Source organism: Corythoichthys intestinalis, chromosome 15, assembly GCF_030265065.1.
Source record: "Corythoichthys intestinalis isolate RoL2023-P3 chromosome 15, ASM3026506v1, whole genome shotgun sequence".
NCBI classification, from domain to species: Eukaryota; Metazoa; Chordata; class Actinopteri; order Syngnathiformes; family Syngnathidae; genus Corythoichthys; species Corythoichthys intestinalis.
The window spans coordinates 21,866,147-21,938,235 of record NC_080409.1 but is presented as its reverse complement, the minus strand read 5'-3'; the positions used below and the strand labels follow the sequence as shown (position 1 = coordinate 21,938,235).

Sequence of the window (72,089 nt, the reverse complement as noted above, 5' to 3'; positions counted from 1 at the left end):
ACATCAAATGTGAACAAGTAGTAAATTCCAACATCTAAACTATGGCAATGACATTGTGTAATGGTAAACTGTTTGCAACAATTACTTAGAGAGTAAACACCCATGTTGCACAAAAATGCCTTTAAAACTAAGCCATTCCTAACATATATCACATTACTACACTGCAAAAACACCTCCTTAAAACTAGCAGAATTGGACAAAACTGTTGATTGTGCACATTCGGAGGCTAAATCAAGTATATAATTATCGGATTGCATTATCGATTGAATTTCGTTTAATCTGGATTATCTGTGTGACGTCATAATTGCCATTATCGGCCGATAATTATCGGTGATCAATATTATTGTGCATCTCTAATTACAATTACAGAGGTCAAAAACGTTTTCTGTAACTTTTCACAAGGTTTGCACAGAGTGCAGCAGGGATTTTGCACCACTGTTCCACACAAATCTTCTTACCAAAATCTCACAATACATGGCCCTGGTCATCCTCTCCTTAATACAGTACAGTCGTCCAGTCCCATATGCAGAAAAACACCCCCAAAGCATGTTGCTACCACATCAGGTGTTCTTGGGATGGTACTCATCCTTCTTCTTCCTTCAAACACTATGAGTGGAATTGAGACCAAAAAGTTCCATTTTGATCTCATATGACCACATGACTTTCTCCCATGGCTCCACTGGATCATCCAAATGGCCATTGGCAAACTTAAAATGGGCCTGGACATGTGCTGGTTTAAGCAGGGGAACCTTGAGTGCGATGCATGACTTTAAACTATGACGTCTTAGTGTATTACCAACAGTACCTTGAAAATGGTGGTCCCAGCTCCTTTCAGGTCATTGACCAGCTCCTCCTGTGTAGTTCATGGCTGATTCCTTACAATTCTTAAGATCATTAAGTTCCTAAGAGGTAGATCTTGCATGGGGACCCAGTCCGAGGGAGATTGACAGTCATGTTTAGCTTCTTCCATTTTCTAATAATTGGTCCAACGATGGATCTTGTATCTCCAAGCTGCTTGGCAATTGCCCCGTAACCCTGTCCGGCCTTGTAAAGGTCTACAATTCTGTCTCTGGTGTCTTTGGACAGCTCTTTGGTCTTGACCATGTTAGGAATTGGAGTCTTCCTGATTGCATGGGGTGGACAGGTGTTTATATGCATCTAACCGCCTCAAACGGGTCAAAAAGTCAGACTAAAAAAGTCTACCTCCACTCCACTTATATGTTGGACTTTTAAAGGTAACTAACAGATCTTTGAGGTTCACAATTCTAGCTAATAGACAGGTGTTCAAATACTTACACTACCGGAGTGTATCATATGGGATTTTTCATTATGTACACTACGGTTCAAAGGTTTGGGGTCGCCAAACCCCAAACTTTTGAACGGTAGTGTATTTGCAGCAGCAATATACAAATAAGTTGTTAAAAAAATCTTACACTGTGATTTCTGGATTGTTTTTTCTTTGGAATGTCCCTCACAGTGGACAAACACTTACCATGAAAATTTCAAACTAGCTCATCATTTCTAAGTCGGAGAGCTTGCAAGATTGCAGGGTGTTCAAATACTTATTTTCCTCACTGTAGATGGTGATATAGTGTGAAGCGCTTTGTGGGCCTTAAAGTTTGAAAGGCGTGATACAAGTGTAACTCCATTTATCAATATTTGGCAAAATCACAGTAACAGGGTCGCAAATCCAGTTTAATGTTAGCTTCTCAGGAGTAGAAGCTAACTGTTACTGCTGCTTAAGAGGAGATAATTATGTAAATAAGTAAAGACAACATTTAAAGATTGTCTTATTCTAAACATATGCATAGCAGGATCACATGAGGTCAAGTGAGCCATTCAATTAGGGCTCACTATTTTATAACCACGCGCCATTGCCAACAGCAAGTACAATAGGAACAAACATTAGGTAACAAAAACAATTTAATGACAAACACTTTGAAGTACTGTATGCATATAGCAGCCATTCCAAAAACATATTAGGTTATTTAATGACCCAAAATAACCTAGAGGTGTGAATACATGAAACTGCTTGTCTTCATGCACCCTGTGTTTGACTGACAACCAATTCAGGAACTATTTAAATATGCTTGCTCCAGTTCACCAATGTCACTTAACAGGATAAACCTGAGGAAATTGATGGAAATCTAGTCTGATTGTGTCGACAAAAACTCAACAAAAAGTAGGTGCTCAAAATACAACTCTCATTTGATTGTCAGTGTACCCAATGTGTGACAGTGGCTAACAGCCTTTAGGGAAGTGTGCACGAGGGTGCCGTCTAACCTTTGGCTCTGCCTCGTGCCAAACACAAAGAAAAAAACAGATATAGCGTGAACTGCAAAAGCGTGTCACTGTGTGTGCGTGATGCCCGCCAATTAGATGTACTCTGGCTGAGACACTGTTCAAATACAGCAATCAATGAAATGACAATGATTGCACTCAGGCACGTTTCAAAAAACGTGACAAGTCTTTATTAGGATAGCAATCATTCCTTCTCTTTGTATCTATTGAGTACTAATTATTTAAAGTAGACAGTTGACAACAGTTGATGTGTTTGACAGAGGCGTTAAAAGTATATTCTGTATTAAATTGTCAAATTCAGGTAAAGGTAAATATTTAAATTAAAGCAACAGAAAACACCTAGTAAAAATGACCTTCATGTGCAATACGGTTGCATAAAGTATTTAAGTATGCAAATCGCACATTTGTTAGACTATGAAAATGAAGTAAATAATGTTTAAACACAAAAAGCGCATCTATTTAGTGACAAACGTGACGTCAGCCACGCCACAAGCCTAGAGCCACTGATAAACCTAAAACAGGTAAATAGTTCTAAACAAGCTATAGTTTCTGTACATATTCAATATGTCTCTGTCATTCATCTTTCTTCGTCTGAGACTCGGACAAAACCGGATTCACTTTTTTTCTCCACTAAATGTTTCCCCAACAGCCATGCATACTGCAGTGGGTTGCCAATGCACAGAGGTGGGTAGTAATGTGTTACATGTTCTCAGTTGCATTTACTTGAGTAACTTTTTGACAAAAATATACTTCTATGAGTAGTTTTACTAAGCCATACTTTTTACTTTTACTTGAGTAGATTTGTGAAGAAAAAAAAACGCTACTCTTACTCCGCTACTTTGGGCTACATATAAGAGTCGTTACATTTTTCCTCTTTATTCTACATTTTAGATTTTTTTTTTTTGTTGTTTTTTGCCAGCGATGCGAAGAGTAGCGCTACTAATTTCACCAATGTGACGGCGCAACAATAACCACTAGACCACCAATCAGACGCAAGCTTGCCGTTGTATGATAACGTCACCCTGTTCAATCACATGGCGTCTTTAAAGCACTGTAAAAAATACAGTATTTGACGTAAAGCACTGCCCTCGACATGACTCAAAAGCTCAGATTTAAACCTCTTTCCCAGTTTTTATTTGGCACCGATTGACCAAGGAAGACCGGAGATATGATCATTTTAATTTCATAATAGTCACTGTGAAGGTACTATTCACTATTCAAACTAAGAAATATTTCGTCCACTAGACGGCACTCGTGGTCTTTGGACGAATAATGCTTTATTTCCGTCTTTTTTTTCCCTTTCGCCAGAATTCAATTATTTATTTGTTCATTTATTTTTTTGTATTTCTTTGGCTTAATGTAGTTGTGTGATGGGTTACTGTACAGTATCGTTACAACAACAGTTCATATAGATAAGTTTGCACTGAGAGAAAAAAATATACCATTGTTTAAAAAAAAAAAAAAAAAAAAAAATCAAACAAAAATAAGCAGTTACTCACAATGTTGCTCGTTACTTGAGTATTCACTGGATACTTTTTACTTGAGTATTTTTTGGGATTTATACTTTTACTTGAGTAATATTATTTTGAAGTAACGCTACTCTTACTTGAGTAAAATTTTTGGCTACTCTACCTACCTCTGCCAATGCATGACAAGTAGGCAGGACAATCTTGAGGTGCTTGCATTTGATTGGCTAAAATAGTAGTCGCTTTTAAAAATGTCTGACAAGAGGTATTTCTCCTATTCCTAGAAAATATTGGTTTCTATCACCCCCCCACTATTTTACACATTTAAACAAAAAATAATAATTCTTTGTCACTTTATTAAACGAAATTATTTACGCGTGATACACATGATTAAGTTCTTGTCTATACATTTAAGCAAAAGTAGAGACTGTCTAAAAAAACAAGAATGGACGGTTTTAATTTAGTTTCCAGGTGTTAGAAAAAGAGCAGTTAAAGGATAATAAAAATAAATAGATAAATAAAATTTGATCTTTTTATTTTCCGTTCACTCACAAAAACAGCAGCAAATGGGAAAAAAACTGAGATTGCAGATCTAGGTCAAAAATGTCTTGTACTATTTTCATTGCACACTGAAGGTTATTATATATTTTTGTAATCAACTGTGGAGCAGCTGCTGCTCTTAGCTGTCATGTAGTTTGTCATACAGTGGTTTGTTTTATTCTCCAACTCTTTAAAGAATTTCTGGACTCTCCATTTAGGGAGGGGAAACCATTGCATTTACTACTCCCACGTGCAAATTGCAAAACTGTCTCGCAGGTTGCAGAAAACACAAAAAAAAAGAGACCTTGACTTGACCAATTGGGCAACGACTACACATTCCAACATTTTTGTGTTAATTGAGTTGAAACAGTGGTTTGTTTACCCATTTTCAGATTATTTAGGCAGCGACAAGTATTCAGTGTCACTTTAGGGGCTTTTGGCACATTGACAAAAAATAACTGGTCTGTGTTTAGTCTGTCTATCTGTGTTTGCCATTAAGTGAGCCAGTCAGTATGTTTACATACTAGTCAGTTACTTGAGCGTTTAATAGATGACTAATTTGAAAAACTATAAAATGCATAATCCAAAAACACGGCTAAACTGGCCTACAAACCGTTTGAACATTCTTGTTCGACCCTAGAATGTCACAAGCTTTTACACGTTGGATTCTAACAGTCATTTTCAGGAAATAACTTTAGCTGGCCACACGATTGTGATGTAACTTCAGTATTGTATTTCAAAATTTCAATATTGTAACAGCTGGTGGAAGGGTGGGCGACACACTTGCATCTCAGTACTGAGCTTGTGGATTTAAATCCAGACTCTCCTGTGCCTGTGTTTTCCCATCCCTAAAATATGACTGGTATGTTAATTGAAGTACTAAATTGTCTGCAGGTGGGATTGGTTGTTATATTTACAGGATACCCTAATTTCCTGGCCATAAATCCTATATTTTGGCTGGATTTACAATTAATACTCAGGTGCGACTTGTATATGTTTTTTTTTTTTCTTCCGCACTTACAGATGCAAAAAGGGCGTGATAAACATGCTCTCTACTCCTAGAGTTGGCAGCTGATGATGACTCTAAAGGGATCCACGGATAGAAAGACTTGTAGTTCTTAAAAAAAATAAATGTTATTATGAGTTAAAATAATTTGTTATTGAAAACCCCCTTGATGTTTTCGTTTTTATACAATTTGGAAAATTAATAGCTCGCCATTGTTGTTGACGTAGCAGGGCCGTGACGTCACATGGTTACGCTGCCGGGTTCCAGAGTATGACTCTAGCGACATAAACATGTCATCTGTTCAACCCTTTCAATTTGAACCCGAGAGGAACATTAATGAGCATAACAGCACTGTCGATATTTCACAAAACGAGCAGCAAAAGCAAAGTGAACAGGAAAGACGGGATGAGATGAGACGAGAGTATGACAAAACCAGTGTTCTGCCAAAATGTACACTGGCGAAACATCTACAAGAGGCAAATTTGACACTCAAAATACTACCGTGCGCTTTCAGCTTGTTTTGTTTAGATGCATATAGACAGAACATACTAAAGCTGCCTTAAGAAAATACTTAAACGTAGTGATATCAAGAAATACATAGAACATCTAGACTAATTATTAATATGCCGGTGCCATCGTCAGCGAGATGTATTTCCGGTTTACACCATGTGGGGGCCTATTGGCCAGTGAAAGAGGGGGACAGGGGTGGGGGTGTCTATAAGCTAAGTGATTGAAAGAGGTAGAGTCTACACAAATCAGTTCTGTGATCTAGAACCCAGTAATCATGTGAATCTCTTATGAAAGTAAGCCCGTTGGTGATCAACCCTACGCCGCCCCATCGCCAATCCCGGCACCCAGACTCCCAACCCGAGCATGCACTACCGCAGCACGCGAGCCTCACCGGACGCGCGACAGCCACGCAGACGGGCGGAGAAGCCGCGCGGGAGCCGACCCAGGGCCACGGCCCCCACCCAGCCAGCCCGGGGAGGGAGGGTGGGCGGGGAGTCGGGGGGTCAAGCGCAGCCCATCCCTCCTCCCGCATCCCAGCAAAGGAGCCATCCCCCCCCCCCCCGGGATCCAGGGTGGTCCCTCGGGCCACCCGCGCACCCATCAACCGGCCTTCAGGGATGGCAGGAGGGGACGCACCACCAACCCCACGTCTATCCCCACCCCCGCCCGCCCACCCGGGCCACGAGCCACAGCCGCAGCCCCCCAACCGGCACGGCACGCCACGGGAACCCCAGCGGCCCACTAAGCCCAAGGCAGGGCAGGGTCCCCCGCCGGTGCAGGCAACACCCCACTGATACACCGGCGCCCAGCCAGCGACCCGCGACGGAGCGCAGGGCGGATGCCCAGTCAGAGAAGAGGGGAAGGCGGAGGCAGGAGAACGCCGAGGAACCGCCACGGGGTGATGCAAGATCGGAGCCCCGACCCCCCCACCCCACTCCCGCGGCCGACAGCCCAGGCAGAGGGGAGGCCACACCCCAGGAGCCACGCCTTCTCTTGTGTTGCTTTTCTTCTGTCCCCCCATAATCCCTTCCTGTTCGCTGCTTTGTCATAATAAAAAGGTATTTTGAATGATCACAATGGGAATATATCAGATTCTCAATGTGAAACATTAAAACTGTTCAGACAACCCGGGCACTTAGACTTCCATTCTCTGTGTCAAACAGCTGAACAGGACAGGTTTAAAAAAAAAAAAAAAATTTTTTTTTAAACGTAGTGATATCAAATACGGGTGGTTTAAATATGCTATGTGACTAATATGGTCAACGGATCATCAATCTGTTTTAAAACCACCACAAGAAAACACAATTCTTAAATGTATGAGAGGGAAACACATGCAAAAAGTATTTTGAGGCAATGAAAAGGTAATAAAAGACTTAATAAAAACACAAATAGTAAGTAGTCGCCGCTTAGCGGTAGAAGGAATTTCAGTAACCCGGGAGTATTCGTCGAGTGACAGTGACAATCTATGTCATCACTCCGAGAGTCCATAGCATGCTTAAAAGATGGCGCCCTCCGTAGGTCAAAACATGTAGTAAATATTATAGGTTTTTAAATCAATGGCAATATTTTATGTGTTTCTAATAACATATTTTGGTAAAAGAGAACAATTGTGGCTTATTAGAGCCCGCAAGCTTACTTTTGTTGCGTTGTTTAGGTTGTATTTATGTGAATAACTTAATTTACTCTAATGTATAATGTTTGTTCTTGGTTTCTGATGAATTCACTTTTAATATCTCATTCAAAGTGCAGGGAATAGCTGAAGAAGGCTAGAGTGATTTTAAACTTAAAACATCAAACAGAAACGTCTGTGTTGAAACATCTGGGTTTTTGTTGTTCTATTGTAGTTATATGAGTAACACATTGAAACTTAGAACAATATGCTAACTGCTAAATTAATTTGTATACGCAAACATAAAATGTAACTACATCATCAGTACCCTTTATCCCCCTCCTGAGAATCTGCATGCTACAAGAACTAAGAAAAGAGCTGGCAAAATTCTCTTGGAGTCACCACACCCCAGACACCACATTTTCCAGCTCCTTCCCTCTGCTCGCCGCTATGGAACAATGCACACCCTAACCAGCGGACATTCCAGCTGCTTCTTTCGCGTTTCCATTCACATCTTGAACATATGACTCATCATTTTGTACTAACAATTTGCATCTCTATTGAGCCCTTAAAGTGCATGTGACACGAAAAAGCAAGTTTATTTCATAATACACGCGGTATTTTATGCTCCTGAATGATATGGACCGCTTGGACGTGTGTGGAAGCGATCGCTAGATTTATTTAGTTTTTTGAATCCCGCGCCATGAAAATGAGTGACTTCCGCCTTCGGTCTTGCATTGAGGAGGAGGGCGCTGTGACGTGTACGGTAGAAGACGTCCTCTTCACAATACAGCGTACTGTTGTGTATGAGGACGAAGGATTCAGCTGATTTTGCGGATTAATACGTTTATTTTTCGCATCACGCCAGCCAAACGGCTGCAGAAAAATCATTCTGTATAAGGGAGAGGCGTAAGCGCCTTTTTGGAGTTTCAAAAGGTTCCCATTCACCGTGGATATTTACTGTGAGACCATTGGACTTACGAGGAAGTGAGTGAACATCTTGTTTTGTATTATGTCAAATACGACTACAGCGATTACAAAATAAACACTACAAACTTTCTTTAAATAAAGGACTACTTACGTTTGATCATTGATAGGCATGTAAAAAGCTCTCCTCATGCACATTATCTGCACGTTAGCTGCACAACAACTGCACCCGCCCTCCTCCGGGGAACGAGCTGTAAACTGCTCTCCGCCGGGCGGTTTGCCGGTCCGCGAAGACAATCGACAACCCAGTCGTCATGTCAAATAATCCGGGCTAGTTATGTGTGATTGTCCGCTTCGAAGACTTTGAAACATCACTCGGTTCGGGTTGGCATGTCGGCTAGCTGTCACGCCTCTTGGTTTGTTTACATTCTCCGAAGCCAGGGAAGGGAAATGACATATGTCCGATTTAGGTGTCATAAAATATCGTTCGGGAGGTGCGACAGTAAAGGTGAAGTCGACAGTTTTACCATTACGGAGTAGTTTTGCCATGTCGTCCTGAATAAGTGCATTTTTATGATTTCATATTCCATTTAGCACAAGACTGTTATTTGTCATGACCATGCCATTTATTTAGCAATTCTCAAGCCATTTATATAGCTATTGGGGAAAAATACTTGGATAAAAAGAATATCCTGTAAAAATGTTGGAGTAGAGAGACTGAAACAATGACATTTTGCTGCTCTCTTCGTCACGTTGTCCTCGTTCTGAATAATTCCCCCTCAATGGGCTGAATAGTAAAACCAATGAGCCCAGTCTCCCGCTGACGTCATCCACCTGTTGGGGACGCTCGAGCCCTATAACGGTAGGCGTGGCTAACCGGCGGATTAAAAGACTAATTTCTCGTCATCTGCGCTTTGCTAAACTGTTGTATATAGTCGAATCGTCTCAAAATATGATTCTAATTCACATAATAATGCTATTTAAGACTTTTTTTCTCCTGTCGTATGCTCTTTAAAACTGTATTTGTCAATGTACAGTTGCTATATTAGCACAACCAAATTATTCACTATTCTATATATATATATATATATATATATATATATATATATATATATATATATATATATATATATATATTTATTTATTAGGGCTGTCAAACAATTAAAATTTTTATCGAGTGAATTACAGCTTAAAAATTAATTAATCGTAATTAATCGCAATTAATCGCAATAACAATAAATCAACAAGATGGCATTAAAATTATTATCATTCTGTTAAAGCGATCCATGGATAGAGGGACTTGTAGTTCTTAAAAAAAAAATGTTAGTACAAGTTATAGAAATTTTATATTAAAACCCCTCTTCTTTGTTTTTGTTTTAATAAAAATTGTAAAATTTTCAATCAAAAAATAAACTAGTAGCCCGCCATTGTTAATGTCAATAATTACTTACACAATGTAATGGGTGCTGAAGCCTATAAAATCAGTCACACCCAAGCGCCAGCAGAGGGCAGCAAAACTCATAAAACACAAGTGAGCGTTTCACTGTACTGTCATTTAAATCTGTCTGAGCGGGACATCTGCGTTAATTGCGTCAAATATTTTAACGTGATTAATTTAAAAAATTAACGCCCGTTAACGCGATAATTTTGACAGCCCTAATATATATATATATATATATATATATATATATATATATATATATATATATATATATATATATATATACCCTTGAGACCCAACAAAAAAACTGCTTTCGCTAAATTGATGTAGTGTATATCTGATGTGAAGCAGTGGCTTACACAAAACTTTTTACATCTTAACGAGAGCAAAATTGAATATATTACTTTTGGCACACCTTCTATGATGAATGCCCTTGAGCCCAACTCTGGTGCTCCGACTGACGTTTTTAAGACAAACCTTAAAAATCTCGGCGTGATATTCGATAGCAGGCTAAGCAGATAAGTTCTGTTGTAAGAGCAAGTTTTTTCCAGCTTCGTCTCTTGGCCAAAGTGAGGCCTTTTCTTAGTCGCCACGACCTTGAAAAAGCAATTCACACTTTTAAAAGCTCAAGGCTGGACTACTGCAATGCACTTTATGTTGGTCTCCCCAAGTCCTCAATTTCTCATCTGCAACTTGTTCAAAATGCTGCTGCTCGATTTTTAACAGGTATACCTAGACGTGAGCATATTACTCCCGTGCTATCATCACTCCACTGGCTTCCAGTTCATTTTAGAATTGATTTCACACTTTTACTGTTTGTTTTTAATTCTATTAATGGCCAGGCTCCATCTTATTTATCGGAAATTTTAACCTTCCGTAACTCTGGCAGGACTCTTCGTTCGAACGGCCAGCTTCTTTTACATGTTCCAAGGTCAAAACTTAAACAGTTGGGAGATCGATCTTTTGCGGTTGTTGCCCCTAGGCTGTGGAATAGCCTTCCCCCTGAAATCCGCACCCCTACGGATCTAGGTCTTTTTAAGTCTCGATTAAAAGCACACCTTTTTAGACTTGCCTTTTACACAGATTAGGATAGCCTGGTTTTATTTGCTTTAGGGCTTATAATGTTTTCGGATTTTATCGGTTTTATTGTTTTATTTGCTGGACTTCAATCGCGGTGCGCTGTTTTTTTGTTTCATTTATTTTAGGGCTGTCAAAGTTATCGCGTTAACGGGCGGTATTTAATTTTTAAAATTAATCACGTTAAAATATTTGACGCAATTAACGCACATGCCCCGCTCAGACAGATTAAAATGACAGCAGTGTAATGTTCGCTTGTTACTTGTTTTTTGGTCTGTGCTGGCGCTTGAGTCCAACTGATTTTATGTGTTACACCATGAGTGAGCATGGTGTAGTTATTGACATCAACAATGGCGAGCTACTAGTTTATTTTTTGATTGAAAATTTTACAAATTTTAATAAAACGAAAACATTAAGAGGGGTTTTAATATAAAATTTCTATAACTTGTACTAACATTTATCTTTTAAGAACTACAAGTCTTTCTATCCATGGATCGCTTGAAGAGAATGTTAATAATGTTAATGCCATCTTGTTGATTTATTGTTATAATAAACAAATGAAGTACTTATGTACCGTATGTTGAATGTATATATCCGTTTTGTGTCTTATCTTTCCATTCACACAATGATTTACAGAAAAATATGGCATATTTTATAGATGGTTTAAATTGCGATTAATTACGATTAATTAATTTTTAAGCTGTAATTAACTCGATTAAAAATTTTAATCGTTTGACAGCCCTAATTTATTTGTTTCTTAATGTCATTGTATAATACTTTCCTGCCTTTTATTTATCTTGAGTAATGTTTTGTTGTAAAGCACTTTGAGGGCCTTTCGAGTTTTGTAAAGGGTTATATCAATAAATTTGATTGATTTGATTGATTCTAATTCTTAATTTCTAAGATATTTTTGACAAAAGAAAAAAAAAAGAAAAACATGTCACAGACCTGTGATTAATACAACTGGGGTGGGGGTGAGTTCTGTAAAATATGTGTCCTTGAAGGCGCTTGACATCCAATTCATTTGACGAGGGAGGTCTTGCAGCGATTTAATGAATTTTCATTGGCTGCCACCCTCCCAGTTCAAACAGATTGGACATCTACTCATGATAAACTAGTGATCAACTCATTTAAATTCACAGCAGAAAGATAAAAAGAGCCACGTCGTCAGTGGCACTGAAAGAGTAATTTAGTAGGGTTGGGCATCGTTTGAATATGAACGGTTCCGATTCCGATATGATGTTTCGATTCTTTTAATAGGCGGGGGGGGGGGGGGGGGGGGGGGGATTGCAATGGAGTTTCTTTCCACAGGAGTGCACATTCACAAAGCTGTTTATTTTTCTAAAGCTCACAGAGAAAACATTTACACATATTATTTTGCCTATGTTTTAGAGTGTCTTATGCTGCACGCATTTTTACATGTTATTGTTGTTATAAATGTGATTACCTGGTGCAGAATATCAAACAAACAAACAAACAAACAAAAACAACTTGTAAAACCCAGTCCAGATTAGCAGCAGGTACAGTATAAAATCAGAAACAGTTTTTCTTCTTCGTGGTGTTCGGCAGCTTTTTTCCGGTTGGCGGTCAGGGCATCGAAATATGGAAACGAAATTTTAAAATTCAACAGTTCCGGGAGATTCGAGTGTTAGTCCTGGATCCCATCTATGCTCAATGCCCAACGCTAGTAATAAATGAACTAACTAATTTAGTACACACATTTTTGGCGCTTCTGGGTCTGCGTTAACGGCTTAGGTCCACCGTCACCGCAGCACAGAAGCAAAAATCAGCCTTAAGTCGCACCCATTTATATTTAAAAGAAAACTGTATTTGCACAAAAGACACAGAAATTGTTTGGATATGGTGCGCACAATTGTTTTTTTTAAAGCACAAAACATCTTGTGTACTCGCAAGAAAAAAAAAATGTGTTTGATACAAAATCCACATTCAGCTCAAAAAAATTGCACCCGACCAAAAAAAAAAAAGTTATTCACAAAAGAATTCAAACTTACAAAATATTTTTTAAAAGGGTAAAGAGTAACGGTAGTGTGAAAATTACGGTAAATCAAAGTGATTTCAGTCGTAAAAGAATCCGCGAGCTGCTCACCAGTCTCAAAGTGAAAATCATTTTGAAAGTAAAACATGACCTTGGCGCAGTTTGTGTTACGTATAAGCATCAAGCACTGCCAGTCGTTAAATGACTTCACACCAGGCTGCAGGTTCTTGTGTAATATTCACAAAAAGGTACTATGATCCAGGAGAGCTGAACCACGAGCAGTCCAACCTGGAGCCCAAAGCAATAACAGCTAAAGAATAAGAACAGTGTAAAACTGGAATGGAATGGAAGCTGAAATTAGAAGTTTGTTTTTGTGGGTAACATTATTATGCAAAGGCTACTGGAAATGCTGACATTTTCACCCATGCATTACGTCATGTAACTTTTTCATACCGTTGAATAGACCTTTCGTAAGGTTTTCTTTACCCCCCACCTCTTTAATTTTCTTTCAATTTCGTTTCAAAGATACAATCCAAGATTAAAAACGGAGACGTAAAGTGATGACTTCAAAAGCCTTGGAGGGTGTGCGCCTCAGGCTCAAAGCTCACATGCTCATGTCTATCCCTGGGTAAAAGGGCAAATGTGTTCAGTGAAACTTGTGACTGCAGTCAGAAGAGAGGTTAATGCAGAAAGTTATGACTCAAACTTAGAGATTTATTAGGTACGACGTACCATAAAAATATAAGTAAAACGAAACTGAATCCTTGTCTGACTTTGATAAAGAATTGCTCATCAATGGTCTTCATGATTCATTATGTAACTTATAATACTTTGCGTCTGTCGGCTCCTTTTGCAGAAGGAATTCTGTCATGGTTGTTTGTAATTATATTCCATAAAATTACATCAACAACTGACAGCATGCCATTCCTCATCCTGTTTTTTCCTGCTTGCATCCACTTAAGCTCAGACATGCCACTGCATGAGCTAAGCATGGAAGAACGACATTTTTTTTAACTAGCTTGTTCTCCAGAATTATTAAACACCACTTGTTTTACTTTAACAGTCTTATTTTCGCTATTGTCTATAAAAAAAACAACAACAACAACAATTCAATTTGAAAATTCTTCCCAATGTCTATTGTTGCAATCAGGATATGTCATAACCTAGTTTTGTAGTGAGTATGTTGGAATTTCACCTCGTAGTTAATGTTTTATTGCATAATCACCACCCTTACCCTTAAAATGAACTCAGTTTTAGGATCATTTTTGACCTCATAATCCTTACATACACACACAGAGTTGCACAATTGTGTTCAGAATAATTGCTGTGTTAAATTAAAAAAAAAAAAAAACGCTCAAATTCCTTTAACATTGATACCACAACTTAGAAGCTTTTGAGACACAAGGTCATTGCTAAGACCAATTTTGAGTTTGCAATGACTTGAATTAAGAGTGATCTCCACAGTTCCAGTGAAGTGGAAAACATTGAGTAGTTAAGGTACAACCTCAGTCTAAGTCAGTGCTTCTCAATTATTTTCTGTTCCGCCCCCCCCCCCCCCCCCCCCCAACTCTCTGCCGTCACTGTAAATATACCGTAGTATCATTTGTCTACAAAATTCTTATTGTTATAATATAAGTACACCCCTGCATAACATTGTGTCCTTTTTAATATTAAAGAAGAAAAAAAATTAAGTGTTAAAAAAGAACACATCACATCCATACTGTAAAAATAGACTCAAGATACATTTTTTGACCGTTTGATACTGGAAAAAAAAAATAGTAATAAAATTTAAAAAATTAAAAAATCCTAAGGTCAAATTGATTTGCAACATTAACTCAAGAGGACAATATGCCAAACCATTAGACTGAAAAAACAAAAATTAATAGAACAAAAACGACAGTGTCTTTGGACAAAGAGACAGTTTTTATTTTTGCTGCAGGCAGTATCAGCTCCTTTGCTGTGGTGTTGGGTTATTTTGCAATGAGCAACTTGGTATGCCACCTTATGATGATGACAGTGCTTGCTGGTTTACTGATGTAACACTGACAAAGCTGGACGAGTGTTGGCAATATTCAGCACCTTTTCGCTGAAAAAAAAAAAATTCCTGCTGTCTGCTGTGAACATTTGTAGACAAAGTAAACAGACTGGTCTTTTCTCGTCTCCCACTGTACTGAAAGTCAAAAGCCAAATGCTACATACGCTTCGTCGTATTTCTTTGTCTTAGCTTTTCATATCTCCATTGCTCTTTGCTGTGTGCTCTTGTTTGGTTAAAAAATACTGCGCACATGCTGAAAATAAGAGTTCCACTGCCACCCACTCAGCAGATGTGCAATTACACTTTATTCTAGTTCGGCAAAAAAGTATGTTCCCCAAGGTCACATGCGCCACCCCCAGCATCACTCTCCGCCCCACTATTTGAGAAGTACTGGTCTAAGTAAACATCAAATTAGAACACATATTTTTGACGGATTCATTTGGGTTGACAAGCTGCTTTCTGACAACCACGCAGAATGCTTTCTCTCACTCTGGGAAAAACATTTCTTCCGCACATCAAATATTTCAGATGTATTTTCATCTGATGTACAGGGGTGAAAACAAGATAGGAAAAGTATATTATATGCTAGGATATGCCATTTTTTCTTCACTGATTAAATCAGCTATTTTTTTCTTGAGAAGAACAATGCTCTTTACTGCCATGAACAATGCATGCATGAACACAAAATTTGCCGCATACATTTCACCCCACTTCTGCTAAAAGCAAACAGCTATTAGAGCAGAAGGCTGCTTAAAGAGCATACGACAGGAGAAAAAAAGTCTTAAGTGGCATTATTATGTGAATTAGAATCATATTTTGAGACGATTCGACTATATACAACAATTTAGCAAAGAGCAGATGAGAAATTAGTCTTTTAATCTGCCAGTTAGCCACGCCTACCATTATAGGGCTTTAGCGTCCCCAACAGGTGGATGACGTCAGCGGTAGACTGGGCTCATCGGTTTTACTATTCAGCCCATTGAGGGGGAATTATTCAGAACGAGGAAAACGCGACGAAGAGAGCCGCAAAATGTCATTGTTTCAGTCTCTCGACTCCAATATTTTTACAGGATATTCTTTTTATCCAAGTATTTTTCCCCAATAGCTATATAAATGGCTTGAGAAGGACCAGTCAGCCCGTCGAGGAGGAACTATTCACAACGACGAAAACGCGACGAAGAGAGCTGCAAAATGTCATTGTTTCTGTCTCTTTACTTCAATATTTTTACAGGATATTCTTTTTATCCAAGTATTTTCCCCAATTGCTAAATAAATGGCATGGTCATGACAAATAAGAGTCTTGTGCTAAATGGAATATGAAATAATAAAAATGCATTTATTCAGGACGACATGGCAAAATTACTCATAATGGTCAAAACTGTAGACTTCACCTCAACTGTCGCACCTCCCGAAGGATATTTTATGAAATCGGACATATGTCATTTCCCTTCCTTGGCTTCGGAGAATGTAAACAAACCAAAAGGTGTGACAGCTAGCAGACATGCTAACCCGAACCGAGTGATGTTTCAAAGTCTTCGAAGCGGAAAATCACATATAACTAACCTGGATTATTTGACATGACGACTGGGTTGTCGATTGTCTTTGCGGACCGGCAAACCGCCCGGCGGGGAGCAATTTACAGTTCGTTCCCCGGAGGAGGGTGGCTGCAGTTGTTGTGCAGCTAACGTGCTGCTAATGTGCATGAGGAGAGCTTTTTACATGCCTATCAATGATCAAACATAAGTAGTCCTTTATTTAAAGAAAGTTTTAGTGTTTACTTTGTAATCGCTGTATTCGTATTTGACATAATACAAAACAAGATGTTTACTCACTTCCTCGTAAGTCCAATGGTGCCACAGTAAATATCCACGGTGAATGGGAACCCTTTGAAACTCCAAAAAGGCACATACGCCTCTCTCTCATACAGAATGATTTTTCTGCAGCCGTTTGGCTGGTGCGAGGTCCGAAAAATAAACGTATTAATCCGCAAAATCAGCTGAATCCTTCGTCCTCATACACAACAGTACGCTGTATAGTGAAGAGGACGTCTTCTACCGTACACGTCACAGCGCCCTCCTCCTAAATGCAAGACCGAAGCCGGAAGTCACTCATTTTCATGGCGCGGGATTCAAAAACTAAATAAATCTAGCGATCGCTTCCACACACATCCAAGCGGTCCATATCATTCAGGAGCATAAAATACCGCGAGTATTATGAAATAAACATGCTTTTTCGTGTCACATGGACTTTAAACCCTTAAGAAGGTGTTAAGAGCCCCTTTCAGACATACGCTGAACTGCGGTTAAATCCCGGGATTTAAACGGTTAGCCCTTATGTCTGTAAGCAATTTCCTAGGTCGACTGACACAGAGATAACACGGACATTAATTGGGTCACGTCCTAGTATAATGTCCTGGACTAACCCGGGTAGCGGGATGTGTGAAAGCAGCCTTTTAATTACCGAGTCACAGCGCAAAGCCTAATGATGTACAGTGGAGAAAATAAGTATTTGAACACCCAGTATTTTGCAAGTTCTCCCACTTAGAAATCATGGAGGAGTCTGAAATTTTCATCATAGGTAAATATCCGCTGTGAGAGCGATAATCTAAAAAGAAAAATCCAGAAATCTCAATGCATGACTTTTTTTAACGATTTATAGGATTTGTGTGATACGGCTGCAAATAAGTATTCGAACACCTGTCTATCAGCTATAATTCTGCCCATGAAAGACGTGTTAGTGTTAGTGTTAAAATGTGTTAGTCCGCCTGTTAAAAGCCCACCTCCACTCCATGTTTTATCTTGAATCAGATGCACTTATTTGAGGTCGATAGCAGCAAAAAGGCACCTGTACACTCCATACAACCAGTAAGACTCAAACTTCTAACATGGTCAAGACTAAAGAGTTGCCCAAAGACACGAGAGACAAAATTGTTCACCTCTACAAGGCTGGAAAGGGCTACGGAGCAATTGCCAAACATCTTGGTGAAAAGAGGTCCACTGTTTCAGCAATCATTAGAAAATTGAAGAAGCTAAACATGACAGTAAATCTCAATCGGATAGGAGTCCCAGGTACCTCGTGGGGTCTCAATGATCCTAATAAAGGAGATGAATCAGCCTAGAAGTACTGTACATGACAGGAGTTGGTCAATGACCTGAAAAGAGCTGGGACCACCATTTCCAAGGTTACTATTGGTAATACACTAAGACGTCATAGTTTGAAATCATGCATAGCACGGAAGGTTCCCCTGCTTAAACTAGCACATGTCAAGGCCCATCTTAAGTTTGCCTATGACCATTTAGATGCTGCAGTGGAGTCATGGGAGCAAGTTTTGTGGTCAGATGAGAGTAAAATAGAACATTTTGGTCATAACTCCACTAACTGTGTTTGGAGGAAGAAGAATGATGAGTACTATCTCAAGAATACCATCCCTACTGTGAAGCATAGGGGTGTTAGCATCATGCTTTGTGGGTGTTTTTCTGCGCATGGGACAGGACGAGTGCACTGTATTAAAGAGAGGATGACTGGGGCCCTGTATTGTGAGGTTTTGGGGAACAACCTCATTCCTTCAGTCAGAGCATTGAAGATAGGTCGTGCCTGGGCCTGCCAACATGAGAATGACCCGAAACACACAGCCAGGAAAACCAATGAGTGGCTCCCTAAGAAGCATAAAAAGGTTCTAGCATGGCCTAGCTGGTCTCCAGACCTAAACCCAATAAAAAAACCTTTGGAGGGAGCTCAAACTCAGTGTTGCTCAGCGACAACCCAGAAACCTGACTGATGGGTGAGCCAAGATCCCTCCTGCAGTGTGTGCAAACCTGGTGAAAAACTAAAGGAGACATTTGACCTCTATAATTGCAAACAAAGGCGAGCGTACCAAATATTAACATTCATTTTCTCAGGTGTTCAAATACTTATTTGCAGCTGTATCACACAAATAAATTATTTTAAAAATCATACATTGTGATTGCAAGAATTGAACAGAAATACATCACAATCATAATGGAAATTTGCCATTCTCAATGAAGATACATTGGTGCAACTCATTAGACGCATCGGATTATACTGAATATTTTTTTTGTTTTAACGTACCACATGATTTTTTTTTTTTTTTTTTCAACATAATGACTGCATATTAGGTGAAAAAAAAGGAGTTGCCAATTCATCAACTGCGGAATAAAATGAAAGCATGTTAAATGCAATTATATTTGCACAGAGAGAAACAAAACAAAACAAAAAAAAACATTTACCAAATTGCAAATTTGTTTAGACGAGAGACGAAGAAAAAAGAACTGACAAAAAAAAAAAAAAAAAAAAAAAACAATAGTTGCAGGAAGCATTTCCTCTGTCTTAGTACATTCAAACCTTTGGGGGTTAAAAATAAACAAGTTTAATGGCACGTGTAAACAAAACAGGAAGAACACACCATAAGCCTATAAAACATGGGTAAATTAAAATGCGACTTAAAGTCTTGTGATGTACAAATGAAACCTGTTTTGGCGGTCATACGGTATGTACAGTACTTCAACAACTATAATTTATCTTCACAAAATGTAGGTCACCCTACCCTGGATGTACCAAGCTGTCAATAAAAATATAAGCCTGCTAGTTGATTATGCTGCATGAAGTCTTTACTAATAACTATTGTATAGTGGATGTGCTTGTTTGTCCCACGAGAGCACCAGTAGTAAAACAATCTGACTTCTAGGAGGCTTCAAATCTTTATTTTTAAAGCCATTGTAATAGAAGTGTGTGGGCTTTTGACATCCATGATTTACTGCATGTTATGACAATATTTTTAATTACTGCAACAGTATTAATATTAGTACTCTGTCGGTGTTTTTCAAAAGATCACCGTAACAACTGTAATTTAAGGTATCAAAGGCTTGTTCTGCCACATTTACCTTAAGTCTAATTAAATCGTATAAATTGTTGTTCTGTCCTAGGTGTCTGGGTATTTGTTTATAACTGAAACAGTGACAAAGGTAAAAGTATGTTTCAAGGTGTTGTGTCCAAGAACACATTTCCATTACCCCCGCCAAATGCAAATAACGGAATGTACGTTTCTGGATGTTCTGATTGCGGTTTTTACAGACACATTTTGTCTCGGTGTATGAATGAATTAATAGATGTCTTTTTGTGCTTTAAAACACATTTTTGCTTCAACTCTTTATTTTGTAAAAAATATTCTTTATTCATGCTTTCGGGAATCACTTTGAAAGGAAGTTTAGCTATGCTGTCCGTCATTTATTATCAATGTTGTTAATCTTACTTTAAAAATATTTTCCGCACGACAAGGCGCACCTAAAAGCCTTAAATTTTCTCAAAAGACAACAGAGCGCTTTATAATCCGGTGCGCCGTATATATGAATCAGTATTGAGCCGCAACAGGTAGAGCATATCTCCATCTAGTGGATGCATTACGTAACAACAGCCTCTACTGTAATGTCTATTCTATGCGCCTTATACTGCAGTGCACCTTATATATGAATAAAGTTTTAAAATAGGCCGTTCATTGAAGGTGCTTCTTATAATACGGTGCGCCTTATAGTGCGGATAATACGGTAACTAATTACAATTACAAATTACTTCTCCCAAAAAGTAATTGAGTTAGTAACTCAGTTAACTGAATGTAAGAGTAATTAGTTACTTGGCAAAGTAACTGGTGTTACCTTTCATGTTCTTTTTTTTTTTCGTTCAAAAAAAAAAAAAACATAGGGATCTGCGCTATGTTTGGAAGTCATTTAATGTTGTGAATGAACCGTTAAAGTTGTTAAAATTTCTCCCATTATTGCATTAGTTCCCTACTTTCCCTACTTTCCCTACTTTCGATGTGTGAAAGTTTTAAAACTTTCATCATATAAAGATAGATTCAAGTCAAGATTTTGCCGATTTAGGATTATTTTAGATAAAAAGTTACTTAGGTTCGCTAGGAATGTTCTCTACAACAGAGCCTCCCTGAGAAGTCAACTGCTTTAAGATGACGGCTGTTTACTAACACCTGTGAGTCTATCATTTCGCATCTAGTTCTCTATACCTGTGATATCTACCGTAGCACCATGTGGGCCTAGTTTGTAGGCTATCTACTACAGTCAGGTATTATTGGAGCCACCTAGCATTGCGTTTGCAACGGCGTCACAACTACCTTCCCTCCTCCCCACTCCCGCTCAGCTCTCTCGTCTCTCAGACTTTTCTCGCGTCATTCAACCAACGTCGTAACGCATAGTAATGCACGCCTTTACATCCTCAGTAACGGTAACGGCGTTGCCAAGATGAGAAAAGTAATTAATTAGATTATTCACTACTGAAAAAAATAACGCCGTTAGTAACGCTGTTATACTCTAACGCCATTATTAACAACACTGTTTATTACAGTGGGGCAAATAAGTATTTAGTCAACCACCAATTGTGCAAGTTCTCCTACTTGAAAAGATTAGAGAGGCCTTTAATTGTCAACATGGGTAAACCTCAACCGTGAGAGGCAGAATGTGGAAAAAAAAAAGAAGAAGAAAATCACATTGTTTGATTTTTAAAGAATTTATTTCCAAATTAAAGTGGAAAAAGTATTTGATCACCTACAAACGAGCAAGATTTCTGGCTGTCAAAAAGGTCTAACTTCTTCTAACGAGGTCTAACGAGTCTTCACGCTTGGTGTAAAGAAATCAACTGTGGGAGCAATTATTAGAAAATGGAAGACATACAAGACCACTGATTATCTCCCTCGATCTGGGGCTCCATGCAAGATCTCACCCCGTGGCGTCAAAATGATAACAAGAACAGTGAGCAAAAATACCAGAACCACACGGAGGGACCTAGTGAATGACCTACAGAGAGCTGGGACCACATTAACAAAGGTTACTATCAGTAACACAATGCGCCGCCAGGGACTCCAATCCTGCACTGCTAGACGTGTCCCCCTGTTGAAGCCAGTACACGTTCAGGCCCGTCTGCGGTTCGCTAGAGAGAATTTGGATGATCCAGAAGAGGACTGGGAAAATGTGTTATGCTCAGATGAAACCAAAATAGAACGTTTTGGTAGAAACAAAGGTTCTCGTGTTTGGAGGAGAAAGAATACTTAATTGCACCCGAAGAACACCATGCACACTGTGAGGCTGTTTTTCTGCAAAGCGACCAGGACGACTGATCTGTGTAAAGGAAAGAATGAATGGGGCCATGTATCGAGAGATTTTGAGTGAAAAGGTCCTTCCATCAGCAAGGGCATTGAAGATGAGACGTGGCTGGGTCTTTCAGCATGACAATGATCCCAAACACACAGCCAGGGCAACAAAGGAGTGGCTTCGAAAGAAGCATTTCAAGGTCCTGGAGTGGCCTAGCCAGTCTCCAGATCTCAACCCCATAGAAAATCTGTGGAGGGAGTTGAAAGTCTGTGTTGCCCAACGACAGCCCCAAAACATCACTTCTCTAGAGGAGATCTGCATGGAGGAATGGGCCCAAATACCAGCAACAGTGTGTGAAAACGTTTGGCCTTCGTTATACCCAACAAAGGGTACATAACAAAGTATTGAGATGAACTTTTGGTATTGACCAAATACTTATTTTCCACCATGATTTGCAAATACATTTTTTGAAAATCAAACAATGTGATTTTCTGTTTTTTTCCACATTCTGTCTCTCATGGTTGAGGTTTCCCAATGTTGAGAATTACAGGCCTCTCTAATATTTTCAAGTGGGAGAACTTGTACAATTAGTGGTTGACTAAATACTTATTTGCCCCACTGTATATCTAGCGTACCTACCCCTACTCAGTCTAGCCACCCACTTCTCATCAGTATGGCCACATAGAAATTATAACGTACCGTAATTTTCAAGGCTATAAGGCAACCCTGACTATAAGCCGCCACCCACCAAATTTGACACGAAAACGGAAAATGTTCATGGATGAACCACACTGGACTATTAGCCGCAGGATTTAAAGTGAGAGAAAAAAGTAAAGGCTTCTAGTCCAAAAATTACGATAGTTACAGCATTCTCACTCACTAGGGACCGGTTGGTTCCTCCGGTGATGGTAAGGACTGGAGGTCCTGATGGAAATAAATTATTTGCGTCCAATTTCGACCATATTTTGAGATCATCTGTTGACCAATTGCTTGAAAAATATGGTTGTTCTTCTGGCCAAGGTGCACACCCCCACCAAGTTTGACGACCATAGGGTTTCAAATTTTTCGAAAAAAGCCGGCTGGACGGAAATATTTCGGTGAATTCTAACTATAGTTAGCCAATTTTATTTGTAGCACGTTTGCTGAAAGAATGATATTAAACTAAAGTATATTTGTTTAGTTGTCATTTGTGTTTTAACTCAACTATACTCTGACATTTTGGGAGTACTTGCTGGCCATTTGTTCACAAGAGTTGATGTACCATAATTTTTTGCCAATAAGGCGTGACTTTTTTCCCTCATTTTGAATCCTGCGGTTTATAGTCCAGTGTGGCTTATTTGTTGATTCATTTGGGTTAATAGGTAACACTTTATTTGACAATGGCGTCATAAGACTGCCTTAAAACCGGCATAATTATGACATGACACTATCAGCAAATTATGTCACTAACTCCATTAATGCCCAGATTATCTTTAGATCCATTTGAAAGTGAGATAATTTGCTGGATGGCACAAAATGACCTCAGTCATAAGCATTCATTAATGCTCATGGGAGTGTCATGTCATAGTTATGATGGTCTTATGGCAGTGTTATGGCACCACTGTCAAATGAAGTTTTACCAAATACCATAACTAGCAATTGATGAAACAACTAGAAGAGTAACTGAAGAAATAATTAGCACAAAACAGAATTTTGTTTGTAATTTACATCTGTAGCGCTGCAATGCACGCTAGAAGGTATGCTGAATGACAACAGTGTTGACAGCAGGTGGCAGCAGAGGTTGACCGTCTCCCCCAAGGGAGCAGTGATGGCCAAATGAAGCTTCTAGAAGAAATAAAGCGTTGTAGCCAACATGTTCAAAGCTTCATAGGATTCATTTGGTATTATGACAGTCTTATGATGCCGCTGTCTAATTAAGTGTTACCGGTTAATATCTTTTGGTGTAAATATCCGATGATAAAGTGAGGACAGCTGCGGTTTATGGTCCAGTGCGGGTTATCTATGAATAAATGCCGTTTTCGTGTCAAATTTGGTGGGTGGCAGCTTGGAGTTAGCTGCGCCTTATAGTCCGAAAATTACAGTACTCCTGAACAATTTGAACTTTGGCGATGGGTGATCGCAAAGAAAGGTTGCCCATATGTGCACATTTTTTTGTATCTGGATTTGAACAGATACAATCATTTCAATACCCTTTCTTCCACAGACATGTGAGTTTAGAATATGTACAAGTAGTAGTAAAGCAATGTTCACCATGCAGAACATTTGTTTTTTGTAGGTATGCATCTTATTAAAAATATTAACCCCCCAAAAATTTTAGCACTCTGATAAATAACCAAGAGTGACAGAACAAAAATATTTATTCACAGCAGCTGAAACCTGAAAACATGCTTTAAAAAAAACAACAACAAAAAAATTATGGATTTTTTTTTTTTAATTACGTCCTTTAAAAGTTGTCCTCCTGTGCAAATGAATGCATTCTTGCAATCTGTTGTCAATCTCTGTTAAAAAAGCGGGAATTTTTGAAGTGCGGACTTAAAGTGCCTGTGACACGAAAAAGCATGTTTATTTCATAATACCCCTGGTATTTTATGCTGCTGAATGAAATGGACCGCTTGGATGTGTGTGGAAGCAATCGCTATATTTATTTAGTTTTTTGAATCTCGCGCCATGAAAATGCGTGACTTCCGGCAACAGTCTCGAGTTGAGAAAGAGGGCGGTGTGACGTGTACAGAGGAAGGAGTCCTCTTCAATATACAGCCGTGCTGTTGTATGAGAAGGACTAAGGATTCAGCTGATTTTGTGGATGAATACGTTTATTTTTCGCATCACGCCAGCCAAACGGCTGCAGAAAAATAAGTGGGTCAAAAATGACCCGGTGAGGTTGTTTTGTTGAAATATCTTCGGAATGAAAAATTGTTATCAATTCATATTTCAGGTATTCCTCAAAAACATGTTCTTGATATAATGCCATTCAAATTTTTGATGAACTTTTTATTCATTTGAAGAAATTGTCATTTTTGTATTATTACCCTAAACTTCCACAAGTGGGTCAAAAATGACCCACCTGCATTTTCTATGGAATCCAATGGGAATCTTTCATTCTTATCAACTGTGGGTGTCAGGAATAAATTTAACGTGGACCACACTGACTAGGTAAGTAAAAAGTAACATCCCTTAAGAAGATCATTTTACACAGCAAGAGCTGATACGTGTACTGTAAGTATTATTTCCATATAGTATTTTGTGTGCGTGTCTTTCATGACATTTTATTATTATTTATCAACAAATTAAACTACTTCATAACTAGCTAGCTAACTGAGGCTACGTTCATACCGCACGTCCTAATGCACAATTCCGATTTTTTGTCATATCTGTTTTTTGGCGTACTAGTTCAGACTGCCTTTGTTCATTGAGCCTGTTCAAGCATCACACACGCGCTGTAATTTGCAGTCCAAGATGCGCCGAGCCAACTGGCCCGCATGCAAGGGAGCATTGGAGCAGAGAGAAAACCGAGCATTGTCAGGCTTATTCTGAACCCATTTTATTTTTTTATGACTGTTGTCAAGCCCGCTCCTTCCCCAAAAGCCGCTTCTAAGCTAGGCAATAACGCTGATGCACAGCTGCACCGCTACCGTAGCACCCTGTCTCTCTCACTCTTTGCTGATGTTAATTGCTGCATGAATTCCAATTAGGAGGACTTGACAGTTCGGACCGCAGCCACAATCTGGAAAAATGTGGCCCGGATGGGATTTTAACCACATACGAAAGTTACCTGGATCGAATTTGAAAATGGTTCACTTTAATGCGACTTTTCCCGTTCAGTCGACTCGGAAAAACACGAAAAAATCGGATTTGTGCTAGATTTACAGCTGAAATGGTCCTACAGATGTTGGATGATGGAGAGGCAGTGACGGGGTTGGACTCAAGTGTCCGAAATTTCTGATGATGAGGACCCAGACTATTGTCCAGGTGGCAGTGGCAGTTGTCCACCTGGAAATCCAACTGAACAGGATCAATGTGACTCATAAGATTCCACTTATGTGTCCTCTGAAGAAAAAAAGTGTCCAAATCATGGCCAACAGAATTAGTTGGTAGGGCTCTTACTAGAGAAAATTACCTCCCACCCAGGGCAGAACACAGAGCCACAATATCCTCAGAAATCGGTCAGTGCCTCCACAAGGGCTTAGCACCGCTGTCTTACCAAAAAGATGCATGGGAGCTCTTCATCATTGAATTTAAAATACAAGGAAGGATAAAGTCTATTGCTTTTTTTTTTTTTTTTTTTTTTTTAATGTTAATTGAATCATAAAGATATTTCAAGCATGAAATCATTCTTGTGTACCCCTAAATATCATACTAATTTATACACAAGTGATTATTCTACACCAAAATGGCATAAAAACACATTAGTTCTAATATGGGTCATTTTTGACCCACTTATGGAAGAGTGTGGGGTCCAGTAACTTGTGCATCTAAGGGTTAATACGGAAGTGGCTTGCATTTTGTGGCTGACAAGCTTCTTGTCCCCTCGGCCGACAACCAGCGGCTTGTCGCACATCCCCCCTGCTGGGCGAAGACTATACTCGGCTTTTACCTTCTTGGTGTGCCCAGTGTTCTGTCAAATTTTCCACCCGATCAGAAATTGCAACTTTGTGTTAAATATAGCCGCGAATACAGCGATTACAAAGTAAACACTACAAACTTTCGCACATCCCCCCACCGGCGAGCACTATACTCGGCTTTTGCCCTCTTGGTGTGCCCGGTGTTCTGTCAAATTTTCCACCCAATCAGAAATTGCAACTTTGTGTTAAATATAGCCGCGAATACAGCGATTACAAAATAAACACTACAAACTTTCTTTCAATAAAGGACTTCTTACGTTTGATCATGGATAGGCATGTAAAAAGCTCTCCTCATACACATTAGCTGCACGTTAGCTACACAACAACTGCAGCCGCCTTCCTCCGGGGAACGAGCTGTAAATTGCTCTCCGCTGGGCGGTTTGCCGATCGGCGAAGACAATCGACAACCCAGTTGTCATGTGAAATGTTCCGGGCTAGTTATGTGTGATTTCCCGCTTCAAAGACTTTGAAACATCACCCGGTTCGGGTTAGCATGTCGGCTAGCTGTCACGCCTCTTGGTTTGTTTACATTCTCCGAAGCCGGGTAAGGGAAATGACATAAGCCCGACAAAGGTGTCATAAAATATCGTTCGGGAGGTGCGACAGTAAAGGTGAAGTCGAAAGTTTTGACCATTATGGAGTAATTTTGCCATGTCGTCCTGAATGAATGCATTTTTTTATTATAATTTGATATTCCATTTAGCACAAGACTGTTATTTGTCATGACCATGCCATTTATTTAGCAATTGGGGAAAATACTTGGATAAAATGAATATCCTGGAACCATATTGAAGTAGAGAGACTGAAACAATGACATTTTGCAGCTCTCTTCATCGCGTTTTCCTCGTTCTGAATAATTCCCCCTCAACGGGCTGACTGGTCATTCTCAAGCCATTTATTTAGCTATTGGGTAAAAATACTTAGATAAAAAGAATATCCTGTAAAAATATTGGAGTAGAGAGACTGAAACAATGACATTTTGCGGCTCTCTTGGTCGCGTTTTCCTCTTTCTGAATAATTCCCCTTCAATGGGCTGAATAGCAAAACCGATGAGCCCAGTCACTCGCTGACGTCATCCACCTGTTGGGGACGCTAGAGCCCTATAATGGTAGGCGTGGCTATCCGGCAGATTAAAAGACTGATTTCTCGTCATCTGCGCTTTGCTAAATTGTTGTATATAGTCGAATCGTCTAAAAGTATGATTCTAATTCACATAACAATCCTATTTAAGACTTTTTTTCTCCTGCCATACGCACTTTAAGCAAGTAAACACTTTTCAATTTTAGTAACCATAGTGAATTCTGGATGAAACTCATAGCATCCCAGCTGAGATGTTTCAGTGGTCAATGAGGAATATCAGACGTAGATTTCAAAAACATTTAAAATAATTTTTTAAATAAAAATTCCATAATTGTTTCTTACATGGCATGTTTTAAGGTTTCAGTTATATGAATAAAATAAATTTCTTCCATCGCTCTTGATTATTCATCTGAGTGCTAAAAAGTTTGTTTGGATCACTTTTTATACGGTATATTCAGTCCAACCCGTCACAAATTTCTGCATTCTTGTAGAATTCAGTACTTGTGGAATTAAGAGCTACACAATATTTGTGCACTGATTAACAGAAATTTTGAGTGTACTGCTTAACGGGAATTTTGCGTGTACAATCGATAACAATGTACGGTAAAAAAATTAATGAAAATACAAACTGTTTATTGTTTATTGTTTTTTTTTGTTTTTTGTTTTTTGTTTTTTTTATAGAATTAAGGGGCTTTTTTCCAAACAAAACATGGAAAAACGTATCCATGCATTCATCTTAGTAGATTGGACAATTGTAATGGTATATTTACAGTTCTTAGCAAAATATCTATCAAGAAGCTGCAGCTAATACAGAATGCTGCTGCCAGAGTCCAGTTACAAATAAAAGGAAAGTGGACCATATTACACCGGTTATGAAATCGTTACACTGGCTTCCTGTGAGTCAAATGAGAGACTATAAAATACGACTGCTGGTCTACGAAACACTTTATGACCGCGGACCAAAAAGCGCATGCTTGATTTGTTTGAGCTCTACGGAGCATCTGGACTCCTAAGGTTGTCTGCATAGACCCATTCTGCTATGTGTTCCAAGAACTAGAACCAAGCACAGTGAAGCAGCATTTTTACAATGCTCCTCACCTCTGGAACAACTAGTTACCTGAAGCTCTGAAGTGTGCTCAAAACCGGGGCTAAAAACGCATTTGTTTAACAAAGTATTTAGAACTGCCCATAAAGTTCAAATTTCAAGTTACATGACTTTTGCTTTTCATTCACTTTTTCATTTTACAGTACAGTATTTCTATTTCCTGTCTCAATTGTTTTTGTTTTTAACTGTCTCGATGATGGAATGGAACTTTTATGCATCATTTTATTTGTGTTGGATTACAACGTAGAGTTACAAAAAAAAAAAAAAACATGAACCTATGTTTTGTTACTTAGCTTTAACATATTTTTGTTGCTCAATGAATGAATTAATCATTATGTGCCGATTCACTGTGCACGTGAAGTACGTACCAAAACAAACTTACCGTGTTTTTCGGACTATAAGTCGTAGTTATTTTCATATTTTGGCTGGGGGTGCGACTTATACTCTGGAGCGACTTACGTGTAAAATTATTAACACATTATTATATCATTTCAGATGTTATTTTGTTGTTTTGGAGTGACACTGATGGTTTGGTAAACTTGTTAGCATGTTCTTTATGCTATAGTTATCTGAATAACTCTAATAGGTATGTTAACATACCAGTCACGTTCGCATTTCGTTGTTCATGCATCATGTAACATTATCATACTGTCCACTTATTCAGCATGTTGTTCTCTATTGTATTTTTATTCTAAATTGCCTTTCAAGATGATATCTGTTCTATGTGTTGGATTTTTATCAAGTAGATTTCCCCCAAAAAGGCGACATATACTCCGGTGCGACTTATATGTTTTTTTTTCATCTTCGTTGGGCATTTTATGGCTGGTACGACTTATACTCAGGTGCAACTTAATACGGTATCTGAAATTTTCAGTGAGGAGAAAGCGTGAATTTTATTTGCCCTGCAATCTGTCATCGCTGTTTCGGCTTTGGCATAGGCATAACTTGCATGACTTCCAACCCTGAACAGAACACACATTCTCCATGTCAGTAGATGAACATTTTCAACACCAACAGGACAACAGAAGCATGTCATCTCAATCCGGACCAGCACTGGCCTTTACTAATAAGCTGTTTTGTTTTAATTCCCTTTAACAGCAGCACGTTTCCCTATCCTACTCGTAGAAGCCTGTTGGGATGGATGGTATTTCCTCGACTGGTTGCCACACAGGTTGGGCATGTTGGCTCAACTCCCTTTGCTAGTGGCTGACTTGAGGCCTGCAAAGCATTTCTGTACAATGCATGGCTAAAATTCACGCAAATACTAACAACAATAATGGATAAAATAAGTTTGTATTGTTGTAATTTTTACCACTACAAAATGAATGACGTTGCTGATGAACAGAGGACGGTAAGTAAGCTGATTCTGCATTCATTTTGTGGCTTTAAATAAATAAGGCAGTGTTTGACAATATTGTTTAATTTGTAGACTTTGTGTCACCGAGCAAAATAATGCAGCTTATGTGTGTTATGTAATATCTGTTAAAACTCTGGAAGTCCCCATGTCAGTGATATGAAAGGACTTGACCAACGTGAGATTCAGTGCGAATACACTGCTCATGCTGAGAGCCCCAAGGGTCCAACCATGCATCATTCCGCTGTCATTGAAACCAAATAATAACAATATTGATTAAAAAAATACAAATGCGACATGAACAAACCATATTATTACTATTACAAATATGTTTTATCTTTGTGTCACATGCAAGCCAATCCATGATCCTATGATGGCAGCAGGCATACTGTCATGAGGCCCTTTCACGCTGGAAGAATTTTACCCGGTTGCTGGGAAAGTTTGTGAGTTTAAAAGATGGTAGGGGTTTTTGTTGTTTGTTTGTTTGTTTGTTTTTTTTTAAAGTTGCTTAGAAAATTGTAATGACTAGAGACCCTGTTAGGTGTATAATACTTGCAGGAAAATATTTTCTTCAGAGGAGGGGTCAAAGCAAATGAACATTTTTGAGGGCTACTCACGGCCCCTAACTTTCCGCTGCAATTTTAGAAAAATCTATGACTGTTCTGAAACCTATGAAAGCCTGGTTGCCAGCGTGGCGCACCTGAGTTAATTTAGAAGTCGTCTAGTCTTCAGACTTCATAATACCATACGCACGGTCAAGCAGTACAGTGCCAGAGGTAGCAAAGCAACCCCAAAACATCAGGGAACTTCCGCCATGTTTGACTGTGGGGACCGTGTTCATTTCTTTGAAAGCCTCGTTTTTTTCCCCTGCAAACTCTATGTTGATGCCTTTTCCCAAAAAGCTCTACTTTTGTCTAATCTGACTGGAGAATATTCTTCCAAAACGTTTTTGGCTTTCTCAGGTAAGTTTTGGCAAACTCCAGCCTGGCTTTTTAATGTCTCTGTGTCATAAGTGGGGTCTTTGTGGGTATCCTACCATAGAGTCCCTTTTCATTCAGACGCCGACAGATAGTACGGGGTGGCACTGTTGTACCTTCGGACTGCAGGACAGCTTGAACTTGTTTGGATGTTAGTCAAGGTTCTTTATCCACCATCCACACAATCTTTCGTTGAAATCTCTCGTCAATTTTTCAAGTCCTCAGACAGTTGTTTTGTCTTCTTTCTTTTGTCCATGCTCAATGGGGTACACACGATGACAAAAGACAAAGGTTGAGTCAACTTTAATCCATTTTAACTGGCTGCAAGTGTGATTTAATTATTGCCACCACCTGTTATGTGCCACAGGTAAGTAACAGGTGCTGTTAATTACAAAAATTAGAGAAGCATCACATTTTTTCAAAGGGTGCCAATACTTTTGTCCGGCCCATTTTTGGAGTTTTGTGTAAAATGATAATGATTTAATTTTTTTCCCCCATTCTCTTTTGTGTTTTTTTTTCATTGCAAGCACAATAAATGAAGATATTACTACCAAAGCATTTGTAATTGCAATCATTTTCTGGGAGAAATTGAGCATTTCTGACAGAATTGCAGTGGTGCCAATACTTTTGGCCAGCATTGTATATTGATGAATGCTGTTTTTATTGTACTGACACACATTAGAAATTTCCCTTCTACAAAGGAATTTAGAACCTTTTCTATGCAGGTTTCATAAATGTGGCCTGAAGAGAGAGCAGCGTATTGTATTTACTACCAGGACGCTCCACCCAATCGACTCTATGCATGCAGCACTTCTAAATTTGGGGTAATAACGTTTTCTGACCACCAAAAACAACATTAACAGGGACTTGGGCATTAAATATTTCTTTTATGCCTTACCATTTACATGCAGAGATTTATCCAGATTAGGTTTTTTGGTGATATTAAAGACCTTATATGATAAAATTCCTAAATGTTGTGTTCTTAAAGGTTTGAACAATTTGCCCATACAGTTGTTTACAAAGTAGCTAACCTCACCCCAAAAGTGTAAACAACAGAGCCTTTCAGGGATGCCGCTTTTATACCGAATCTTGACACTTGTTGTCATTTTAACTGTTCAGATGTTTAATGGTCAAAACAGGTGAGTTTTTTATTATGTTTTATTTTTCCACATGCTGAACTTTGTCAAGTCTTTTTTGTGTCTTACTTACCTTTTCATTGGAATTTGGGTTTGGACACTTCCTCCCCAAAAATCACTTAGTGAGTCTGTAAAGTAAAAAATTGAGTAGTACTGTATATAAAAATGTATATACAGTTTAATCAGGGGTGAAAGTGGGCCAGAACGGTCAGGAACGCAGTTCCGGTATAAGATTCAGGGCAGGAATGCAGTTCCGGTATAAGATTCAGGGCCGGAATGCTGTTCCGGTACACTCTGCTTTGATTCCAAAAATATGATTGCAACTGTCAAAACGCGATGTAAAAAAAAATTGCTAAGCTGCCACACATGCATTTCATTTCCAAGAAGAAAACAATCTACCTACTAACAACAGATTTAAATACAAAAGTGTTAACAACCAGCATAATAAAGTGCTTTTGTAGCGTAATCCGTTTCCACCAATATTTATTATTTTATTTTATTCTATGGACAGCATGGAGGTTTCCCCGGCTGCTGCAGTTATTTGAGTCTGACGATGATGAGTCACGTCAATGTGCGAATGCACGCAGCAAAGCAAAATCATTTATCTGTTCAATTGGCTGACATACTGACATGTGGTCAACAGAGATAGTTAGTTCTGATTGGTTCAAATGTGCATATTTTCTGGAACAGCGAAAAAAAAAAAAAGTTTGTTGAATTCATGCAACAAAAAAAGGGCAATGCAAAAGAAAATGGATTATATCTTTAAGAGCAAGGAAAGTGTTGAGGAGGCTTATTTATCATATTTAGTTTTATTTGCTCTGATGGGGAGGTTCAGAACATCTTAGCTGTCAATGTGCACTTTGGACTTATATTTGTTCATTTATGTTAGGCTACTTATTCATTTCCTTATGATTTAAAAAAGTCTATGCTCGATCTTCAAAATATATTCCATTTCACTCTGCATAATGTCATTTGTACTTATTTTTCTGAATGAATGTCACTTATATCTTTTTTATTAAAAACAAAAACAAAAAAGAAGCAAAAGTACATGTTTACATTAAGTTGAATTTTAATATACATGCTATGTTCTTAAGTAGTTAAAATTGAGATTTGGCATTTAGTATGTGAGGAAATATGGGAAAACAAAAATTAGGAGCTGGAGGTTGGGGTTATTGCTGTTCTTGTTAACTTTTATTTTGCAAACCATTGAAAAAATACAATTTTGAATGAAAATCAGTTTTTGTATGTGTTATACAAATAACTGTGCCAAAACAGTTTTCTTTGCATTTCAGTAGTTTTAGGAGGTTTGACCCCCCCCCCCCCCCCCAAAAAAAAAAAAAAAAAAATAAATGAATTAATTAATTGATAAAATTTCTGGCTCAGTGGCAACCTTCACGTCTGGGAGTTCCGGCAAGAAATTGTAGACACTTTCACCCCTGAGTTTAAATAGGCTCAGAAATGTTAACAATTAGAGCCTTACTCGCAATTCCCCAACACCCTGTTACCTTTCACTGAATTGTTTCTGTCATTGTGTATACAATACCAATTTCTGGCCTGGTGCCAAGAAGCATTACAACTACTGTAGTCAAACAATACAGAGTTACTTACAGTTGATTATCGAACATTTAATTATCAGTGGAACAATGTGAAATTAAAGTTAAAAAAAAAAAAGATAAGTTTTAAGTAGTGGCAAATAGCCGTAAAGTAGCTGTAGTTTAAGTAATTTAATTAGTAGGTGTAATTCCTATCTTAGTTTAGATTTATTCATTTATGTAGAATATAAATGAAACAAATAACAAAATAGTTGATAAATAAAACAATAATAACAATGTTAATAGATGAACAAATGACAAATGCTGTGCATTGGCGCACAAATGCCCTTTACAATCCGGTGTGCTTTGTGAATGAAAATAGATTTGTTCATTGATGGTGTGCTGAATAATCCGACGCGCTTTACAGTCTGAAAAATACAGTAATTTTTAACGAAGATGATACACTGCTACTTTAGCGAACTTCCTGTTTGCATTCTTTACATTCTTAATTATTAAGAGAGGGATGGGTTGTTGTTTTTTCGTTTGTTTGTTGTTTTTTTTTCATGCGTGCTGGTTCTTGTGTTTGTGTGCAAATTTAGGAAAGGATTTGTTTTTAATTTAACCAGTCTAGTCAAGTGTGAACACTACTAAAGTGATGTCCTACATGGATCTATTTTATAGGATGTGGTAACAACCTGATAGCAATTGAAAATAATCACATGTGCAACCTGTAATTCAAGTCTGTTACATAAGGGAAAGGTTCGATGAGTGCAAGTATCTCAAAGCACACCACAAGTTTCTAAATAAATTATGCTTTACACAAAGCATTTAAAACACATATAAAGTGGTATGCAAAACATTTGGGCGCCTCTGATCATTTTTATGATTTTCTTTTGTTTGTTTTTTTTTATTTAAAAAAAAATAAAACAATTTTGTAAATCACTGATTTTTTGGAACAAAAAGTTCAGTTAAATATGTCATGTTAACGATGAACACACTAATATTTGAGAAGTGAAATTAAGTTTATAGGAGAAACAGAATGTGCGTAATAATCATTCCAAAAAAATTGGCTGGTGCATAAATTTGGGCACCCTTGTGTTTTTTATGTGTATTTAAGGTGTTTTTTTTTTTTGCAAATTGTTCTCCTCTTTCCATCATCTCTGAAGAGTGAGAACATGGGAGCCTTAAAACAACAGTCAAATGATCTAGGAAAAAAATATTATTCAAAATTATGGTTTAGGGGAAGCATACAAAAAGCTGTCACAGAAGTTTCAGCTGTCATTTTCCACTATTAGGAACATAGTAAGGAAATGGAGGACCTACAAAATTTTCAATAGTTTTTCTGTAGGGGTGCCTAATTTTACGCACCAGCCTATTTTTTGTTTGAATAATTATTACACACTTTCCGTGTATCCGATAAACTTCATTTCACTTCACAAGTATTAATGTGTTCATCTGCCATATGATATATTTAACTGAAATTTTTGTTCCAAACAATCAGTGATTTACGTACAAAGGAAAATCTTAAAAATGATCTGGGGTGCTTAAACTTTTGCATACCACTGTATGTGCACATGAAGGGCACGTGCTTCCCAACTAGCCATTTGAATTTTTCTGTTTTTGACAAATTTTTTTCTAAAAAAATATCAGAAATTAGAACGAATGACCAATTGGTCAATGTTTTGATGGATTTTGATTCAATTTTGCCTAAATAATCAATCCAGATCAATGAATTATTACACCACTAATAAACACGCGTGAGGTACTACAGCTAGTTGTAGCTACACAGTAGATTTTTATACTGTTAAGTCATATTTTCTAAGAGCTTTCATGACCCATTGTCAATGCTGATTTAACTAGACCAGGGTGAAAAAATGGGCCTCAGGAAAATAAAATTGTAGGGCTCATGATGCAACCTCTGCTTGTCTTGCATGCCGTGAATTCCCAGGGACGCTCACTTGCACAGTTGCACCACAAGCATATATTGAAGTCTTGTGACCATGGCAATAATCATGGGTTGTAATTTCTAACTAAAGACAATGCTCTCCATTTGACAGCCACATAAAAAGTCTGCCTGTAGACCTTGTGTTATGATTCACATGCTACACATCCAGGAAGTCCTTAAGGTACATTCGGGAAAATAAAACACGTGGTGGCGCATCCCATCCCCGAAGACCAGTTGATGGGGGCACGGATGGCCCAGGGGACCACTCTGGAACCCGGGAAGATGACGGTGGCCCCCTTGCTGGGCTGCAGGGAGGAGGGATGGGCTGCCCCTGATTGGCAGGGAAAGGGCCGTGGCCCTGGGGCGGCTCCCACACAGCATTTCCACTCGTCTGCAGGACTATCACATGTCTATTAACGCATGACTCGGTGCAATTAGACACATTAAAGTAGAAACACTCGGTGTCAGAATTTGCGGTCAGACAGCATAGAACAGGATGCCAACATACACTCACAAGGGATTCACAAAAATACTGTGTTCTACACCTCACGTGGCGGATTTGAGTACACTCCACCCCTCCCAATGACCAACGGGCTGATGGAACAATGACAATACGAAATCCCACTCATCTCATTGGTTGAGGTACTGTCGCTAATGGAAGAAAACATAATTGTGTAAAATAAGAGGTTTGAGTGAAGCGAGAGTAAAAAGCGTGTTGAAAATGATGATCATTTGTTTTCTTGTTCTCTGTGTACTCCATTTTCATTAAATGTATTACATGTGTCAAATTCATAATATTTGGAGTGATTATTTGCGAAAATAATGACGGTACTTTGAACGCACCTATATTGTAAAAAAAGAAAAAAAAAATCACCGAGAGTTTGTTTGCACTTTTTATTATTATTATTTTAAAAATACAAGTTATTTTAAAAATACGGCTAAACACACACACACACACACATAAAGGCTCAGGACCTTAAGCGTTAAATTATACAATTATAAATTTAGCATGACAGTTTTAATTCTAGTATATTTTGTATTAAAAATACATCACTGATAATTATTGTTTTGCCATGTGGTTATATGTTTAAATAAACTCAAATATGTAATACTATAATTATGATATATATATTTTTTAAAATCCCTTTTCACATACAGAAAATAATTAAAGGGTTACAGTTATCAGGCCAGCCGCCCGTACCTACCAATGAGGGACCTGAGGTGTCCCTTATTTTTTTCCAGGAAGTTAGCAACCCTAATTGTCACCCTGCTGCCGTGCAGAAGCACGAATTATCATGCAATACAACCAGCCCAGTTCAAATATGCCCTAAGAGTGAGAGACTGAATACATTCCAGAGTGAGAACCAGTCAATCATTGGGTTGGCACAGAAATGGAAAACCATTTTCATGTTCCAAAAGAAAGAGCCAGAGAGAAAAGAAGCATACTGTAAGTAGCAGAAACAGCAAACAATAACGAATCAGTACCGTAAGATTAATAGTTTTAAAATTGATTATCTGTGTTATTGGCAAGCAGTCCTCTTGCCCAAAATCAGGTGGAATAGACTCCAGCTCAGCAAGGCCTTCGAGAGAATAGCAGTATAAAAAATGGGCATATAGATTTACAATGTTTGGATGACTATCCGTGCTTACACATCACCAATTTACTCTACGCTGCCCTCACATTAGCACATATCCAATACATGCCACATTTTAACCTTTCTCTCAGTCCAATAAGATGCATTTTCTAATCACGCTGCTATGACACATACAGTGGGGCAAATAAGTATTTAGTCAACCACCAATTGTGCAAGTTCTCCTACTTGAAAAGATTAGAGAGGCCTGTAATTGCGAACATGGGTAAACCTCAACCATGAGAGACAGAAGGTGGAAAAAAAAACAGAAAATCACATTGTTTGATTTTTTTAAAGAATTTATTTCCAAATTAGAGTGGAAAATAAGTATTTGCTCACCTACAAACAAGCAAGATTACTGGTTGTCAAAGAGGTTGAACTTCTTCTAACGAGGTCTAACGAGGCTCCACTCGTTACCTGTATTAATGGCACCTGTTTTAACTCATCATCGGTATAAAAGACACCTGTCCACAAGCTCAGTCAGTCACACTCCAAACTCCACTAATGCCAAGACCAAAGAGCTGTCGAAGGACACCAGAGACAAAATTGTAGACCTGCACCATGCTGAGAAGACTGAATCTGCAATAGGTAAAACGCTTGGTGTAAAGAAATCAACTGTGGGAGAAATTATTAGAAAATGGAAGACATACACTGACACTGATACACTGATACACACTGAAGACACTGATAATCTCCCTCGATTTGGGGCTCCATGCAAGATCTCACCCCGTGGCGTCAAAATGATAAGAAGAACGGTGAGCAAAAATCCCAGAACCACACGGGGGGACCTAGTGAATGACCTACAGAGAGCTGGGACTACAGTAACAAAGGCTACTATCAGTAACACAATGCGCCACCAGGGACTCAAATCCTGCACTGCCAGAAGTGTCCCCCTGCTCAAGAAAGTACACGTCCAGGCCCGTCTGCGGTTTGCTAGAGAGCATTTGGATGATGCAGAAGAGGACTGGTAGAATGTGTTGTGGTCAGATGAAACCAGAATAGAACTTTTTGGTAGGAACACAGGTTCTCGTGTTTGGAGGAGAAAGAATACTGAATTGCATCCGAAGAATACCATCCACACTGTGAAGCATGGGGGTGGAAACATCATGCTTTGGGACTGTTTTTCTGCAAAGGGACCAGGACGACTGATCTGTGTAAAGGAAAGAATGAATGGGGCCATTTATCGAGAGATTTTGAATGAAAATCTCCTTCCATCAGCATGGCATTGAAGATGAGACGTGGCTGGGTCTTTCAGCATGACAATGACCCCAAACACACAATCAGGGCAACAAAGGAGTGGCTTCATAAGAAGCATTTCAAGGTCTTGGAGTGCCGTAGCTAGTCTCCAGATCTCAACCCCATAGAAAATCTGTGGAGCGAGTTGAAAGTCCATGTTGCCCAATGACAGCCCCAAAACATCACTGCTCTAGAGGAGATCTGCATGCAGGAATGGGCCAAAATACCAGCAACAGTGTGTGAAAGGCTCGTGAAGAGTTACAGTAAACGTTTGGCCTCTGTTATTGCCACCAAAGGGTACATAACAAAGTATTGAAATGAACTTTTGGTATTGACCAAATACTTATTTTCCACCATGATTTGCAAATAAATTCTTTAAAAATCAAACAATGTGATTTTCTGTTTTTTTTTTTTTTCACATTCTGTCTCTCATGGTTGAGGTTTACCCATGTTGACAATAACAGGCCTTTCTAATATTTTTAAGTGGGAGAACTTGCAAAATTAGTGGTTGGCTATATACTTATTTGCCCCAATGTATGCCTATTGTGCCACATGAAAGCAAGGACCATGAACCATGTTGTGGAAAACTATCCAAAGTTCTTGTTTCATTGACTCTACGTTGAACAGTGAATTACATAATTTTACTTGTGTGACAAGAAGAATGTTTATAGCTGCAGTGCATAGCTTTTCTGTTTTTTTTTTTTTTTTACAAATGGGGGTAAAGGGGTTAAACTCCACACATTACTAGGTAAAGGCATCATTTTCAGAACATTTTTGGAGCTGGAATGTCAGATAAAATATTGAATAATTAATAGTTAGACTGTTAGGAATTGTGAAAAGAGACAACATATGCAATTGAAAGAACTCAGCCAGCGAAGCCACCACCGTCATCATCTTGCAGTGAAACAATATTTACAATGCCACTCATCCATTGTCGACTTCTTATTTTGTTTATGGTCACAGATTACACCCTGGACCAGTTGATGGTCAATTGCAGACAACAAAGGTGACCATTCATGCTTACTAATAAGCCAACTAGCCAACTTTAACGATGGCACTGAAAGGGAGAGTTATTGTGTCAAGTCATCAAAATCTGTTATGTAGAATTGACTGGAAAACAACTATTAGTCAGATTTACTTAACCCCTTGATGCCCGAATTTACACCTAACTCATTTGCTGCCATTGGCAGTGCAAGACATCCAGTCCATTTTGAATGGGAGGGGCAAAAGAGCATCCGTTCATTCGCCCCTCCCAGTCCAAATTGATTGGACATCTAGCACCGTCAATCAATGTTTTTAATGTATACAGTATTAATTCTTCTTTTAATTACAAGCACAACACATACTCTGCGAAGACTACAAAAACTGAAATCTGGGCTAGCAGTGAATGACTTAACAAATATACTGTACATCAAATAGCATTGCGGAATAAAGTACATAAGTACTGTACATTAAAAATAAAAACTATATATACAGAACAGGCTAAACCTTTGGACACACCTCATTCAATGCAACACAAATGTAGGTCCCTACCCCATTGATAAAGCAATAAATTCCACTCGTTAACCCTGAAAAGGCATACATACCTGTGGAGTCAAAAACCATATTAGGTGACTTCTCTTAAAACTCATCCAGAGAATTGCAAGCGTGTGCAAAACTAGCAAATAGTATTAGTTTAGTAATAGTAATAATAGTGATAGTTTTATTACCTTCAGTGAGAATTTACAATGTAGTCATGAAAATAAAGAAAACGCACGAATGAGAAGGTATGTCCAAACTTTTGGCTTGTACTGTATATATCCATACGGTGTATAATGTGTGTTGCTCCCCCCCAAAAAATGGAACCCTAAATTAAAACGTAGGTATGAATGAATGAAATGCTGTTATGAAATCGTTTGTTCTTTCCATAGTTTAATGTGCTGACAGCAAAATCACACAAAAATTATCAATGAAAATCAAATGTCAAAACCATGGAGTTCTGGATTTGGAGTTACACGTAAAATGAAAGTAGAAAAACACACTACTGGCATGACAGAAATATTATTTTAATTCAAATTTAAATATTTTAATTTAAACATTGTCCAACAAATAAAGCATGAAAAATAATTTATATGTTGTATATTTGACAAAATAATCGCGTTTCCGAAGTTCGAGCCTGAAAGGGGACGAACCCGGAAGTGATACGTCACACAGAGAACAGCGATGGCAGCGCTCCATACATACGGCCGCCATACAAAGCCCTTCAAACAATGATTCAAACAGCGATATAAGGGACAGATCGAGCGCAAGGGAGGAGAGCCAAGTTTTTTAAGAGTTGGAGGAAGAAGAGGAGGTTGGAATTTTATGTTAGACCTAACATGTATTAGCCAGAGGCTAATCAGGATGCAGACAATGTGCCTAAACTACCTGACATGGAATGGAGACAAGACCCATCGAGACTACAAGATTGGTAAGATATAGGCTGTTATTATTTTCATGATTTGAAGAAGCAGGCATTTGCACATAATTTTGTTTTTGTCTATCTGATGACATTGTTTAAAAAAAATAATAATCAGACTTCATGTTCATTTTGACAGATCCGGCAGCTCTCGTGCATATAAAATAATAATAAAAAAACGTTGGGAGGAAAGAAGGAGATGAGTCTTTGATGGCTTTCTCCACTTTATTGTGGCAACAATAAAAAAACAAAATAATAGCGGACTGCCTTCACATTCGACCGCGAAGTTTTGCTTCTTGCTCATCTCCGCCTCACCTCGTACTACCAGCTACTACTACTTCCAGTCCCAGCGTCTCTTAAACGGATCGTGCATAGTGTCTTGTTATGAGCTTTTTGTTGACAAAGGTATCGAACACACGACGTGCTGACAACTATGTTTCTTTATTAACACATGGAGCTAACAGTACAAACACAGCTTGGGGCTCTCGGCAGGAAGTGGCGTCTAATGCCGTGAGGAAATGTAGTTTTTTCACACATGCGAACAGATTACAAAGCACCACTTCAGTGTTGTCCCGAGACTACATTTCCCATGATTCACTGCGTGACTTGAGCCGCTCGCTGATTCGCTGCGAGATTGACTCAATGCCGACACACTAGTTGTCACCTGTCAGCGGCTCTCTTAAAACACAAACTAGAAGGCTGATCACCGTGAAAGAAACGCCGAACCATACAAATGCAATGCAATGCTTGAAGCATGAAGGTGGAAATACATAATACAAATACAAATAAATGTGCACAACCTCACCGGCGGTGTGTGTCTCTTACCGCATTGTGACCGTGAATTACCGCGACGCCGACCCGCTTATGTGCACATCCACACCCCTTTCCCGATTGACAGTGGATTAACCTTTTCGGACAAGATCGTAGATGACGCACAATTTAAACACGCTTAACCTAGCTAACACAACAACAACTATGCCACGACTATTGCCACGAGTTGGCTTTCGGCTAACGTCGCTAGCTTCTACTGTACATTCCACAACAGTTAGCAGCTCTGCTTTGACAAAGTAATCAGTCATCTATCCAAAAATCACACTTACTTTTTGGCAAATCCTTGATCATAAGCAGCCCGGTTTAGGAAGCAGGCATCTTCAAAGTGTTTGTAGCAGAGATTACTACTCGATGATGGTGTGAAATTTATTCGCTTCATGAGAACGAAAGATGTCCATTTACGTGCCCTGCTATCCTTTGGCCACTCAAACAACTTTTCGTTAGATTGAGAACAAAACATCGCCACACACCGCCGTGGCATCTTACCGAGAAACAATGTAACAAACAATACTGTTCTATGGCGGACTTCCCTCGCACTTCTAGGTGTGACGTCATTTCCGAAGATTTCCAAAGATTGCCGAAGAAAGCATTTTCGTTGTCAAGGGCGTTGCTATGGGTTGAACAAAGAATCTGGAAGGGTTGCGTTAAAAAAAAAAAAAAAAAAAAAAAAATGCTTATTATTTTTCAGCCATTGATATTATTCAAAAACATGCCAACCTTACTTCACATTTCCACTTTAAACTTGACCATCTAACCCAGACATGTCCAAAGTCCGGCCCGGGGGCCAAATGCAGCCTGTGGTCAGATTTCATCCGGCCCCCAGCCTCTGTCATAAAATCAATAACGTCTGGCCCACACACAGACTTAATAAATTGGTCAGCAGTACCGCTACAAGCATATGAAGTAGCTTACACACTAAATGTTGCTCCTCATTTACCCACTAAAAGGGAGCACCACTCGAAGCAACATTACTACATGTGACCCTTTACTCCCAATTTTCTAAAATGGCGACAATCAACAAAAAAAAAGTTGACTGCAACAGCTGGTACTTCAAGGATAGGTGGAAACTGGACTATTTCGTCACTAAAATACGCAACAACTGTGTCTGCCTCATTTGCAAAGAGACAGTCGCTGTTTTTAAAGAGTTCAATATGAGGCGATATTACCAAACAAGACACGCTGACATATACGACAAGATTACAGGGTAGATACGTAGCGAGAAATTGAAGCTAGTTTAATTTCACAGCAGCAGTATTTTGCAAGAGCCCGAGAGTTGAAAGAGAACGCCACAAAGGCTAGTTGCAAAATTGTTGAAATTATTAATTAAAAAAAAAAAGTAGCGCTGCAACGATTAATCGATTAACTCGAGTATTCTATTAGAAAAAAATATTTGAATAAATTTTGTTGCTTCGAGTATTCGTTTCATTGAAGTGGCACTGTAATGGTTGATTTTAAAAGTGTTTGCATTTAATTTTACTGATGAGGGTGGATGCAATGCCCTCTGGTCTGCCTCTTTTCACATGGCTGAATCCAACTGCTCCCTGGTAAGACCAACATAGGCTAAGTTTTTGTTTGAGCGAATGTTTTTTTAATGCATTCTTAATTTAGTTTGTAGGTATATTTAGCCGTTTTTTTGTGGGAATATGTGTCTGAACCACTTATTAAGAGCATTGTCATGGTCCCTTTGTCTTCTTCGGTTCCTTCCTTCGGGCAAATCATATCACATTTTGTAATTATCAAATATTGTCAATGATACCGATGACGATGATGACAATAAATATTTCATTCATTCATATCATTCATTGTAAAAAAAAAAAAAAAAAAAAAAACTTTAGCATTTTACAGCATTTAAGCTAGCAGACTTTTTCTTTCCAAGTTAGCCAATTGTTCTTTTGTTGAACACAGATCCTCATTTTTAAAAATTATATCATTTGAGGCTCAGCTCAGGTGTTTTAATTTTTCATGTTCCTTATCCGATTACTCTATTATTCGAACAAACTAGTCCATCGATTAATCGACTACTAAAATATTCGATAGCTGCAGCCCTATAATAAAGCAAATGTGACACACAGAACGGCTTGCTAAAATTTGCTTAAATATATAGTTGTACGTAAAGGACGTCAGTCAAGGTCAGCCCCCCATATTGTTACCACACCAAATCTGGCCCCCTTTGCAAAAAGTTTGGACACCCCTGATCTAACCCATCGTACAACAGTGTAGTCACTTGGTGTGTCATTCTCTATAGCAGGGGTCATGAATTAAAAATCCTCTGGATCCGAAATTTAAAACTTACAACAATCTCGGGTCCGGAAATATTTTTAATGCTTCTTTTTTTTCCAAAAAATACAAACGTATCTTTACGTGGCCATGCTGATAATTACAACATTAAAAAATGTAAATAAAATATAAAAAAATAAATTTATAGTAAGTAATAAATAATATTTAATAATAATTCATTAGTAATAAATAATAAAGCGATCATATTGAGCCCTTAATTCCACTATTTTTTGAGAACGGATGGCAGAGTTCATAGGGAAACTTTGCGAAAAAGCTGCGTGCTTCGTCTCATAGTGCCTTTTCAAATTGCTGCTTTTTACAAGCGCTACCGTTGTTCGGCCATTCCTTACTACGCGGCGAAACGTCTACACAACGCTCAGCGCGCTTGCGCAAGCATCAACACGCATGCGCACATTGGTCAGAAGCGGCGAGTACTCATTATTTTTGTTTTTATTTAGTTTTTTAGAACCTTTTCATTGCCTCAAAAATACTTTTTGCACCCTCTCATACTTTTAACCATTGTGTTTTTTTGTGTTAGCTTTGAAGCAGTTGACCACATTAGTCACGTAGCGTATTTAAACCATCCTTATTTGGTATAACTGCATTTAAGTATTTTCTTAAGGCATTTTTAGTACGTTCTGCCTGTATGCATCCAAACAAAACAAGTTTAGCGCGCACGGTAGTACTTTGGCTGTCAAATTTGACAAATGTAGGACGTTTCGCCGATGTAGCAGATTTTGGCAGAACACAGTCCCTGAACAGATGAGGCATAGCGGTCTTGTGCTGCCGCCAGGTAAAATGAACAAAAATGTGTTGGTCTACTCCTCCTTAAACACTCTGTTTTCTGCATCAATCTTGCGTAGTTTTGAGCACGCCATTTGCTGTACCTTTTCGCCTCTTCCTCCAACTTCATTCGGCTCAGTTTTTGGCTGTCACTTCGCGGAGTCTGGAAAGCGAGTGTGAGATATGCTGTTCTAAAAATAACTTTCAAATGCTTCACTCCCATTGGCTGGCTCACGTGCGTCACCGCTAAGGTTTTTGTTTGTTGCCCGCCTCTGCTCTGCAAACCCGCAGAAAAAAATGATTTTTGTTGTTGCAACGTGTATTAGTCCGGACAGCTTGAGATCCGGTCCAGACGACTTGGGGGTCCGGAACCGGACCGAGGTCCGCGGTTCTGTGACCTCTGCTCTATAGGATGCACTGCAGGGAAAATAAACATTTAATCATGAAGGCTTATTACATATTTGTAGCCAACTTAGTCATTATGATAGTAGACTAATACAGCTAATATAGATACATCAAGTGTTCCCTTCATTACAAGGCTTTTATAAGGCTTTTAATTTTTTACGGCTCCAGACATAGTTGTTTTTTACCTGCTGCAGGTTCCATAAAACAAGGACTAACAGGCTGAGAGACAGCGTCTTTCCCAGGGCCATTACTACGCTAAATATGCACAAAAACTGAACTCTCCATAAATGCTCTTCAACTGGTGTTTTTAACCTGCTCTAAACTGTGAACTTGCACATTACTCTGTGAAAAATTTTATTCACATTTTATTCTTGTTTTGCACAAATGACACTTCTAACTTCAGGACCGTATTGCATGTGTTGCACATACAGTATTCAGTTCAAGCAAGCCATAATTACTTACTTATAGCTCCAGAGTTTCTATTTTCCTAATATTTATTCTATTTTTTTTTTTTTTTAAATTTTAATACATATTTTAATACTGGAGTGCCAAATCAAATTTCGTTGTTGACAAAATTCTTGCTGACAATGACAATAAAGTTCTATTCTATTGTATTCTATTGTTTTTTTGTTTTGGGTCTAATATGGCTCTTTCAACATTTTGGGTTGCCGACCCCTGGGCTAATGTGCTCAGCTAGCCGTTAGCGCACCCCGACAGGTTTTTCAGTGCGACGGGGTTGGTGTAGACACTTGTCACTCAAACATGTCTGACCAATAGGGAAGGGCAAAATGTGTGCCAAAATGATTCAATCAAACGAAAAAAGGCTTCAAAACTTATTTCACTTGAACCCCGCCCCCCCCAAAAAAAACACCTCTTAAAGTTTTTTTTTTTTTTTATTGAGGGAGGATCATTTTATTTAGCTAGTTTTTGTTGTAGCATGAAATAGATTTTTTTTTTTTTTTTTTAATTGAAGCAAATTGTTATTTATTTGAATTATAAAGACAATTGTCCTACCCAAAATTTGGCCCAAACACAAAACATTACTTCAATCAAAAAAAGTTGTTTCAAACAAACAATAATCACTTCTCTCAAAGAAAACATTTTCAATCATAGAAAACGTGATCAAACGCATTACATTGAGTATCAACTATATTTTGCATTTAAAGGATTTTCTCTTTGATTGAAAACGTTTTATTAGTATAATTTATGTGGGGGATTTTCTTTTCATTGAAAATATATATTTTGAACTTTTTTAAATTTAATAATAAAGACACAAATCTACCTCAATACCAAGTGCGACTACCTTAAAGTGCATGTGACACAAAAAAGCATGTTTATTTCATAATACACGCGGTATTTTAAGCTCCTGAATGATATGGACCGCTTGGATGTGTGTGGAAGCGATCGCTATATTTATTTAGTTTTTTTAATCCCGCGTCATGAAAATGAGTGTCTTGCATTGAGGAGGAGGGCGCTGTGACGTGTACGGGTGAAGGCGTCCTCTTCACTAAACAGCGATACTGTTGTGTATGAGGACTAAGGATTCAGCTGATTTTGTGGATTAATACGTTTATTTTTCGCATCACGCCAGCCAAACGGCTGCAGAAAAATCTTGCTTTATGAGGGAGAGGCGTGTGCGCCTTTTTGGAGTTTCAAAAGGTTCCTATTCACCGTGGACATTGGCCAAAACAAGCCCTACTACTGTGGGACCATTGGACTTACGAGGAAGTGAGTAAACATCTTGTTTTGTATTATGTCAAATACGAATACAGCGATTCCAAAGTAAACACTACAAACTTTCTTTAAATAAAGGACTACTTACGTTTGATCATTGATAGGCATATAAAAAGCTCTCCTCGTGTAAATTAGCTGCACGTTAGCTGCACAACAACTGCAGCCGCCCTCCTCCGGGGAACGAGCTGTAAATTGCTCTCCGCCGGGCGGTTTGCCGATCCGCGAAGACAATCAACAACCCAGTCGTCATGTCGAATAATCCGGGCTAGTTATGTGTGATTTTCCGCTTCGAAGACTTTGAAATATCACTCGGTTCGGGTTAGCATGTCGGCTAACTGTCACGCCTCTTGGTTTCTTTACATTCTCCGAAGCCGGGGAAGGGAAATTAAATATGCCCGAATTAGGTGTCATAAAACATCGTTCGGGAGGTGCGACATTAAAGGTGAAGTCGACAGTTTTGACCATTATGGAGTAATTTTGCCATGTCGTCCTGAATAAGTGCATTTTTATTATTTCATATTCCATTTAGCACAAGACTGTTATTTGTCATGACCATGCCATTTATTTAGCAATTGGGGAAAATACTTGGATAAAAAGAATATCCTGTAAAAATATTGAAGTAAAGAGACAAAAACAACGACATTTTGCAGCTCTCGTCACGTTTTCCTCGTTGTGAATAGTTCCCCCTCGACGGGCTGACTGGTCCTTCTCAAGCCATTTATTTTGCTTTTGGGGAAAAATACTTGGATGAAAAGAATATCCTGTAAAAATATTGGAGTAGAAAGACTGAAACAATGACATTTTGTGGCTCTCTTGGTCGCGTTTTCCTCTTTCTGAATAATTCCCCCTCAATGGGCTGAATAGTAAAACCGATGAGCCCAGTCACCCGCTGACGTCATCCACCTGTTGGGGACGCTAGAGCCCTATAGACCCTACTCACATGACGTCACAACCACGCCTCCGCGCCATATTGTCCGTCAACTCGTCGTGTTGACGCATTACCGCTACGTAAATTCCTCCTATTATGGCGTGTTTTTCTGCTTGTTAACATTAATAATCAAAATGCTGAAGGCGTGTGTGGCGGTTGGTTGCAATAACAGAGAAGATAGACGGAGAGACTTGAAGTTCTACCGTATTCCGAGAGACCCGGAGAGGAGAGCGAGATGGACTGCTGCAATTCGACGAGAAAACTGGGCTCCAAACGATTACCACAGATTATGTAGTAGTCATTTTATATCTGGTAAAATGCATTTAATATATATTTAAAGGGTTTTGGGTTGACAACCGCAATTAAGATCATTGCGAGGCTAATTGCCGACAACATAGAGTTTCAAATTCAAGATGCTTATTTCTTCCACCATCATTACATTTTGAATAATATTTAGCTGGTACCAAGTGAAAGAAGCTGGCCTCGTCTACGGATCATCATGCAGTTAAACAGGTGTGTCCAAACCTTTTGCAAAGGGGGCCAGATTTGGTGTGGTAAAAATGCGGGGGGCTACCTTGGCTGATTTACATAGAACAATATATTTAATCAAATTTTAGCAAGCCCTTCTGTGTGTCACATTTGCTTTATTATTTTTTTTTAATTCATAATTTCAACAGTCTCGTCATATGTGGCGTTCTCTTTCGACACTCGGGCTCTTGCCAAATACTGCTGCTGTGAAATTAAACTAGCTTCAAGTTGCTATAATTTCTCGCTGCGTATCTTCCCTGTAATGTTGTCGTACATGTCAGCGTGTCTTGTTCGGTAATATCATTATCGCGTCACATCGAACTCTTTGAAAACAGCGACTGTCTCTTTGCAAATGAGGCAAACACAGTTGTTGCGTGTTTTATTGAAGAAATAGTCCAATATCCACCTATCCTTGAAGCGTCGGCCATCGCAGTCAACTTTTTTTTTAATTGATTGTCGCCATTTTAGAAAATTGGAAGTAAAGGGTCACACGGGGTAATGTTGCTTAGAGTGCTGCTCTTAAAGTTTTTCAAACTTTCCTGAGAATAGGCTGATTTTGTGTGGACAAGATAGTTGTAGATATCAGGGTAGCAGATGTCAGGCAGAGAGGGCGAAGACAGCGGGTCGAAAAATATCGATTTAGGCATCAAATATGGATCTGGCGAATGGATAGACTGAAGCTTTTCCACATAACGCCTTTTATGCAATGCATCCAATGAGTTTACAGCGTCTGAAAGCACCGGGGCTTCCATGAATTGCACTATCAATTGCACAACAAATTGAAACCATTGAGAATACGGATAAACAATGACGGACAATATGGCGGCCGGATACAGCGACACGTCATTCTGTGACGTTGGTGAGTAGGCTCTATAGACCCTACTCACCAACGTCTATAGACGTCTATACAGCGACACGTCATTCTGTGACGTCTATAGACGCTACTCACCAACGTCACAGAATGACGTGTCGCTGTATCCGGCCGCCATATTGTCCGTCATTGTTTATCCGTATTCTCAATGGTTTCAATTTGTCGTGCAATTTATAGTGCAATTCATGGAAGCTCCGGTGCTTTCAGACACTGTAAACTCATTGGATGCGTTGTCTCTCCGTCTATCTTCTCTGTTACTGCAACCAACCGCCACGCACGCCTTCACCATTATGATTATTAATGTTAACGAGCAGAAAAACATGCCATAATAGGAGGAATTTACGTAGCGGTAATGCATAAACACGACGATCTGACGGACAATATGGCGCGGAGGCGTGGTTGTGACGTCATGTGAGTGGGGTCTATAAGGCGTGGCTAACCGGCAGATTAAAAGACTAATTTCTCGTCATCTGCGCTTTGCTAAATTGCTGTATATAGTCGAATCGTCTCAAAATATGATTCTAATTCACATAATAATGCTATTTAAGACTTTTTTTCTCCTGTCGTATGCCCTTTAACCACCTCCGTCTGGACTTTCTCAATCTTTAAGGCGCCACCTGTAGAGTAGACCAGAGAAGTTTTTTTTTTTTTTTTTTTTTTTATTAAAGGACAACAAACCAAAGTTGAAATTGACACCCTCCACTCTTCCTCGTGGTCGCTGTCTAGCCTTTTCCCTCCTCTCTTTTCTGGGCGGATCTTGCAAAGTCCTCCACTCCCCTACTCCGGCTTCAACTATATCTCTCCGGCGGCACGTGGAAACAATAGCAGACTGCCTGCACTTTGTCTGTCGGAGGCAATATTTTGCTACCCGTCCGTGTGAGCCTCTTTGGCTATGTCGCGAGGACAAATGCTGTCACCTGTAGCGCACCTCGACTCTCCATAAAAACCTCGCGTGGAGCAAGAAAACTCGGAACATTCACCGACAATGACTGCTTGAGTTGCACTCTTACTAGCGCCGCTGTCAGCCTCCCCCTCCCTACTTTCCTCCTCTTCTCCCCCACTTTGAGTTGCTGCACACCAGTATGGTGGATAAAGGCCCCTTGTTGACTTCTGCCATTATTTTCTACCTGTCCATCGGGGCAGCAATTTTTCAAGTCCTGGAGGAGCCCAATTGGAAGAAGGCCGCACAGCACTATAGACTCCAGAAGGAAAAAATACTTAAGGACTATCCCTGTCTGAAGGAAAAAGACTTGGAGAAAATATTGCAGGTATGAGTAATACGTCACTCATTCGGCCCACACTCACACTTTATTGGGCAAGTGACTATTTTTGTTATTTAAAAAAAAAAAAAAAAAAACTTAACCCTATAAAGACCTGTCGTCCACATTCTTGGACATCACATTTCGGGTAATGTAGACCACAATTGCATTTACATTATTTTTTGTTATTAATTACTCATACTCATCCTCCCAGTCAAAATGCATTGGACGTCTAGCGCCGTCAATGGCACTGACAGATGAGCATCCATCGCCAATCCTCACAGTTTAAATGCATAGGATGTCTATCGATAAACATGACATTTTAGGTCATGTATTGTAAACCACAATGATATTTGTTTTATTTTTGTTGTTGTTATTAATAAAGAAGCCTTTTGTTGCAAAATGGTGAAATTCCAGACCAATGCAGCTGCAATCTTTTTTTTTTTTTTTTAATCATAAATGTCAACTGTCTTTCACTTGCATCATTCATAAATTTGTATGCATTTTATTTTATTATTATTATTTGTTATTAAATGTATTTTAATTAACTTTCTCAACTTGAATTAGCATCTATTTGCAAGCAAAAACACAAGTAAAAGATGTTTAAATATTAAAGTATCGATACTGAAATAGTATCAGGATAGTTACGGTATTTGCTAAAGTATCCATACTCCGTTATTTGTTTTTGCACGACCACTAGTCACCAGAAATTTCTTTTCATGGGATAAATCATATTTTGCACTACTCTTAATATCAATGGAGGATATTTTTGCATTTTGGCTGGCCTTAACAGCACGTGACGTCCAATTCATTTACCCCTCCCAATCAAGGATGGCGCCATTAATAGCAATGAGAGTCCTCCCCTTTTAAATGAATTTGACGCCTATCGTTGTCAGTGGCAGGTAATGAGTTCATTATAATTGTATTATTTATTCATTTGTATATGTATATTAAAAATATAATATCATTCTAAATCTAAAAAAATACAAATAAAAGCAACATGCCTTCAAAAAAAAAAAAAAACATACACTTTAAAGTTGCTTTTAAAAATCATAGTACAGTATATAAACTGTGAAGACCAGCTGTGAATGCGCATCTTTTTTCAGCGCCATTTACGGGGCTAGACATCCAATTCATTTTGACTGGGAGAGGCTGGCAGCAAATAATCGCAATTTGTAATTTCAAATCTAAAAGCTAGTGACTGGCACAAAACGGTGCATTCGTGATTTCTCATAGCCAACAAGAGGCAAACAATTCTCTTGTTAGGACATCTAGAGCTGTCAATGGCTACCAATGAGTTAAATGAGTGCCTTATAAACGGTTAAATTAATGACACGTGAGTGTTGGATGGGTTTAATCGAGTAAAGTGAATCTGCCGAGAAATGAATTGCATATTGTGGTGACTCAATACAGGGAAAATTACTTCTGCTAAGCCAAATTGTGGAACAGCACTTTCATTGTTACTAACACTGCAGGGCTTGCTTTTACAACATCAGGGCTTGAGTATTGACATATTGCAATATATATTCTAAACAGTATGCATGTCAAAAGCCAGCAACTTTCAAAAACAAAACAAAACAAAAGGTGACGGTGACTGAAAAAGAGGGGGAATTTTTCAAAACCTTGGATTAGTCATTGATTTGTGTTTTAAGATAAATAAATAAATGACACACGTAGGGACTGGCATATAGTGCTGTCACACAATCGATTCTGTTAATTACTCCAATTAATCATTTTGTTTGATTCAAATCTGGTTGTGAAATTCTTTTTATCAATTCTATTTTTCATACAATTACGTACTTAAGTGATTAAAAAAAAAAGTATACGACAAGCAAACAAAGATTACAGTAATTTAGAGGAAATGATGTACTCACCAACCATTAGGAAACAGAGCTGATTCATTCTTGCGCACTGATTAATGCAGAGGGCAGCTAGTCTGAGGCCACCTTAAGTTCAACGGTGCAATTGAGAGGCTGAAAACAAAGGATTTTGTCCATTTTGTTAAACGGTGCTCTTAAATTAAAGAGGTTTTTTTTTGTTAATGTTAAAGATTAGCTGTTGATTAATTGACCATTAAAAATACTTTTGACTTAACATGGTATGAACAGTAGTTGTATACTTAAATATTTGCAAGGCGTAACTAATACAAACAGTATGAAGATGGATTAAAGAGATCCACAGACAAAAACACTTGTAGTTCTTAAAAGATAAATGTTATCATGAGTTTAAATAATTTTGATATTGAAACCCATCTTGATGTTTTCGTTTTTAAACAATTTGTAAAATTAGTTTAACCAGTAGGTCGCCATTGTTGTTCAAGTCGCAGGGTGGTGACGTCACATGTTTCCGCTGCCGGGCTTCCAGAGTGTGACTTTAGCGACATAAACATGTCATCTGTTTAACCCTTTCAATTTGAACACAGGAGGAACATTATTGAGCATGACAGCACTATCGATATATCACAAAACGCTCATCAAAAGCAAAATGAACAGGAAAGATGGGATGAGACGAGACGAGAGTAAGAAAAAAAGCAAGTGCTAAACCAGCGAAACGTCCTACAAAAGGCAAATTTGACAACCAAAGTACTACCGTGCGCTTTCAGCTTGTTTTGTTTAAATGCATACAGACAGAACATGCTAAAGATGCCTTAAGAAAATACTTAAACTTATTAATATTAAATAGGAGTGTTTAAATATACTACATGACTAATGTGGTCAACAGATCAACAATCTGCTTTAAAGCTACCGCAAAAAAACACAATGCTTTAAAGCACAGGTGGCAAACCAATTCCACAAAGGGCCGAGTGGGTGCAGGTTTTCTTTCCAACCAATGAAGAGGACACATTTTCACCAATCACATCTTTTACATGTGTAATCAGTTAAACTGTCAGGTGCTGTTTATTTCAGCATAAAATTCATTGGTTAAAGTTAGGGCTGTCTAACGATTCAATTTTTTAATCGCGTTAATCACAGCTTAAAAATTAATTAATCGTAATTAATTGCAATTCAAACCTTCTCTAAAATATGCCATATTTTTCTGTAGATTATTGTTGAAATGGAAAGATAAGACAGAATCCGGATATATACATTAAACATACTGTACATAAGTACTGTATTTATTATAACAATAAATCCACAGGATGGCATTAACATTAACATTCTTTCTGTTAAAGGGTTCCACGAATAGAACGACTTAAAAGATAATTGTGAGTACAAGTAATGGTAATTTTATATTAAAACCCTTAATGTTTTCGCTTTAATAAAATTTTCAATCAAAAAAACAAACAAACTAGTAGCTCGCAATTGTTGACGTCGCTGAGCGGTGACGTCACAGCCGTTCTTCCACAGTGTCTTTAACTATGTAAGATAGTGATTGAAATACACCACAAGGTGTCAATGGCGAGTTTTAAATTACTTAGAAATCAAGCCAATGAGTGTGTTTTGTTTGTTTTGCGACTGATGCCGTAGCTCCCTGTTTTTTTTTTATTTTTTAGGCTGCGGCTATTGTGATTCACGTTCATTTTGAGTGCTGGCTTCACAACATACGAGACCACTGATAGTTTGTATATTGTGACTAAATATTGCCATCCAGTGTATTTGTTGAGCTAAACGAAATGTTTGAATAGAGTTTGACCAAAGTCTGAGTAAGTTTTATGTGTATTTTGCAGTTATTTTGATTGGGAATGCCTGCTTTTCTTTTTTTGAACATTATTATTTTTTCAAGCGATGGGAATGTTATTTTTGTTGTGCCTTCACTAAATGATACTTATGTTTGTTGTGAAGGAGTTGCCGAAGCTTCTGCCAATAAACAGCGCGGTCCAATGAACGCCTTTGTCCACTGCCGTTCTCTGCCTCTTAGCTCTGAAATGTGCAAAAAATGCCATCCATCCATCCATCCATCCATCCATCCATCCATCCATCCATCCATCCATCCATCCATCCATCCATCCATCCATCCATCCATCATCTTCCGCTCAGTCCGGGTCGGTTCGCGGGGGCAGCAGCTTTAGCAGGGAAGCCCAGACTTCCCTCTCCCCAGCCACTTCAGCCAGCTCCTCCGGCGGGATTCCAAGGCATTCCTAGGCCAGCCGAGCGACATACTCTCTCCAGCGTGTCCTGGCCTCCCGCCGGTGGGACATGCCCGGAACACCTCTCCAGGGAGGCGTCCATGAGGCATCCGAACCAGATGCCCGAGCCACCTCAACTGGCTCCTCTCAATGCGGAGGAGTAGCGACTTGACACCAAGCCCCTCCTGGATGACTGAGCTTCTCACCCTATCTCTAAGGGAGAGCCCGGACACCCTGCGGAGGAAACTCATTTCGGCCGCTTGTATCCGGGATCTTGTTCTTTCGGTCACGACCCACAGCTCGTGACCATAGGTGAGGGTAGGAACGTAGATCGACCGGTAAATCGAGAGCTTCGCCTTTTGGCTCAGCTCCTTCTTCACCACAACGGACCGGTGCAGAGTCCGCATCACTGCAGACGCTGCACCGATCGACCGGCAATCTCCCGCTCCCTCCTACCGTCACTCGTGAACAAGACCCCAAGATACTTGAACTCCTCCACTTGGGGCAGGATCTCATCCCCGACCCGGTGAGGGCATGCCACCCTTTTCCGGTTTAGGACCATGGTTTCAGATTTGGAGGTGCTGATCTTCATCCCAACCGCTTCACACTCGGCTGCGAACCGCTCCAGTGAGAGTTGGAGGTCACGGCTTGATGAAGCCAACAGCACCACATCATCTGCAAAAAGCAGAGATGCAATGCTGAGGCCACCAAACCGGACACCCTCAACGCTTCGGCTGCGCCTAGAAATTCTGTCCATAAAAATTATGAACAGAATCGGTGACATAGGGCAGCCTTGGCGGAGTCCAATCCTCACTGGGAACGAATTCGACTTACTGCCGGCAATGCGGACCAGACTCTGACACCGGTCGTACAGGGACCGAACAGCCCTTACCAAGGGGCTCGGTACCCCGTACTCCCGGAGCACCCTCCACAGGACTCCCCTAGGCACACGGTTGAACGCCTTCTCCAAATCCACAAAGCACATGTAGACTGGTTGGGCGAACTCCCATGCACCCTTGAGGACCCTGCCGAGGGTGTAGAGCTGGTCCACTGTTCCACAGCCGGGACGAAAACCACACTGTTCCTTCTGAATCCGAAAAAAATGGCGTCGTTGTAATCTATTTGAGGCAATGCATGAGTGGGTCATTGCGCGCATGCGTTAAATTCGTTAAATATTTTAACGTGATTAATTAAGAAAATGAATTGCCGCCCGTTAACGCGATAAATCTTAACAGCACGAGTTAAACCGTCTGCGCGGTATCGGTTGGAACAAAATCCAGCACCCACTTGGCCTTTTGTGGAATTAGTTTGACACCCCTGCTTTAAAGTATGAGAGGGAAACACATGCAAAAAGTATTTTTGAGGCAATGAAAAGGTAATAAAAGACTCAATAAAAATGGAAATTGTAAGTAGGGCTGTCAAAATTATCGCGTTAACGGGCGTTATTTTTTTTTTTTAATTAATCACGTTAAAATATTTGACGCAATTAATGCAGATACCACGCTCAGGCAGATTTAAATGACTGTACAGTGAAACGCTCACTTGTTAATTGTGTTTTATGGCGTTTTGCTGCCCTCTGCTGGCGCTTGGGTGCGACTGATTATATAGGCTTCAGCACCCATGAGCATTGTGTAAGTAATTATTGACATCAACAATGGCGGGTTACTAGTTAATTTTTTGATTGAGAATTTTACAAATTTTATTAAAACGAAAACATTAAGAGGGGTTTTAATATAAAATTTCTATAACTTGTACTAACATTTTTCTTTTAAGAACTACAAGTCTTTCTATCCATGGATCGCTTTAACAGAATGTTAATAATGTTAATGCCATCTTGTTAATTTATTGTTATAATAAACAAATACAGTCCTTATGTACCGTATGTTGAATGTATATATCTATCTTGTGTCTTATCTTTCCATTCCAACAATAATTTACAGAAAAATATGGCATATTTTATAGATGGTTTGAATTGCGATTATTTGCAATTAATTACAATTAATTCATTTTTAAGCTGTAATTAACTCAATTAAAAATTTTAATCGTTTGACAGCCCTAATTGTAAGTAATCACCGCTTTTAATTGATGAGCGCATGTGTTTGACATCTCGCCGTGTAGAAGGAATTGCAGTAACCCAGTAGTATTCGTCGAGTGACAGTGACGATCTACATCATCACCCCGAGTGTCCATTGCGTGCATAAAACATTGCACCCTCCGTGGGTCAAAACATGTACTAAATATTATAGATTTTTAAATCAATGGCAATATTTTATGTGTTTCTAATAACATTTTAGTAAAAAAAAGAACAGTTGTGGCTTATAAGAGCCTACAAGTGCTATGTGTCGAAGTTCCCTTCAAAAAGAGAGAATTGTGTATGCGTACAGTATGTTACCACTAATGTGGCGCTTGTATCGATGCCAATGTAATAATTGTCTTATGTCCATGTTTTACTCTTTTAAACCAGATAGTGCTTGTGTCTGTGTGTGTGTGTGTGTGTGGGGGGGGGGGGGGGGGGTAGTATACATATGTGCATGGGTCAGCGTTTTTTTTTTTTTTTTTTCATGGGTGCTTAGGGAAGTTGCTCTGTGCAATCTCAGCTTTAAAAATGTGCGGTACATGTTGTTCTATTGGATTGTCCGACATTGCCAATGCCACAACCGCTTGACTAGTAAAGTGAGAATGAGTGACCTGTGGTTTCACCCGCTCCCTCCTGTGAATGCACTAGAAGTTAACATTCCTATTCAACAGGTGTTTTTCCCATCATGTGTTTCCACTGTTCTCATCCTTGTTTCTCTAGCAATTTCTTTTTTGTTTTGAATTTTGTTTCACTATTTTGTTGTTGGCATTTTGAGACAGAAAAAAAGCATGTCTCAACGTGTTCCCCAGTACAGGCCTACATAAGTATTCGGGAGATTTATTACTTTACCCATCCCCCTTTTTCTTTGCATCTGCTTTTTCTGTTTGGGGGGCTGAAAAGGATATACTCAGGAACCTCCCCCCATTCATTTCACTTGAATAAGGGCCTAATCCTCACAAAGGCCTCAATTCATGGGGAATATTTAAGGTGTGAAGATTTATGAAATGTAATTTAAGGCGGCTGTGAAAAAAATAATAATCGCTTTGTGTTTCTGGTACATTTCTTGACATGAAATCGCATAGTACCTCAGCAGACACCTGTTGCAGAGGCATGTGGAATCTGATTTTGTTTGTGTAATTGAGTGTGAATTACCGTATGTTCATTCGTTTTGCTCAATAGGTCCACCCTGGGCTGGTTGCCAGCCAATCACTATACATATTTATATATTTGCATTTCTCTTATAGTGGAAACTTTGCTAATCTAGTTAACAATTAAAAGAAAATATGAGCATGCTTAAGAAGAAAAGGCACCACTTGTAAAAGTTAGTCTTCTTTACAAGTATACCATTAACAGCAGTGGTTAAGCTTTATGGTCCTGTCTATGTAGGCTCCTAAGCAGCTGTCATAAAGTCCAGTGAGACAAGGGTGTTGTTGGTTATCTTTCGCAAATAAATGATCATTATGCAAGCATCCTGATAGTTGCGTGAATCCTTATGCACCAGGTGCACAGTGCAGCTTTCGTGTTAAAACAATAAGAGAATTGATTATTATATTTAGCCATTTCAACAGTGTTTTTTTTTAACAAATACATTGAGATAAACAATAGGCCTAGTGTCTAATAAATCCAGCTATGAAGTCCGCAATATAATGGCTGAATAGAGCACACACTTGATACTTGGAGGACATAATGTGCATTTCTTTTTCACATAGATGATTGAGAACCAAAAATGAAATGAAAAAAGATTTTCCAAGAAAAGAGAACATAGGGTTGGTTCTATGAAATGATTGAGAATTTCTCAACAAACTTTAATGAATCACCTTTCATGATGCAATCCCTGATTTTTTTTTTTTTTTTTTAAACGCTTGAAGGCAACACTGACTTTATCCACCCTTTTCATACTGACCTTAAAAGTGCTTGTATACAGTAGTCTTTGCGCACATGACTGCTTGATCACGTTTGCAAGGCTAAATGGAGCCTGTAAACACTTGATGTGTTTATCAATGCTACCGTCTCATTTTTGTCAAACATGGCCTGTGGTCAGAGTGAAACTTTATACAGTGAATGAAGTAGCACACTGTTTTCTTCGAGCTAACTTTGTCACATGCCTACGGTGCATTTGAAACTACGTGGCTTGAAATAGTGAGGCCTGACTTTCAATCATATTCTTTCATTCTCTTTTCATGCATTTGTTTGCCTCTAACAAATATCTGATTTGACCTTAATTATCTATCGCACAAAATAGGCAATATGCAAGAATGCAAAAACAGTTGTCTATGACAACATACGGCACATGTTTCAAGTGGAGAAATTTACCTCTCTGCACCAGTCAAATGCAATCATCTAGATTGCTCTGACTGCTTAAAGATTATTTTTCATATTCAGTCATTGACCCTTTACTAGTCAATGACATTGAATGAGTTAAACTACAATTTATATTGAAAAACGTTACACTCTGAGTTTTGGTCAGATAAAAGGCAGTATCTGCAGTGTCTGTTTATGTTTTGTGTGGACCCCAGAAAGAGTACAGGATGTGTTCGTCAGGTAATGGGGATCCTAATTAAATAGAAATACAAAATACATGTTTTGGTTGATTGTTCCTACCGTGAAATGTCTAGATTTCATTGGAAATGGTACACTAATAGAATTTTCCATTTCAAGGATGAACCACTATTATACCCCTTTCCCACTGGTCAAAAAACCCATGTCAACCCACTAACAATCGGCTTCTGGTGGCAGTGAGAAAGATGCAGCGACCCGCCCGTGTCAATCAACCCGCCAAGTGACCCGCCCGTGTCAATCACCTCGGCTCTGATCGTCATGCAGTGTGAAAGCAAAACCCCGGGTCAACAGTCAACACCCTAATCTAAGTGGTGACGTAGGCTCTTATGTGATGCGTCATAACAACGTGCCAGTCGCCTGCCATTTAACACGCCACACAACCGTGGTTACGTCAATGCTCACAACAAAGCTAGTAGAAGAAGGAGCCAGTAGCGCACCACATTGAACAACATGTCCCACCATTGGAAAGATGATGAGACCTGCCAGCTCCTTTCCATCCGTGGAGAAAGGAGGCTTCCATGATGCTCTGCAATGTTTACTTTCTTGAACTGAATGAATTCGGTCGCACTTGTCGACGCGCATCTTAGCGTGGCGACGTCACGTAGCCTCAAGCAGGGCTGAGGAGGGGTGGGGGGTTAGACGGGTTAAAAAAAAAAAAGACACAGCTTTTTTTTGTCAATGGGAAAGGTGCCAAATGCCATTTGCTAGTGGGTTGAATTGGCTTGGAAAAACACGCGTTGACCCACTAGTTTCAGTGGGAAAGAGGCATTAGTTAATCTCATTCATTCCTTGCTAGGCATGTGCCGGTATGAGATTCTAATTTTATTTTTCAAAACCTTTCATCAAATTGGAACATAAGTGTAATGTTAATTTAAAATAAATTAAAAAATAACAAAAGAATTACCGAAATATTCTAGATTAAATCAAAATAAATGCAGTCCTTTAGGTGAGCCTAAACCCACAGCCACAGCTCAACATTATTACCATCAGAACAAAAATAATTGAATTATTTTCCATAAAAACCACGGGTTTATGACTTGTATCATGTTTACATTATACACACACTCTTTCTCAACACAGACAGTTGCCAGAGTGGAAAAAAAAAACACCGCTAGAGACACTAAACACACTCAAGTTGACTCTCGTAGCTGGTGGGAAACGTTCATGACAAAGCTTACTAACCTTTAATTTTGTATAAAGACTAAATCATATTGGAGGTATTGCCACCTCGGCAGCCACCCATGTTTTACATGTCGTTTGGCCCTCCTCCTCTAAACCGCGGCCGTCTGTAACTTTTCTGTAGCCGAAGTATTCCAATACCGCCGATTTCGTTTTCTTCGTTGGGGGGGGGGAAAGTTCAGGAGTTTCACGTCCTCCAGCCATTGTGTAGCACAGCAGACTCACTAACACTGAGCAACAATAGGTGAGGGAGGGTTAAGCCTTACAGCTGAAAGCGAGGGATTTCCTCATGAATTTTTGGGACATAAAAATTAGCTAATAACTTAGGGACGGTATGACGGAAATTTTTTGCGGTTTAGGAACCTTGACATTTTCATTCCACGGTATACCTTGAAACCGGTAATCGGCACATGTCAATTCCTTGCACTATCGGATAGACGGATGTAGCACAGCTGTTACTCATGTTGCATGCTGCTTTAACTATTTAAATTTTTATCGACTCAACAAAGGATTTACAAGGAGGCACAGCTACTGTGTGTATGGAGTTAATTGGCCCAGTCTGGTAATCTCATAAATGTTAAACAAGGGGGCTATAAAGCAGCAATTTGAAAATGTGTTTATGGAGTAGTAGGCCTGTTTTTTTGTGTGCTTAATGTAAAAGACGTAATGTTCAGCAGTATTTTTTTCTTTGTATGTATTTGTTCAAGAAATACTAACCCACCACTTAGATTTTCCAGATCTTATGTTGCTATTCTGTTGTGTCTTGCCAGGATTATCAGTAGTACATACAGACTGATGAACATCTAACATTTCCTTTCCATTATTTAATCTACCCACCTATGAACCATACATTAATACAAAGTTCTATGAAAAAGCAAAAGTAACTTCATTGTTTGTAGCCCATATGCAGCTGTTGCTTCTTGGCTGCTTCATAGTTATATGCTGGAAGTGGAAAAATACCTCTGAATGAAGTGCCATGCTCTGTTGACAGCTGCGAGATAACAGTTGGAAGTTTGTCATTGTGGTTTTTACATTTAAAAAAAAAAATCAGAATGGCTGACGCAGATTGCTAAACCTGCAAGTTAGTGATGGTTTCACATCTTCAATGTTATTAAGGAGCCCTTTATTCGCAATTATAGTCAGAGTACAGTTAACCTCTTTTTTTTCAATACCAATATCGCCATACCTCTAGCCACAACCATTTTCATCAATGTAGCGCTTTGTGAACTCTAATCAGTGTTTTATATTACAAATTCTTGTTAGTCCTTTGATTTGTGTCACAGTAACCCTTGTGACATGGAGTGCCAGAGGAAGCAAAACAAGTCATGTAGAGTTGCTTGTTTGAAATGGCCTCCATTAATGATTGTAGCTTGTATAGGGGTGTATGTTAACAAATGTATCATCACGTCCGTTGTCTGTGACTTGTGAGTGATTAAAAAGCATTTGTAGTTGAGTATTTTTGATTTTGTAAATGTCTATTCGAGCTGAGCATGAAGTGGTGGTGACTCGAATCAGCTTTGAAATTGGTATGGAAAATGAATATAAATTTTAACAGTTGAATCGGAACTAAACTAATACTGTTGAGGACGTCCATTCATGGATTGTTTGGGCAATTATGTGTGAATTTCTGTTGATTGAAAGTTTATTGGGCTTGGGTGTAGCAATGGTCTGGTCACCTTGCCCTACTCTTGTAACCTGGTGCGTGGTAGGGGCACCTTGAAGAAACTGTCCAGTCATCACTATGGCCCAGACTCCACGATTATCACATGGAGTGCAATGAAACGCATCCGTCATTATTATTGCTAGTTGATTTGATTGGAACTCAAGTTCTCCCAACAATCAGCTTTGAGGAAACGCCTTGGACAAGCGAGTTCGACAACTCCCTTCATAGCTGTTCTGCTGAGCTCAAGCTGTAACTTACTGTAAGTAAATTTTCATACTGCATTTCCAGTAATTTTGCGTAGCAGTGATGTAACAGCATCGCCAGCTTTACAGCCGAAGCATCAATGCAGGCTGCCCCTTAGCATAATTAGAAGCACAGCCATCATGTGGGGATTGTTGTCAGTCGTCGTGTCTGACTAGTGTATTCTAAAGCTTGATCACTTATCTATTTATTGTTTTACGTAGGTTTGAGTGCTTGGTATCTTAAATTACTGCAGGAGAGCGAGATGGTATAAATTGCTGTTTTACACATGCAAGTTGTATTATGACTTTTGAGAGTATGACGACCTCTGTCTTCCATATTCGAAAGGATGTACTTTGCCCCTATCGTACTCCTGTGAATCAGCGTTTTGTCTTTCGTGAAATTCAGCACCTTTTTATCTGGAAGATAAAATTGAATAGATGCAATTCATGCCCTTCCCACTGGAACAAGGCAAAGTAGGGGTGTCCAAACCGGTCCTAAAGGGCCGCTGTGGGTCCTGGTTTTTGTTCCTACCAATCGAGCACCGACCGTTTAACCAATGAGGTTTCTGCTAAAACAATCAGCACCTGACTACAATAAACTGATTACACTTGTAAGACACGAGATTGGTGCAAAGGTGTCATCCTGTTTTGTTGGGAAGAAATCCTGCACCCACTGCGGCCGAATGTGGAATAGTTTGGCGACCCCTGAGATAAAGGATGTCTTCGAACTACCATAGGTGGTCTACAACCATTCATATCAGCTGTGTCAGAAAAGTTCAAAGACTGAAAAACTAGCAGCCACTTTGCATCACCTTCATGAACTCCAAGACGAATCCATCTGGGAACCTTTGTTGTTACCATCCGCCTTGATGTCGCCCATCTTTTCAGAACAAATTCTGTTTATGACTCCCTTGAGCTTGGGAAAGGGGGAGCAAGGTCAAGTCTGTATGGAGGTTGCTTCAGCACAACAATGTTCTCTGCAAATGAAGCCCCTTTCACATACTCCGAAACACCGGGAATATTGCGGGACTTAACCGTTAACAATTTCCCGTGTCGACTGACACGGAGATTACGCTGACATTTCACTGGTCGCGTCCTAGCATCATGTCCGAGGCTTTCGCGGGAAGCAGTGTGCGTGAAAGCAGGCGTAAAATTCCCGGGTCACAGAACGATGGCTGATGACTTAAATATCATGGTGGGCCGATCGTCACTTCCTCCCTGTTCGCAGTAAGACTAAAAGTGGCCAACAAACATCGCGATTATAAATATAGCAAGCTGGAAATGGCTAAATTAAACTGAAAAGATAACGAAATTAAAATATCAGTTATTACTTTCGGTGTCTGGCCGGGCTGGGGTTCTCTCACAAATTTTAAAAAATATATGTGTATACTGAAACGATGTATGGATGTTAAACTAAGAAATACTTTTTACAAAATTAATTATTTTGATAAAAAAAGAGAAGGCGCTGTATGGTCATTGCAGAGCCAGACCGTGCCATCCGCCCTCTTTTTAATCTTCCCCTCTTCGAGTCTGCAAAACCGTATCTGTTTATTTATATTAAACTTTTCCAGTGTTTTTTCATTGTGTAAATACATTTATAATGATCATAAAAATATGTAGACTATTTAAACATTGAGAAAAAACTTGCGGGTTTTTTTTTCTGCCAACTGAGAGTTCGTTACAAAAGACAGGCTTTCATGCACAGGCTTTGTCACAAATGTGATCACACAAAACGCAACCAGTCAGTTTTCCCAAGCAGCAAACAGTGCTTTGTCCAGGTCTGACTGGCACAGCCCTTCTCTTTCCTCCTTCTCCTGAGTCCTCACAAATAAAACATAGAATTTCGGGGGGGGGGGGGGGGGGGGGGGTTCTTTATTTTTCCGGTCTCGGCCCTACAATTAAAATAGAAAATGTCGGGGGGGGGGGGGGGTTCGGGCTCGGGCCTGCAAATTAAGTTAATTGATCGGGCTCAGGCCTGGTCGGGCTTTAATACCCGCGGACCCGGTCGGATCGGGCTGGATTTTTTAGGCCCGATCTTACCTCTAGCTTAAATACAGTCTTGAGCTTAAATTGGCTGCAGTGACATCGGGAACGCTCCCCCTGGAACAAAATACGATTTGACCAACATTGTGACAGCCGATGCCGACCAAAAATGACTTAATATCCGGGTTATAAAATCGCGCTAGCAGCCCTCCTAGCACAGAGAGCGCTAGTGGGCAACACGGGTCAAGTCTGTAAAAGCTCCAACCCGCTTCATTCTCGGGACATCTTTTTGTGCGCGAATGCACTGACGCGGGTAAATCCCACGTCACCTTACACGGGAATTTCCCTGGATAAGTGTGTGAAAAGGGCTTAACTGTCAGATGCTTAGAACATTGTGAGCAGGAGTATTGTCATGGTAAAGCATTCTTGCCTTTTCTAGCATACCGAACCAATCAAATGACGCTATGTAGAATTGCATCAAAGAATGCGATCAACTTGATTTAGGGACTTGCTTTCTTCACTCGAAGTGACATTTGATTGTTCCAGTGAAGGCTGTGGTACTTTAGCTCTGTGTTGTACTTCAGGATCCATGACATCTCTAGTGGTTAATTTTCCTTGAAAGTCTTATCTCAATGGCCTTATCAACACTTACTGCTCATGACCAGACAGAACATTTGTGTAACCATATGGGAAAACAGTTTAACTGTTGCAAAGAACTGAGGTCACTCCATTCTATACTCCATACATTGAGGGTGAAAACCTTCCCACAATACAGCATTGTAACAGTAATGTGAGGTACAGGGTTAGTTACAACTTACATTGTCTGGAAAAATTATACCATTTCCAGTGGCATTTGATGTAAAATGTTATGTTATCCTATATAGCACAAGACCTTTATCAAGTGCATCCTAGCAGAAGAATCGTGTTTAATAAAGCTAAAAGATACAATTTCATTTTTCCAATGTGTAATGTGGAGAAAATTTTAAACAATATTCAATATTTTCCGGAAGGAGACAAAATAGCCGTTGTGAGACATTTAATAAATAAATGGTGTTTGGTAAATGGTGTTTACTTGTATAGCGCTTTTCCACCTTTCAAGGCGCTCAAAGCGCTTTACACTACATCGCCACCTACCTACTGGTGACTCAGCACCAGGAGCAATGTGGGGTTCAGCATATTGCTCAAGGATACTTAGGCAAGCTCATCAGGACAGAGAATCGAACCCACTACCTCTGTGTTGGGGGACAACTACTCTACCACTGAGCCACGCCATATTAAGGATGCATTAATACTCTGTTTTATATTTAACTGTTTGCTACGCCCTCTTCGATTCAATACGCAAAAGCATTCGATCCAATTGAAAAAGCTCACAAAATGTATTTTCCGAACTTTAGTGGTCTCTCTCGCTATAATGTCCGGCACATCTTTGCCTTGTAAAAAACAGCTATGAGAAGGCTCCTCCCTGCTAGCAGCCCCCCCCCTCCACTCCTCCCCCAAACTGCCTGAAGTACGGGAGCCGTAGCGCACGAGGATCATTGCTCATGAAGAAAAACAGAAGCTTAAGGAGGTGCCTTGCCGACTTCAACGTCGTACAGATCCGTTGTGTGGCAGCATTTTGGGTTTGTTGATACGCTATCCCCTCTCGTACATATTTAACTTATATCCCTTTCCCACTGGTCAAAAAACCCGTGTCAACCTACTAACAATCGGCTTTTGGTGGCAGTGGGAAAGCTGCAGCGACCCGCCTTGACCCGTGTCAATCAACCCGCTAAGCGACCCGCGTTAAAATCACCTCGGCTCTGATCATCATGCAGTGTGAAAGCAAAACCCCCGGTCAACAGTCAACACCCTAATCTACGCGGTGACGTAGGCTCTTACATGATGCGTCATAACAACGTGCCAGTCGCCTCCCATTTAACACGCCCCACAACCATAGTCACGTCGATGCTCACAACAAAGCTAATAGAAGAAGGAGAATTCACGTCGCCTACGTTGCCTCAGCACAAGCAGTGTTGATCCTTTGCTGCCTTTCGACCATTTTGAGGGCAGTAATAAGCATGCAAACAGAGAACTCAAATGGAAAGGAGGCTTCCATTTTGCTCTGCATTGTTTACTTCCTTGAACTGAATGAATTCGGTTGCATTTATCGACACGCATCTTAGCGTGGTGACGTCACGTAACCTTACGCACGGCTGAGGAGGGGTGGGGGTTAGACGGGTGGGAAAAAAAAAAAAAAGACGGCTTTTTTTGTCATAGGGAAAGGTGCCAAATGCCAATTGCTAGTGGGTTGCATCAGCTTGAAAAAAACGCGCGCTGACCCACTAGTTTCAGTGGGAAAGGGGTAAAAGACGGTCTTCACGGATATGTACAGCAATGCCCGCCAATGTATTGTTGCCGACTTGGCTGCTACGAAAAGCCTCGGTTTGGCATCAGACAGCTTAACACCCTGGGACACAGAGAGCTAACTCACGATGAACAATGAGTGGCAATTCAAGAGCGCTGTACTTCAAACTCGTCCTGTTTATGAAAGTCGATTGTCAAATACTGGTGTTGTGCAGTAATGAGCAGACGTGACTTCTGATTTTCCTGCCTAATCGTCACGCATTGACTGTTCCCTGTGCTATGTAAATCAATGAGCTACACATATTTTACATGACCAAGGAAATGGAGCCGGCTTCATCTCGGTCTCAGACAGAGAAAGGAGAAAGATTGAGATAATCACACAGGGACAGGAACAGATAAAGATGATTTGTGAGATTGTGTGCGTAATTTCTTTGCTCTTTTTTTTTTTTTTTTTTTTTTTTTTGGGTGTCAAATTCGCCTCTTGTTGGACGTTTCGCCATTATAGCACATTTTGGCAGAACACCGTTTTTTTTTTCCTACTCTCGTCTCATCCCGTCTTTCCTGTTCACTTTGCTATTGCTGCTCATCATGTGAAATATCGACAGTGCTGTCATGCTCATTAATGTTCCTCTTGGGTTCAAATTGAAAGGGTTGAACAGATTACATGTTTATGTCGCTAGAGTCATACTCTAGAAGCCCGGCAGCATAACCATGTGACGTCAACAACAATGGTGACCTACTACTTAAACTAATTTTACAAATTGTATAACAAAAAAAACATCAAGAGGGGTTTCAATATCAATTATTTTAAATCCTAATAATTTTAATCTTTTAAGAACTACAAGTCTTTTATTCGAGGATCCCTTTAAATTCTGGCAAGGGATGTTGGACTCTCTTTCCTGTTTGTAAGCAGTGGTTAGAATGATTATTTGAAGCTAAATGTGCCGTACCATCAATTTGACTTATCTGTAATGACATGGCTGCTGTATGTAAACATTTTTACAGGAAGTATGTGGTGGAGAAAATATAAGCTCACCCATAAAACATATATTTTTCTGTGTAAAAAACAAAAACAAAACATTGCATTGATGAAAAAAAAATCCTTAACACAATTTTTTTTCTCATGTTTTTCTCTAGATAGTTTCCAATGCTGCTGGCCAAGGAGTCACTATAACTGGAGACAAGACTTTCAACAACTGGAACTGGCCAAATGCTGTCATCTTTGCTGCCACAGTCATAACTACTATAGGTAGCTAGTTTTACTGGTTGTCAAATTCGTCAGAGAAACTTTGTTTTCCCATTATGTTCTTGAGAAAATGACTTCTGGTTCTAAGTGAAATTCAGTTGAATGATCTCTTGTTATCTTTATCTTTAAGGATATGGAAACATTGCTCCCAAAACATCAGAAGGTCGTGTGTTTTGCATCTTCTATGGTCTATTTGGTGTGCCTTTGTGCCTTACGTGGATCAGCGAGCTTGGGAAGTTCTTTGGTGGAAGAGCCAAGCACTTTGGTCAATTTCTAACCAAGAGAGGATTTTCACTGGTAACTTCTTTGATTCATTGTATTAATGCAAAGACTAGACATCTCTATTCCAAAACCTCACCTAAACAAACATTTTGTTTTTCCATTTCAGAGAAAGGCTCAGTTTACCTGTACGGCAATTTTTCTCCTCTGGGGAGTGCTATTTCATTTATTCCTTCCACCTTTTGTGTTCATGTCTCAGGAAGGTTGGACGTATATTGAAGGCTTGTACTTCTCATTTGTCACCTTAACCACAATTGGATTTGGTGACTTGGTTGCAGGTATGTTTGAAAGAAAAACACTTGAATTTGCTTTTAACAATGAAATGTAAATGATATACAGTGTCCGCTGGCTGATGTTAATGTTTTATGTCCACTTTATGATGATGTAGGCTTTTTAACAGATGTTACATATTCTCCTGCATGCACTGTTAAAACTCGACCAACCTGAGAAGCTCTACTCAGTCATAACTTTCCTTTAAAACATTCCACCTCAAACCACAGGCCTGCTCAACTCTATTTTTAGTGAAAACAACGCTGTTAAGAAGTAGTGTTTTTTTACTGTTGTAAATCAGTAAAACCCTTTAATCATGCTTAAACCAATATAATGTATTTGTAGCTATTTGTCAGTTTAGCGTGTTAACATCATTACAAGCCGAGGAAGGTAATTGGCTTGTAATTACCAGGTCATAATCACAATCCTGTATTACATTTTCACTGGTCTTTACACAGAAACGAACATTACTAAATACTTTGTTTTGCCATTGCAAAATATTGCATTGCACAAAGAGGAGTAAGGCTTACCAAAAAAAAAAAAGTATGAGAGGCTTACTAGGCACTGAGGCCCATCTTTTCTAATTTCATTATGGTTTTTGTTTTATTACAGTATTCTTGCTGAACGAACTTATTGTTTCTTCAATATTCTTTTAGGTGTGGAGCCCTCCAAAGAGTACCCCACACTATACCGATACTTTGTGGAGGTTTGGATTTATCTGGGGCTGGCTTGGCTTTCTTTGTTCTTCAACTGGAAAGTGCGAATGGTGATCGAGGCTCACAAAGCACTAAAGAAACGGCGCAAGCTGCGGAAGCTATCCCTCGATGAGTTGCGGCACTATAAGGAGTCCCACAAAGCTTCACTTCGTTTGCCACCCACTCCTAATGATGTCAACATCTTCAGCTTCCTGTCCAAGAAGCAGGAAGGCTACAATGACTTGATCAAGCAGATTGGCACTAAAAGTGATGAAAAACTCCATGCCAGCGCAGGGAACGCCATCCAAAAAGCCAAGGCCAAAGCAAAAGACATGACTCGCTCCAAGAGCTGCAATGATACTCCTATGTTTAACGGTCCCACCATCCTCAGTTTAGACCGTTCACCACGGCAGAAGAGAAGATATAGCTTTAGTGACCGTGTGACTGTTGCCTTTTCCAAGTCCAAAAACTACCTTCTTGGCTCTGACAATGGTTTGCTGCTAACAGATGATCATGGGGACAGGAACGTCGAACTTGACCAGGGGCAACTCTGTGAAAACCAGCTTGACAAAGATGTAGAACAGGAGGGCAGCGGTATGGGAGAATGCGGGAGAACTGCTCGAAGGACATGGGATTCTAAAGAATACCATTCGCTTACTTTTCAAAATGCGAATATTACTTTCATTGACGAGGAAAACTTTCTTGGCAATAATCTAGAGGAGGATGACGATGATTCCAAAGCGAAACTATCGATAACTACATGTGATGAAAACATTGAAACCGTCTCCAAGGATGAACAGAGTTCTGAGTCCGATGTCTCAGTTTTTACCAGTGACGTTTCAGAACACAGCCACTCATATGAGACCCTTGTAGAGGAGTATGCAAAGGAAGACAACACGGAACCTTAGTTGCTGTGCACTCAGTTAACACTGCCTGTTTTGAAGGGTGATGCTTTTGTAAGTTGTTTGAATGTGAACTGAAAAGACTTGTAATCCCTTTGCACTGCTGGGTTAGGAAAAGGATAAATGTTGGGCCAAGTGAATGTTCTTTGCCTTCAAATGAATGTTTGGATTTTTTTCTTGAAACAAATGAAAATTCCCTGTCATTTTGGATAAGAAGCCATTTTATATCCTCAGTCGATATTGACTCGAGGCTTCACCTGCTCAAATTTTATGTAGTTACTGTATGTAAGAGATAGTCATCAGGGATTGCTTATCCAAATTCTGCACAAATCTGTTCCTCACCATTTCTTGTAAATAATTCTGTATATGTTCAAACATATTAGCTCTCACATACGCCATATTGGCGTTTTTAAAATATTTAAAATAATAGGCGTTGTAGTTGTCTAGTAGTCTGTAGCTACGTGAGTGTCTCTTGCACAATGCCATGAAATGAGCACAGAGCAAAGTCCTTTCCAGTGCAGATGTTTTATCTTAACCTGAGCCAAACCCTTTTTGTTCTCCCTGTTGTCTCGTTTTCTGAGTCTGATAAATAGTCTGAGATTTTTTTTTTTTTTTGACTGTACATATCAGCCTTTGTGAAGGGTTCATCATTGAGTGATATAGGCCTGCTGTAAACCACGGCAAATCTGTAAGGAACATAATTGACTACGTTATTGTTTTTGTGGTGCTAAAGATGGTAAATATGAATGAAAAATGAACAGTGTTTTTTTTCCTGCAGACTCCCTTTTACTATGTTGTATTTGTCGAGTAAATATTGCTTGAAAGCCCATCGACAGCCACAAACACCTCAGCTGAGGACATGGCCTTGCTACTTGTTTGCTTTTGGGGGCTCGCACTGACACAAATGACTTTAGCACTGCAAACGACTGCCAGCTATGTTAACACGCTGCAGATCGATACTCTCATGACGTGTGTGTGTGTGTGTGTGTGTGTCAGAAAGTCCTATCCGATGCCTTTATTTGCTCACCTCCTGCCTTTTGCACATGCACTTGAGCACACAATCTCGAGTGTTATTTAAAATAAGAAGATGCCAGCGATCAGTGCCACACAGTGATGTGAATTTTTAATTCCAAGTCATTTTATGTTACTAGATTGTAAATATCCGGTAATAGAATACTTATTTGTAGCACATGAATCACCTTCTGCCTTATGGACTGCCTTAAATCCACTGCAAAGCAGAGGAAATAAATTACAATGCTGAAATTGCATCGTTTCACACTGGGTGTTCTTATACATTTCTACTTTTAGCTCCCACCATTTTTGGTATTTTGTCACATAATTTGTACATTTCCGTCATAATTATGATGGATTATCGGTATGCAGTCCTGGTACGTGTCAAACATGTCCTACGATTATTTACTTGTAATCGGTTAACCCATTGTCCATTGTTCTCTTAATAACGCTCTGTTATGTAAAAACTCCAATTTGTTTGTGTTAGTTAACTTTTTTATGCCTAAATTATTGTTTGTATATGAATTTCAAACACAGATGTATATTTCATGTAAAATAAAAAAATTAATTGAAACATGGGTTTTGCGTTTTGATTTGACTGGTAAAATGCAAAGCTAGTTAGGTGAACATTTTTGTTTTTAACAAAGGATTCATCTTTTTTTAGGTGCTGAGCTGCTAAATTTGGTCTACTTGTTCAGTAGAGTCTCTTCTTCCCCACAATGGCTGACTATGCTGTGTTCTTTGTAAATGACTGAGTCAAGTAGTGCTGCTCAGGGGCGCTGCCAGGGATTTTGGGCCCCATGAAAAGATATCACTTAGGGCCCCATCATCAGTGCCAGGACACACACACACATTTAGAGTATCAACTACGTAATTTCCT

General features: G+C 39.2%; 1 protein-coding gene across 1 annotated transcript; it reads left to right on the top strand.

The window, feature by feature from the left end:
* The first annotated feature begins 50,196 nt into the window (after positions 1-50,196).
* On the top strand, positions 50,197-71,769 carry kcnk5a (potassium channel, subfamily K, member 5a). The gene is made up of 5 exons (XM_057860180.1): positions 50,197-50,703; positions 67,944-68,055; positions 68,183-68,349; positions 68,441-68,609; positions 69,258-71,769. Exons 1-5 carry the CDS (start codon positions 50,518-50,520, stop codon positions 70,202-70,204), a joined length of 1,581 nt encoding a protein of 526 aa, XP_057716163.1. The 5' UTR covers positions 50,197-50,517; the 3' UTR covers positions 70,205-71,769.
* Positions 71,770-72,089: the final 320 nt, after the last annotated feature.

Coding starts and splice junctions, on each gene's coding strand:
- kcnk5a (XM_057860180.1), top strand. CDS start 50,518: ATGGTGGATAAAGGCCCCTTGTTGACTTCTGCCATTATTTTCTACCTG. Junction 50,704..67,943: donor ACTTGGAGAAAATATTGCAG/GTATGAGTAATA, acceptor GTTTTTCTCTAG/ATAGTTTCCAATGCTGCTGG. Junction 68,350..68,440: donor CCAAGAGAGGATTTTCACTG/GTAACTTCTTTG, acceptor TTTCCATTTCAG/AGAAAGGCTCAGTTTACCTG.